The sequence below is a fragment of the Lepus europaeus genome, chromosome 19 (genome assembly GCF_033115175.1).
Source record: "Lepus europaeus isolate LE1 chromosome 19, mLepTim1.pri, whole genome shotgun sequence".
NCBI classification, from domain to species: domain Eukaryota; kingdom Metazoa; phylum Chordata; class Mammalia; order Lagomorpha; family Leporidae; genus Lepus; species Lepus europaeus.
The window spans coordinates 3,405,439-3,473,999 of record NC_084845.1 but is presented as its reverse complement, the minus strand read 5'-3'; the positions used below and the strand labels follow the sequence as shown (position 1 = coordinate 3,473,999).

Here is a 68,561-nt window from a genome sequence, read left to right as displayed (position 1 = left end):
GTCAGCCCCAGCCCTGAGCCTCCCTGATATGACCAAGCCCTTCACATTATACGTGGATGAGAATAAGGGAGTGGCGAAGGGAGTGCTAACACAAATGCTTGGACCCTGGAAAAAGCCGGTGGCATACTTTTCAAAAAAGCTAGACAATGTAGCGGCCGGCTGGCCTCCGTGCCTCCGCATGATAGCGGCCGTGGCAGTTCTGGTGAAAGACTCGGATAAATTGACTCTAGGCCAACCTCTCACCATAGTGGCACCTCATGCTGTGGAGACAGTTATCCGCCAGCCACCAGATCGGTGGCTCTCAAATGCTCGGATAACTCATTACCAGACTATGTTATTAAACTCAGAGCGGGTCCGGTTTGGGACTGCCACCTCTTTAAACCCGGCCACCCTGCTCCCGGAACTGGGGCCCCAGGCCCAGGTAATCCATAACTGTCATCAAATCCTGGCTGAGGCCCACGGCACCCGAAAAGACCTAACCGACCAGCCTCTGCCGGATGCCGAAATGACCTGGTTCACGGATGGGAGCAGCTTTCTACAGAACGGTGAGCGGAGGGCTGGGGCAGCGGTGGTGGATGGAAAAACTGTTATCTGGTCAAGTGCCTTAAAGCCTGGAACTTCTGCTCAAAAAGCCGAGCTCATAGCCTTAACTCAAGCTTTAAAACTGGCACAAGACAAAAAGGTCAACATTTATACAGACAGTCGGTATGCTTTCGCCACTGCCCATGTACATGGGGAGATATACCGGCTAAGGGGCCTCTTAACCTCAGCAGGCAAGGACATTAAAAATAAGCAGGAAATCCTAGATCTTCTACAGGCTCTGTTCCTGCCCAAAATGTTGAGTATAATTCATTGCCCCGGGCACCAACGAGGAGACGACCCCGTAGCAAGGGGAAACAGGATGGCAGACGAGGCCGCTAGGGCGGCAGCCCTGAGCCAACAGGTGCTCCCGTTAAAGACAATTGAGCCCACCCAAGTATCGAGGGAACCACCTTTCCTCTATTCGGACCAAGACTTAGATACGATCCAGCGGCTCGGTGCAGAGTATGATGAACAAATAAGGGTTTGGAGGCTCGGAGAGAAAATAGTCCTGCCACACCAATTGGCTAAAGAAATAATTACCACCCTCCATCAATGGACTCATTTGGGACACAAAAAGCTAAAAGCAGCCTTACAGGAAGATAGGCAGTCTTATTACATCCCCGGACTTGACTCTTTAGTCCAGCAGGTGACTGAATCCTGTGTTCCGTGTGCCAAGGTAAATGCCAGACACCTCAAGCTCCCGGAGGGAGCTAGGGTAAGAGGAGACCGACCAGGAATCAACTGGGAGGTCGATTTCACTGAGATAAGGCCGGGCAGTTATGGGAATAAGTATCTTCTAGTTTTTGTAGACACCTTCTCTGGATGGACTGAGGCATTCCCCACAAAACGGGAAACCGCCCAGGTGGTCGTCAAGAAGATCATAGAGGAGATCTTCCCCCGGTTTGGCTTGCCTAAGGTAATCGGGTCCGACAATGGCCCAGCGTTTGTCTCCCAGGTAAGTCAGTTGGTGGCCAAAGCATTAGGCATAAATTGGAAATTGCACTGTGCCTATAGACGCCAAAGTTCAGGACAGGTAGAAAGAATGAACAGAATAATTAAAGAGACCTTGACCAAATTAGCGTTGGAGACTGGTGTTAAAGACTGGGTCCAACTCCTCCCTATGGTGTTGTTCCGGGTCCGAAACACGCCCTCTCATTGCGGGCTGACACCATACGAAATCCTTTATGGAGGGCCCCCACCAGTAGCAGTCTTGCTTGACCTTGCCAGTGACTCCGTTGCCGATGCCCCTAAGTTACAGGCCCGGTTGAGAGCACTCCAGATCATCCAGAACCAGGTCTGGAAACCTCTTGCAGCAGCCTACCAACCTGAGACGACAACCATCCCACATCCTTTCCAAATCGGTGATGCTGTGTATGTCCGAAGGCACCAATCTAAGACTCTAGAGCCCCGGTGGAAAGGCCCCTTCACTGTGCTGTTGACAACTCCCACCGCTCTCAAGGTCGACGGAATCGCTGCTTGGGTCCACGCCTCACACGTGAAGCGAGCACCACCTCCCCAGGGCCCCGAGGATCCGGATAGACCAGCCAAATGGAAGCTCCAGCGCACTCAGAACCCACTCAAGCTAAGACTTTCAAAAACTGTTTAATATTTATGATGTTCCTGGCCTTTCCCCATTGTTTTTCCAATCCCCATGCTCCACAATTGTTAACGTGGAACCCAACCCAGTCCAGCAAGAACAGAGTTCCCTCCCTCCAGTGAGGCAGGCTCTCCCCAGGCCGGTCCAATAGATTTTAGGATTAAAATCTTTGCAAAAAGAAAAGGAGGGAATGAAGGACCCTTATGGGGGAGAGGGACAAGAAACTAGGCCTAGGCAGATATCAGGGGCTTCTTAAGAGGTTAGATGTTCCCCAGAGTCCAGCGGGCAGGACGTTCTCTGGGAAGGAAAAGTCAATCCCCTTCAGAGAACCTCTAGGCACGCCCAGAGCAGAGCTGCCACTCCCCTTCGGAGAGTCTCTGGGCACTCTCCTCAGCACTCTCCTCAGCACTCTCCTCAGCACTCTCCTCAGCACGTTCCCTCAGCACTCTCCTCAGCACTCTCCGGTATGCTAATTGTCCCTCCGAACCAGCCAATCCCGTGTTGCCACTGCATTCCATATGCTAATGGTCCCTCTGAACTGACCAATCCTATGCATGCGCATTAGGAATATGCTAATTCGTTGCCTATATAACCTGTGTGAAACTGCCGCTCAGGGCTCCTCACCGCCTGAGGTGGGGGCCCGTTTGCGCAAACGTTCAATAAAAACCTCGTGCTTTTTGCATCAACTGGTCTGGAGTCTGGATCCTTGGGCGTCCTCCCGAGCAAGTGGGCATCTCTGCAACTGAGAGGTCCAACAGAAATAGAAGATCAGAAACTCATGCGAAAGCCGGAGTAGGACCCCCCCAACCCGCCCCGGGAGAAGCCGAGGGAACTTTGGCCTCATCCTCACAACGCCAGGGTTTGACTCGAGATCGGTGGTCGGGGTTTGGACAGAGTTCGTGTTGGGGGGGCTCGGGGTGAGCCGGTCCCTGTGCCCCAGGACAGGAGAAGAAACCCAGCCCCAGGTGTGGACCCCCGGAGCCAGAGCGGCCCTGCCTCGGTCCCGACGCTGTCTCTGAGATCCAGCCTTGTCCGCTCCCCAAGGCGAGTGCTCGCAGGCACGGAGGGACTCAGGGCCTTGGGAGCATGAGCCGGGGCAGACGTTGGAGGCCTTGTTCGCCGTCACTTCCCGGGACACAGAACACGCGCCTTCCCGCCCCCACCCTCCCTCCTGCACCTGCAGGGAGACGGCCGCGGTCCTCGCCCTTCTGTAGCTCAGGAAGGAGAGGGAGCCCACGCTCCCTTTACCAGACGGGGCGGTGCCGTGCGGAGTCCCAGTCTCTCCACGGCCGCGAGGCGTTACCACGGGGGACACGGAACCCCCGTTCCCTCCCCCGTCGGCCCTGCATGTGGACGGCACGGTGGCCTCCCAGGGCCGCCCGCGCCTGCGCCCCTCGGCCTGACCCCCTGTTCCGGGGCTGCACGTGGCTGTGAACCCACGCGGGGTCTCTGCTCTCCCCACCTGCAGGGAAGGAATCCCCTCCAGGTGTTGGATGTGTGGGCTCTGCTGGTGGAGCTGTGTGGGTTCCCTGGGAGCGCTGACGGGGGTTCGTGTGTGGACCGCGGTCCTGCGACCTGACGGTGACCAGCGAGGGCAGTTTCTGGTTGAGACGCTGGGTCGTCTTTAGGTAAGATGACGTCATCAGCAAAGAGAGGTTGTCTTAGGTAAGATGACGTCATCAGCCAAGAGAGCCGACGTGGCCTCTTCCTTCCCAATTCGGACGCTTTCTGTGGCTTCTTCTCGCCCAGCTGATCTGGCGAGGACTTGCAGGGCCGCGCGGAGCAGCAGTCAGGCTCGTGTCTCGCACAAGGACCCGCATTGTCCTCCGCGAAGACAGCGGCAACCACGCGCGCATCCCCTCAGCAGCTTCTGAGCGCTGCATGTCGGTGTGCGCCTGCGCAGTCCTGTGTAAGTGTGTGCCTGCGCAGTCCTCTGTAATTGTGCGCCTGCGCAGTCACGTGTAATTGTGCGCCTGCGCAGTCCAGTCAGTGTGCGCCTGCGCAGTCACGTGTTGATGTGCGCCTGCGCAGTCCAGAGCCGGTGTGCGTCTGCGCGAGGCCTCCTCAGGGAGAGTCCGTCTCCCGTCCACACAGGGGAGCTAAGGTCAGGGCAGAGGCGGTGTGTGGGGGAGCGGAGTGAGGGCGCCTCCCCGGGTCAGGGCGGGGTCGGGGCCCCCAGCCCTGCAGGGAGCCTGTGCCCGCCCCATCCTGGGGCACTGAGGGCCTGGCTGGGTGGGTGCAGGTCCCCGTCCTGTGGGTGCGGACGGAACCGCCCTGCGATGCTGGGAGGACCCAGCCTGCGAGCGTCCACACCCGCTGTGTGTCTGTCCCGCGGGCGTTGTGCCGGGGCCGGCAGGGAGGAAGCCGGACCCCGCCTCGTCCTCCTGCTCTGCCTGGTGAGACTGGAAGATGGGGGGGGGAGCCCCAGGTCTGAGAGAACCCCGCCCCGCCCCCAGCCAGGCCCCGCTCCCTGGAGACCCCAGTCACAGGAGCCCCGGGGAGGAGAGGACCTGCGCAGGGTCGGGGCCAACCGCGCACGGGGAGCTCTGCTCCAGGGCCGTGCGGGCCCCAGGACCCGAGTGCAGGCAGGTGAGTGTGCCCCCACGGTGCCGGGTCCCCGCCATGGGACAGGGCCACCCCGGGCAGCTGGGGTGGGGACAGCAGCCGTGTCTGGCGAGGAGGGCGTCTGGGAGGGTCCCGGCCTCGAGGGGACGTGGTCCTGGGACCCAGCTCTGGTTTCCTCCCAGGGACCCTCCCCAGACCCAGCCTCTGGGCTGAGCCAGGCTCTGTGATCACCCTGGGCAGGCCTGGGACCCTGTGGTGTTGGGGACCCTGGAGGCCCAGGAGTACCGTCTGTATAGAGAGGGAATCCCAGAGCCCTGGGACAGAGCGATGCCCCTGGAGCCCGGACACAAGGCCACATTCTCCACCCTCTCATGGCTGAGGTGTAGGTGGGGGGCTACCGCTGTGTCTGCCTCAGCGCTGCTGGCTGGTCAGAGCCCAGTGACGCCCTGGGGCTGGGGTGACAGTGAGGAAGCCACAGCCTGAGAGGAGCTGGGTAGGTCACGGGGACGCTGAGAGGAGACATAGATGGGAATTGGGTGAGGGGCCTGGGGCTCCTGGGCCAGACACCCAGAGTGAGGGCGGTGGACCTGCAGGGCAGGAGGGAAAAGGATGTGGGCGGAGCCAGTGTGCAGACCCGCCCCCTACCCTCCTGCCCCAGCAGGGCCCTCAGTGGTCCCTACAGAGGGCCTGACGGGGTCACACAGGGACTCAGGGTCTGACCAGCGCACTGGCCGGCAGCCCCAGGCAGGGCTCCCACAGGGGCTGGAGCAGGTACAGCTCTGGACAGGACCCTGCCCAGGCTTCACTCCCTATCCCAGGGGCTCAGCTGGCCTCTCAGACCAGGACAGAGACTTCGGGCCCAGTGGGGCCTGGCTGTGGCCCAGGGTGGGCCCCAGACCTGCTCCTGTAGGGAGAAGTTCACCGGGCTGTGGGTCTGTGTGGCCCCGCTCCTGCAGAGATCCCCTGGCGGCCTCCATGGTGGGGGCACACGTGAAGCCCAGGAGGGGCCGTGCACCTGCTTGGCTGGGTCGCCAGGGCATCTGCCGGCAGGTGTGGGTCTGCGCTCCCCAGCCCGCGTGTTCCGGATACACCTGTCGTGTGGGGCCCTGCCCCTGACATTCATAGCAGTCGTTCCGCGAGCAGAGGTCCCCGGGACGCAGGGTTTGTGGCGTCAGCGTGGGAAATCCTCTCCCGTATCTGGGTGCGTGTAGTTTACGCGTGACTGCAGAGGAAGCCTGGCGCCGTCGTCTGTCCCGTGTGCTTGTTTGCCAGGCTTGTCACAGGTCCCGGGGCGTGTTGGCATTTACGCGTGTGACGTGTGTCCATGCACCCCCATCGCAGCACCATCACGGCCCGACACCTGACTGGCCTGGTCAGTGTCCCTGTGTGTCTGTGTCAGAGCTCAGCTCCCAGGAGGACGTGGGTCTGGCTGTCAGGATCACATCCGGTGCCGAGTTTGTAACATGGTCTCCCTCTGGTGGCTGGGGTGTGTGTGTGTGTGTGTGTGTGCGCACGCACTCTGCCTCTGATAAATAAATCTTTCAGATAGAGAGGAGAGACACAGAGAGAGGTCGCCATGTGCTGGTTCACCCCCCAAATGGCCACAACGACCAGGCCTGGGCCAGGCTGAAGCCAGGAGCCAGGAGCTTCTTCCAGGCCTCCACATGGGTGCAGGGCCCAAGCACTTGGGCCATCCTCACTGCTTTCCCAGGTGCAACAGTAGGGAGCTAGAATGGAAGTTGAGCAGTCGGGACATGAACTGGCACCCATATGGGATGCCGGGCTGCAGGCGGCAGCGTAATTGGCTGTGCCAGGCACCGCCCCCCCCCCAACAGTTTTGTACACCATGGGCAGCAGCTGGCTGAGGGGCATAGTAAGCGCGAGTCACCTGTGGGTGCTGCCTGTGTTTCTAACACAGCTGTGCGCCAGCCAGAGACAGAGGGAGGTGGAGCAGCAGGTGCACTGGCTGAGGTGCAGGGAGGGTGGCAGCCACGATGTGTCCCCTCTGAGCTCCTGACACTCGGGAGCCCCGACGCCACCCCCTTCCCCAGCCGTGGGCCCGGGTCCCAGCGCTGAGTCCTGGTCAGTGCTCGGCAGGGCAGGGGCTGAGCTGTGTCCCAGGCTGAGCAGGCAGCGCCCACGGCTCCGCCCTCGCTGGCCTGGGCTGTTTTCTCTCTCAGCCTGAGACCCCGGGGCTCAGCTCAACTCTGAGTCCCCAGGGCACAGGGGGCTGACAGAGTGACCCAGAGGCCAGTTCACCCGGAGCCCCGCTGGGCAGCATCTGAGACGGGGAGGGGGCTGAGCACTGAGGGGCAGAAATGACTGGGAGGTGGTGATGGAGGGAGGAGGAGGAGGCGCTGAGGAGGTCAGAGGGAGGAGGCTGGGAGCAGCACAACCACACGCCCAGACTGTGGGGCACTCCCTCTGAGTCAGTGGCTGTCACAGAAGCCCCGGCCCAGGGTCCCCTCCTCGGGGACCCCGTGATGTCTGCGTGGAAGCAGGACAGGCAGGGGCCCCTCACTCATCACCTGTTCACCCGTGAACCCCGCCAGACAGCTCCGCCCCAGTCCCCATGCACCTGCTCACTGCCTGTGAATACTTTATTTCATCACACCCCCAGCCCCGTCGTACCCATCTCCCACCCTTCCCGGTCTGAATCTCACTGCCGGTCTGCACCTCCCCCATCCGAGACACCAGTGTCTCTGCCCTTCGTTGCTGGTGATGCAGCCCCCACACGCGTGTCCCCGCCCCCATAGCAAACCCAACCACAACCACGCCCAGGGCCCACGTGAACACTGGGGTGCTGGCTGCCCCCTCATGGGCGGCTCCGTGCGTGGCGGGCAGCAGGGTCCCCGGACTGGGCTCACGGCTGCTTCCTCCCCGATGCCCGGAAGGGTGCCCGTGGAGGCCTCCAGGGGTGCGGGGTTCTGGGTTCATTAGTGCACCCCAGAATCAGGCCAGCTGGGGTGAGAGAAAGAGGCGAGGACACCGGCACAACTCACACGCCGTAGAGAAAACCCTCCACGGGGACCCTCAGCGATCCCAGGTGACCAGGGGAGGGGAGCACGCAGCCAAAGGCCACGGGAGACCAGGAAGTCCCGTGGTCAGGCCCTGCCACGGCAGCCACAGGCGGCGCAAACTCAGGGAATTTTTTGAGTTGATGATCAGGACGGGCCAGGAATGATCTGCCAACATCCAAACGGCCCTTGGGAAAAAAAACGTCCCCAGCCCCATCCTCATAGCCATACCTCATCTGCCAGCCAGAGGTGTAGGGCTCACGCTGGGGTGTGGCTTCATTGAATAGTCACAGTGGGTGGGGTTTGGGGCGGGGCTTGAGCACCACCCATTTCCAGGCCCTTTTTTGGAAAAACCAGACGTGTCAGGGAGTCGAGGATCCTGATGGGAGTGGGAGGACCCCCCCTACACACAGGAATTTCGTGGGATGACTCCATGGTCGTCCAGGGGGTGTGTCCTCAGGGGGCCCTCCTGGGTGTGGCCAGCTGGCCCAGTTCTGCATGTACAACATTGTGGAACTTGCGGTTTGCCCGTGGGAAGGCAGGGCCTGGTGGCTCTGGAGCTGTTTGTGCAGGCTCAGCCGGAGCGGCCAGGCGGCAGCCAATGGCTTGGAGCTGGCCAGCAGCACTAGGGTTGGGGCCCTGGGACCCTGCTGCTTCCCCAGCCGCCCACCCTCCTCCCACCTAAGCTGCCTGTGGCAGCGTCAGCCCTGGGCTGCCCGTTGCCTATGCGCTGCGCCCTACCTGCTCCCGTCTCAGCGCTCCTGAGAGCCCTGAGTGCTGGGCTGGGCACTGGGGCTCCGAGTAGCTCATCCCTAGATGCTGCTGGGCTCAGGTGGCCACCACCCCCAGGAAGCCCCTCCCCCACACTCACCTGTTCTTGCGGATCCAGGCCCCTCTTTCTCTGGCACAGCGACCTCCAAAACCCTAGCAGGGTTCTCCACCACCCCAGTCTTTTTTGTTAAATTGTATTGGGAGGCAGAGTTAGAGAGAGGCAGAGAGAAAGGTCTTCCACCCGCTGGTTCGTCCCCTAAAAGGCTGCAACGGCCGGAGCTGGGCCGATCCAGAGCCAGGAGCCTGGAGCTGCTGCAGCTGCAGGGCCCAAGCACGGGGGTCATCTCCCACTGCTTCCCCGGCCATGGAGGGAGCTGGAGCGGAAGTGCAGCTTGGAAGAGGAAGCTCTGCCCATATGGGTGCCAGCGCACTACACCACAGCGCCAGCCCCACCATCCGAGTCTTTGTCACAGCTCCCCGCATCAGTCTGGGGCCCGGAAATTCCAGGAAGGACCCTGTCACTTTGGGCCATGAAACGTCACAGCTGGCACACGGCTACACGTGCAGGCGCCCAGTGCCCGGTGGGGACGTGGTGCCCGGACACGGCAGGAAGGAAGTTGACCCCTGTGAAACATCTGGTGGGAAATGTGTCTGGGACTGTGTGCACAGCAACTGAAGGCAGAGACAAGACACCCAGGGGCAGGAGTCAGCCCACTAGGAGGGCCACTCAAGGGAGGCCCCGTGTCCTTGATGCTGGGTCCTGGACCTGGGGAGAGGAGGGCGGAGCGAGCTGCCAGAGCCTGAGGTCAGGGCACCACGTTTCCTGCAGGGAGCCTGTGCCCGCCCCATCCTGGGGCACTGAGGGCCTGGCTGGGTGGGTGCGGGTCCCCTTCCTGTGGGTGTGGACGGAACAGCCCTGCGATGCTGGGAGGACCCAGCCTGCGAGCGTCCACACCCGCTGTGTGTCCGTCCCGCGGGCGCTGTGCCGGGGCCGGCGGGGAGGACGCCATGACCCCCGCCCTCGTGGTCCTGCTCTGCCTGGTGAGACTGGAAGACGGGGAGGGGAGCCCCTGGTCTGGGAGGGACCCCGCCCCGCCCCCAGCCAGGCCCTGCTCCCTGGAGACCCCAGGCTCAGGAGCCCCGGGGAGGAGAGGACCTGCGCAGGGGCAGGGCAAACCTCTCACAGGGAGCTCTCCTCCAGGGCTGTGCGGGCCCCAGGACCCGAGTGCAGGCAGGTGAGCGTGCCCTCACGGTGCCGGGTCCCCCACCATGGGACAGGGCCACCCCGGGCAGCTGGGTGGTGGGGACAGCAGCCCTGTCTGGTGAGGAGGGCGTCTGGGAGGGTCCCGGCCTCGAGGGGATGTGATCCTGGGACCCAGCCTCTGGTTTCCTTCCAGGGACCCTCCCCAGACCCAGCCTCCGGGCTGAGCCAGGCTCTGTGATCGCCCTGGGCAGGCCTGGGACCCTGTGGTGTCAGGGGACCCTGGAGGTCCAGGAGTGCTGTCTGTATAGAGAGGGAATCCCAGAGCCCTGGGACAGAGCGATGCCCCTGGAGCCCGGAAACAAGGTCGGGTTCTCCATCCAACACATGGCTGTGGAGTACGCGGGGCGCTACCGCTGTGTCTGCGTCAGCGCTGCTGGCTGGTCAGAGCCCAGTGACGCCCTGGAGCTGTGGGTGTCAGGTGAGGGTCACGCAGGGTCCCAGCCCACAGGCTGTGCCCTCAGGGAGGGGTCTGCTCCCAGGGGTCCCCCTCTCATAGCACAGCCCAGCCTGGGGGTACCGTAGAGGGTGAGCCGCACCTCACACGGCTGTTCCTCCTCTCCCAGGAGCCTACAGCAAGCCCAGCCTCTCAGCCCTGCCCAGCCTCTCAGCCCTGCCCAGCGCCGTGGTGACCGCAGGGGGCAATGTGACCCTCCAGTGCCGCTCCCAGCTGGGATTCCACAGGTTCATTCTGACAGAGGAGGGGGCGCCCTCGGCCGCCAGGACCCAGAGCTCAGAGCTACGCCCCGGCACGGAGTTCCAGGCCCTGTTCCTTGTGGGCCCCGTGACTCCCGGCCGCAGGTGGGCGTTCCGATGCTATGGCTCCTACAGGGAGAATCCTTCTGTGTGGTCGGAGCCCAGTGATGCCCTGGAGCTCATGGTGACAGGTGAGGAAGTGACAGCCTGAGCAGGAGCTGGGTAGGTCACGGGGACGCTGAGAGGAGACATAGATGGGAATTGGGTGAGGGGCCTGGGGCTCCTGGACCTTACACCCAGAGTGAGGGCGGTGGGACCTGCAGGGCAGGAGGGAGAAGGGTGTGGGCGGAGCCAGCGTGCAGACCCGCCCCCTACCCTCCTGACCCAGCAGGGCCCTCAGTGGTCCCTGCAGAGGGCCTGACGGGGTCACACAGGGACTTGGGGTCTGCCCAGGGCACTGGCCGGCAGCCCAGTCCGGGCTCCCACAGGGGCTGGAGCAGGTGCAGTGCTGGTCAGCACCCGCCCAGGACGGGCCTCACACCCCGGGGTGTCTATTAGAGTAGGACAGAGACTATCGGGCCCAGTGGGGCCTGGCCATGGCCCAGGGTGGGCCCCGGAGCTGCTCCTGTAGGGAGAAGCTCGCCGGGCTGTGGGTGCCATGTGGACCGTCCCCTGCGGAGCTCGCCTGGCGGCTCCAGAACACGGAGTGATGTGTGGGTGACTCACTCGAGGACCATCGCGAGAAGAGAGCCTGGGAAGCATGGAGTTTGGAGCAGGCCGGGGTCTCCTCCTCCTCACCGTGCCCTCCGTGTTCTCAGGAGGACCGGAGCCCAGCAGCCCCTCCCACCCCCAGCCAGGCTCCCCCGCTGGTGAGTGAGCTACAGGCTGGACCCAGGGCTCAGGCTGCTGCGGGGAGGTGGGGCTTGGGTGACTGGGTCTGGCCGGCCTCGGTGACCCCTCCGTGCACCGCCTCCAGCCCCAGCTCCCCAGGACCACACCGTGGAGAACCTCATCCGCATGGGCGTGGCGGGCTTGGTCCTGCTGGGCCTCGGGCTGCTGCTGGCGGAGGCTTGGTACAGCCAGAGAAGGACCCGGGCTGCAGGCCGGCAGTGACCTGGAGAGAGGACAGCGCTGGGTCAGAGAGGCTGTGCCCCTGGGGCGGGGGATGGGGGAGTCCGGGCATGCGCGGTGAGAAGCCGCGGGAAGCGGGCGGAGCTCACCTGGGGTTGCTGGAATCCTGCTCAGGGGCAGGGACCCCGGTGGCCCCCGGGGACGGTGCTGCTTTCCCCGGCTCCCACGTGCATTCTGGGAAGGGGCTCCGGCCTCCCGCAGCCCTGCCCTGCGGGCTCCCTGCGGTTCTGTGCTGTTCCTCTCCAGGGACCACACGTTGCTCAGTGGCCCTGGGTGTCCACAGGAGGGCGGGCACAGCCGCCCACCGAGAGGGCGTCGCCGGGATTGGTTCCCCTGACCTTCAGCAAGTGGGCCAGGACGTGGGCGGGACACCTGTCACTCAAGATGGATTGAACATTCCAGTCACCAAGGGAGGTGATGACACGTGGGGTCAGATGAGGGAGGTCACAATTAATGGATCCAGGCTGGCGCTGTGGCTAGTGGGTAAAAGCTGCCGCCTGTGGTGCCAGCATCCCTGTGGGTTCCAGTTGGCATCCCAGCTGCTCCACTTCTGATCCGGCTCTCTGCTGTGGCCTGGGAAAGCAGCAGAAGATGGCCCAAGTGCTTGGGCCCCCGCATCCATGTGGGACACTCAGATGGAGCTCTGGGCTCCTGGCTGGGGGTCAGCCGAGCTCCAGCTGGGAGGGCCCACTGGGGAGTGAACCAGCAGATGGATACCTCTCTCTCTCCTTCTCTCTGTCACTCTGATTTTCAAATAAATAGTTTTAAAATCTTGTGGCTCATCAAACTCTAAGGTAAAATCCCAGATGACCGTGGGACTCCGCCCTCCGAGGGGAGCACTCAGAAGTGACAGACAGAAAGTGTGTGCAGGGTTTTCAGGCACGGAAAGTTCAAGGTCATCTGGATTTCCCAGTGCACAATTAACATAAACCCCACAGCACAGCGGCTCTGGCGGATGGCAGCACCGGTGTTCTGGGAGAGTGCGGATGCCTGCCCGGCTTCCTCTGGGGGCTGACTACCCTGCACGTCTGCGTTTTCCACACAGTTCAGTGAGGCGGGCTTGAAGGAGCACGGTGGATTCTGCTCCCATGTTTCCCATTAATGGGCTGAGGACTCCACCCACCACAGTGTAGCATAGGGAAAAAGCCAACACCTGCAGTGCCCGCATCCCATATGGCCACAAGTTCAAGTCTTGGCTGTTCCACTTCTGATCCAGCTCCCTGCTAAAGAGCATGCAAAAGCAGCAGAGGATGCCCAGAGCTTGGGCCCTGCACCCACGTGGGACACCCACAGGAAGCTCCTGGCTCCTGGCTTCAGCCTGGCCCAGCCATCTGGGGAGTGAGCCAGTGGATGGGAAGCCTGTCTCTGTCTCTCTCTGTATCTCTCCCTCTGAAATAAATCAGTCAGTCTTTAAAAAAATTTTTTTAAACTCTTAGATAAACTCCTGGGTAAATATGAGCTCAGACTAAATCCCAGGGAATTGGCTGGGATTACAAAAACGAGGAACAAAGGAGAAAGTGGCTGAAAGGATCATCCCCAAACTTCAGAGCTCTGTGCACCATGGACGGCTCTCAAGGAACAGAAAGACAAGGAACACATTGTGTAAAGATCTGGAAGCCACAACAGGAAAAGCAAGGGAGCAACTCACTCAGCAACAGGAAGGGAAGTGAAAATAATGCCACAGAGAGGCACCCCCACGCCCACCACGCTGCTCACTCCTCAAGACAAAGTAGGCAGAGTGTGGTCAGGGTGTGGGGAAATCGCAGCCCTGAGTTGCGGCTGGATGTGCAGGGTTCGGCCACTGCGGCAAGAGGCTCGTAGTTCCTCAAAGCACCAGACCAGCGCCGGCCCAGCACGGAGCAGCCCACCCCCTGCACGGAGTCAGGCGCTCCCGTCCACCCACATCCTGGCAAGGGTCAGGGTCAGGCGAGCGCCCGCCAGTGTGCTAAGTGCAGGCTCCGTGGAGGGTTCTCACCGCCGAGGGCCCAGGGGGAGGCTCTGACAACCATCCAGGGACTGCGTGTGCACAGGCATCCATCCTAGCACGGCCGGCCAGGGACAGGAGCCGGATGTGCACCGGGGATGGGGGCTCGGGGAGGTGGGTCCCTGGCTCCATGGGAACTCTGCTGAGCCCAGGAAGCCGTGAAGTGAGGATGCGTGCGGCAGGGGTGCAGCCACACACAAAGGCCCTGGGTAGCACCGTTCCCAGAAACACCCAGGGCTGGGAGCCCACAGAGCCCTGGGGCTGGGCGGGGCTTGCAGGGCTGCCCACTGCATGGTGTGGGGCTTCCTCCTGGGGCGAGGACAGAGGGGGTCCTTGCATTTCTGCGGCTTTGCTGTGACGCCACAGAATGCACGCTTTGCCAGCTCCTGTTTCTGGGAGGGGGACTTCCTCTCAACCAGACGCAGCCTAAGGAAAGGACAGGTGCCTGCCGGTGCCTTTGCACCCGACGCTGTGATGAGCCACCCATGCATTCTCTCGTGGGGCCCCCGCCCCAGAGCAGGCAGCTGAGAGCTCCACCCCCAAACACGGCTGAGGATGGGGTCTTCCATTCTGTCTGGGACCCGAGACCGCTTCTGATTCACCTCTGGGGTCAGCGGGCGCTGCTAGGGACTTGTGAGGAGCGGTGCCTACCAGAACGGTGCTGTCCCCACGTCTGAATCTGGAAGGGACACTGAGGGACACTGAGACCGGAGTGCTGCGGCCACGGCCACCCAGAGAGGGGAGGATCGGGCATCTCCCCACCACAGAGACGCTGGGGGACGACGTCACCCCCGTGTCTTCCAGGAGCACGGAGCCCAGGTGCTCAGATCAGGGGAGGAGAGGCCGTGGGGGGCTCAGGACACAGGTGCTGGGAACCCCAGCCTCACACGGAGTGAGGGTCCACAGGAGCCCAGTCCCCTGCTCCCAGTCCCCCTCCATCAGAGAAACCCAGCACAGAATGTTGGGCACGGGACCGGCTGGTCTGGGGCTAGGGCACCCCCATGCTCTCAGTTCCCGGGGAAGCTCGGGGCCTCTGCCCCAAGACACCCTCCCCTCCTCAAGCTCTCATCAGGCCCCGCGCAGCAGCCCCCAGCAGGACCCCACCCCGGCCCGTGTCCCTTGTTGTCAGCTCTCCTGCACCTGCCACAGCCACCGCTGGGCTGCAGCTCAGCCACTCCCTGCAGTGTCTGCCTTCTTCATCTGCTCCTGACAGCTCCGAGAGGCCTGGAAGATTCCGTCACCTCCCCACTGGCCCAGCCCCCACATCTGCACTCAGCAGCTCAGGAAAGGGAAGTGCCTGCCTCGGGCCACCTGGCCTGTGCAGGGAGAACCAGAACCCTAACCAGGCAGCTCCTGGCCCCGCCCACGAAGGGCACCCCCTGGGTGGGGCTGGAGTGGGGAAGAGAGGCCGGGCTGCCACAGCACAGGGGGCAGCAGAGACGGGGGCCTGGTCCTAGCTGTCCCCAGTGCCCGCTGTGTCCTGGGCCTGTCCTCAGGGACAGCAGGGGGAGGTCGGGGAGGGGCTGCTCCCCTTCCTGTGAGGCCCCAGATGAGGAACCCGTGACGTCTCCCCGCTCATCTCCAGCCGGGCTCTGGGCCTGTGGCCCTCACAGCTGCTCTGCTCCACAGGGACCATGGGCGGCGGGGCCCTGACCCCGGCCCTCACTGCCCTCCTCTGCCTGGGTGAGCCGGGGACACGGGGAGAATGGGACCCCTCACAGGTGCGGGAGGGGACAGCGCCCTGCCCCAGCTGGGACCCCAGGGCTCAGAGGACCAGGGCGGGCCCGGGCGTCTCTGCAGGGGTGGGGAGTGGGGAGCAGCTCTCACGGGGACCTCTCTTCCAGGGCTGTGCCGGGCGCCAGGGGATGGGGCACAGGCGGGTATGTCCTCCCCTGACCTGGCTCAGCCCCGGGGGCCCAGGCAGCTCAGGGTTAAGGAGCCCGGGGGGGCTGGGCTGATGGTGATGGCTGGGAGGGGCTGGGAGTGGAGCTGGGGAATGGGGCGGGGAGGGGCGGCACCCGGGATCTGCAGCTCTGATTCCCTTCCAGGGACCCTCCCCAAGCCCTCCATCTGGGCTGTCCCAGGCCCCCTGGTCGCCGTGGGGAGCCCTGTGACCCTCTGGTGCCAGGGGTCTCTGCAGGCTGAGGTCTATCGTGTGCATAAAGAGGACAGCCTACAGCCCTGGGAAATGCGGCCCCAGCAGGACTCCAGACACAAGGCCAGCTTCGCCATCATCCAGTCCATGAGCTCCTACGACAGGGCAGTACTGGTGTGTGTATCAGACCCCGCTCGGCCTCTCCCAGCCCAGTGACCCCCTGACCCTGGTGGTGACAGGTAAGGGGGTCCCCTGCCCACAGAGGCTCCAGCTCACAGAAGGAAGCCAAGTGGGGTGCACGGGGCGGTAGCCCCCCCAACACGGCTCTGCCCTCCCCTGCAGGGATGTTCCCGGCGCCCTCTCTGTCAGCCCAGCCAAGCCCCGTGGTGGCGTCAGGAGGGGACGTGTCCCTCTCCTGTGGCTCTGATGAGGCGGGCATTGCCCATCTGCTGAAGGAGGGCGGAGCCAGCCCCCAGCACAGCCTGGAAGCCAGGTTCTCCCATGGGGCTGGGGAGTGGCAGGCCACCTTCCTCCTGGGCCCTGTGGACAGCACCCATGGGGGCATCTACAGGTGCTACCACGCTCACACCAACGCCGCCCACGTGTGGTCCCTGCCCAGCGACCCCCTGGAGCTCCAGGTCACAGGTGAGGGCCCAGTGCCCAGGGAGCCTGGGTGGGGGCGGGGGAATCGGGAACTCTGACCCCGCGTGGGCGGTGAACAGCTCAGACCCAGCCAGCTGTGGGATGCTCCCTCCACACCGCTGTCCTCTCTCCCAGGAATGTACAGGAACCCCTCCCTGCAGGCCCAGCCGGGGCCCTCGGTGCCCTGGGGAGCGATGGTGGCCCTGCGCTGTGGCTCCCAGGAGGCGATGGACACCTTTCTCCTGCACAAGGTGGGCTCAGGCGCCCCTCCCCAGCGCCTGCGTGTCCCGGGCTCCACCAAAGCTGTTCAGGCCACCTTCATGCTGGGTCCTGTGACCTCGGCCCACGGGGGAACCTACAGGTGCTACTGCGCCCACAGCACCGACCCCTACCTGTGGTCACAGCCCAGCGACCCCCTGCAGCTTGCGGTGTCAGGTGAGGGCCCCAGGCCTGTCCCCGCGGTCATCCTGGTCAGTGCAGGGCTGTCCCCAGGAGAGGGCTGGGCTGGGGAGCGGACCCGGGGGAGGTCACCAGGGCGTGAGCAACAGCAGAGGACTAAGCCCCGGTGCCCAGGTCACCCTCTGTGGTAATGGGTTTGGGAGGGCAGTGGGGGGGATGGATCAGGGGTGCTGGAGTTGGGATGGGAACTGGGCTGGGTGCACAGGCCAATCACAGAGCCCACGAGGATGGAGGCACTCCCTAGACACAAAGGTGCGCCGCCCCAGGTCACGGCCCCTGGCGGGGACTCCTCCGGGTCCAGGTCCCTGGGGAGAGGGGCAGGGTGGCCGTGTGGGCTGTGTGGTGGGGGCGGCTCAGGTGGGGATGCAGAGACCCAGCGCGGGCCTGGGGCACAGCAGTGCTCAGGGCACGGTGCTGTTTCTCACTCACAAGGGCACCTGGACACAGGGGGCACCCTCCCTGCCCTGCGCCTCAGGTCAGAGAACTGGAGAGCCAGGCCCAGTCCTGCGCAAGTTCTGGGCTCTCAGGCCGGGGAGCGGGGGGGGGGGGGGACCTGCAGGTGCCATGGCTCCCAAGCCCCGCCCCTTAACACCCCTCAGGGAGGTCGGGACCCTTTACTCTCCTGAAGAACAGCTCAGTGGGAGGGGCAGCAGTGGAGCTTCTGCCACTGTGGGGACCTCCTTCCCCCGACCCTGGTTGGGCTCTGATTTCCTGACCAAGTTCCCATCAGCCCAGAGGGAAGGGAAATTTCCCTTCGCCATCCCTGCCCAGCCTGGCCTGTGTCAGTGTGCGCACGTCATAGCTGTGTCCCTGCGGAGTGTCCACGGTGACGTTGGCTGTCTGTGTCCATGTTCGCTAGGAGTGGAGTTCTGTGCTTGTAACTATGCATAGTCACCGTTGGTCTACACGGTGACCTGGTTGTTCCTGGTCTTCTCACTTAGGAATCCTGACTGTGGAACACAGGGGCAGCACCGCCACTTAGTAAACACGTGTGTGTGTGAGTGTGTGTGTGAGTGTGTATGTGTGTGAGTGTGTGTGTATATGTGTGTGTGAGTGTGTGAGAGTGTGTCTGAGTGTGTGTGAGTGTGTGTGAGTGTGTGTGTGACTGTGTGAGTGTGTGAGTGTGAGTGTGTGTGTGTGTGTGACTGTGTGTTAGTGTGTGAGTGTGTGTGTGAGTGTGTGAGTGTGTCTGAGTGTGTGTGTGACTGTGTGTGTGGTGTGTGTGTGAGTGTGTGTGTGAGTGTGTGTGAGTGTGTGACTGTGTGTGTGACTGTGTGTGAGTGTGTGTTTGAGTGTATGTGTGTGAGTGTGTGTGACTGTGTGTGAGTGTGTGAGTGTATGTGTGTGAGTGTGTGAGTGTGTGTGACTGTGTGTGAGTGTGTGACTGTGAGTGTGTGTGTTTCTGTTTGTGTGTGTGAGTGTGAGTGTGTGTGAGTGTGTGTGTGCAAGCATTGTGAGAGTGTGTGTGAGTGTGTTGTGAGTGTATGTGTCTGAGTGTGTGTTGGTGTGTGTGAGTGTGTGTGTGAGCGTGTGTATGTGTGTGCACATTGTGAGTTTGTGTGTCTGAGTGTGTGCGTCTGAGTGTGTGTGTGAGTGTGTCTGAGTGTGAGTGTGTGACTGTGTGTGTGAGTGTGTGTGAGTTTGTGTGACTGTGTGTGTGTGAGTGTGTGTGACTGTGTGTGTGAGTGTGTGTGAGTGTGTGTGAGTGTGTGTGTGAGTGTGTGTGTGAGTGTGTGTGTCTGAGTGTGTGAGTGTGTGTGTGAGTGTGTGTGAGTGTGTGTCTGAGTGTGTGAGTGTGTGTGAGTGTGTGTGTGAGTGTGTGTGTGTGAGTGTGTGTGTGAGTGTGTGTGCATGAGTTTATGAGTGTGTGTGAGTGTGTATGTCCCATTGTGGCTGTGGCCAAGTGCTTGAAGACTTAGTTGACCACAGATAAAGAGGGCGGAGCAGCAGGTGCACAGGCTAAGGTGAGGGGAGGGGAGGCTGCCCTCGACGTTGCCCCTCTGTGTCTGACACTCAGGAGCCCCTGATGGCCCCCGCCAGCCGTGGGCCCGGGTCCTCAGTGCTGAGTCCATGGGGAGGGCGGGGTCTCCTCCTGCTCACTGTCCCCTCCCTATTCTCAGGAGGACCGGAGCCCAGCAGCCCCTCCCACCCCCAGCCAGGCTCCCCCGCTGGTGAGTGAGCTACAGGCTGGACCCAGGGCTCAGGCTGCTGCGGGGAGGTGGGGCTTGGGTGACTGGGTCTGTCCGGCCTCGGTGACCCCTCCGTGCACGCCCCCAGCCCCAGCGCCCCAGGACCACTCCCTGGAGAACCTCATCCGCCTGGGCGTGGCGGGCTTGGTCCTGCTGGGCCTCGGGCTGCTGCTGGCGGATGCTTGGTACAGCCAGAGAAGGAGCCGGGCTGCAGGCCGGCAGTGACCTGGAGAGAGGACAGTGCTGGGTCAGAGAGGCCGCTCCCTGGGGGCGGGAGGGGGGGGGTCTGGGGCACAGTGGGACCAGGGTCTGGTGCAGGGAGCTGTCTGGTATCAGGGCCTCTTCCTCCATTCAGCTGTGGACTTCTGCCCTGTGGCTGTGCCCTGGCCGCCTGGCTCTCCGGTGGGACAGCGCCACCTGCAGGCCGCATGTGGATCCGCACTCGCCTCCCGCTTTGCTCCGCCCTCACGGAGCCTCTTGCTGGTTTCTGGAGAATACAGTTCCCAGAGCGCAGCCCTGAGAACCCGCGTTTCCAGCCAAGCACACGGAGCTTGCGCCCAGTACCAGAATAAACGAGCGAAATCGGATCAGGGTGGGCAAGGTCCATCCATTTGGGGAGTGAACCAGATGGAAGACTTCTCTCTCGCTCTGTCTCGGTCTCTATCTCGCTCTGTAAGGCTTTCAAATAAATAAAATATATTATTTAAAAAGTTAGTGGTGTACAGCATTGGTAATGTAGTAAAAGTCAACAATCCATACACTTTAAAGGGCTGGTTTTGTGTCATGTGAATTTCAGCTCAATAAAGAAGGAAGTCGTTGTTTCTCGGAATTACCTTACAATCCACCAATTCCTCTCCTGCGTGTATAACCACAGGGATTGAGGCAGGAGCTCAGGCAGCTGTTTGGTCCACGGCTCAGAGCAGCCTCATTCACATGAGCCCAAACACGCAAGCAACCAGAATACGCACAACAGGTGAATGTGTGAACAACAGGCGGTATTTGTAGACACGGCTGATACTCTCCTGTTAGGAGAGAACGAGGGTCTGGACAGTCGTGGAGAAAGCCTGAAGATATGACAATACAGAAATCCGCCGGTGTCACACAGACACCATGGTCTGCTTCTGCTCTGAGAGGTGCCCGGGGTGCAGATTCAGAGGGCAGGACGTGGACTCGGGCGGGGAGGGAGCGTGCAGGTTCCTGCTGAGTGGGTCTGGGGTTTCTGTCTCCGCGAATGAAGGTGTTTGTGTCAGGTGCTGGTGGTACACGACACAGTGAATGTGAGAGGGAGCTACAGCAGTGAGGTAAATTTCTGTTAGGTCTGTAATCTGTGCTGTGTGAATTTCAGCTCGAGAAAGAAGGAAGACACAAATACCAACAACATTTTGCCACCTGTTTTTTCCCTTTAAATGAACACATAATGATGTAGGAGGCGCAGCATGGGATTCGAAGGTGTGCTGATCACTCCAGGGTGTTCCCATCTCATCATGTCTTGCGTTTGGGGCCCCAGCTCCTCTCCTCGAGTTCTTTGTAGAAACATAGAACAGGTTATGTGAGCGACAGTTGCCTCCTTGTGCTGTGCAGACAGAGCCATTCCTCTATCTGACTACACTTTGGGACCCGTGGACCAAACCTCCCTCCGTGTCTCCCCCCAGACCCTTTCAGCACCAATGATCACCATCCTACTCTGCTGCTACGAGATCAACTTTTCCAACTTCTGCGTAGAAGAGAGAACTTACACTGGATTCCTGGGAAGGCATATTTCACTAAACGTTCTCCAGGGACACCCATGTCTCCACAAATGACAGCGTTTCATTATCACTTTTTCAATACAGAATTACAGGGCTGGAAGAAGCTCCTGGCTCCTGGCATCGGGTCAGCACAGCTCCAGCCATTGTGGCCAGTTGGGGAGTGAACCAGCGGATGGAAGACCTCTCTCTGTCTCTCCCTCTCTCGGCTTCTCCTTTTCTGTGTAACTCTGACTTTCAACTAAATCAATCAATCTTTAAAAAATAAAATTGATTGAAAATAAATCTTAGTGGAGAATGGGAGTGGGAGAGGGAGGAGGAGGCGTGGGAGTGTGGGAAGAATCTCTCTATTCCTAGAGTTGTGCTTACGAAATTTGTATGCATTAAATGAAACGTCTCTTTGGGAAAAAATAATTATTGAACCTGGGCCGGCGTTGTGACTCAGCGAGTGGAGTGAAGGTGCTTACTGAGACGCCGGCATCCCACACGGGAGCACGGGTTCGAGTCTCAGCTGCTCCACTGCCATCCAGTTCCCGGCTGATGCACTTGAGAAAGCAGCGGGAGATGGCTCACATGCTTGGGCACCTGCACCCATGTGGGAGACCCGGATAGAGCTGCCGGCTCCTGGCTTCGGCTTGGTCCATCCATAGCCACTAGAGCCATTTGGGGAGTGGACCAGTAGACAGAAGGCCACCCCCCATAACTCTGCCTTTCAAACATATAAACAAATAAATCGTTAACAAATAAATAAAAGGAACCGAGCTCAAGGGAACAGGAAGTTGAGGGGTGATGGCTGCAGGCTGGGAAAGAATGGGGCGTGATTTTTTTAACAGATTCAGTTGTTCAGATGCTAAGACTTTTTAAGATTTATTTATTTGAAAGGTGGAGTTACAGGAAGAGAGGGAGAGACAAAAAAGAGAGGTCTTCCATCTGCTGGCTCACTCCCCAGATGGACACAACGGCGGGAGCTGTGCTGATCTGAAGCCAGGAGCCAGGAGCTTCCTCCAGGTCTCCCATGCAGGTGCAGGGCCCAAGGACTTGGGCCATCTTGTACTGCTTTCCCAGGCCATAGCAGAGAGCTGGATCAGAAGTGGAGCAGCCGAGACTTGAACCGGTGCCCGTATGGGATGCCGGCACTGCAGGTGGTAGCTTTAGCCGCTGCACCACAGTGCCGGCCCCAGATGGGGAGATCTAGAGCTGGGCTGCACAACGTCGCGCCCACGGTCCACTGAAGGCTGCAGCTGTGAGCAGCCCCGGGGCCACCGCATGGCCTGACGCATGCTCACAGCTCCCGCTCCCCCTGCCCTGCCCTGCCCCCCGCCTCCCCCACGCCCCCTGGAACAGGTGACCGAGCCCAGTTAGGAGCCGGGCGTCAGGAAGCTCCAGCTGCCGGCGATTGCCAAGGCCTCAGTCAGGTTTCCTAAATGCTCCTCGTCCTCGGTGTCTCACCTAGGAAATGGGTGTGCGCCTGCCCCACCCTGTCGGAGGGTGGGGGGTCGATGAGTCCTCACAGCACACGTGTGTGGGTGCCGGGCACAGTGGCCAGCACCGGGTCACTGTCGCTCTTGTTATCATCATTGTCTCCCTCCGTCCGCCCCCTCCCGCCTCGACCTCTCGTGGAGATGAGGAGGCGAGAACCTTCCTGTCTCCCCGAGTCTCACTGACACCGCCCAGGGCAGGGGACCACCCCTGGGTCTCCAACTCCCCCCCAAAGCCAGGGGTCACCTTCCTGGCCTTGGGTCCAGCCCTGGCTACCCAGGGCTCCTGAACAGCGGGGCCGAGTGATGCTAATTGGGAAGCCCTCCTGGGAAAGCGCAATGTAAAATGGCCCGGTGACTGTGATTGCAAGACACGTTTCTTCTGGCTCAAAACTGTTGAAATAAATGAAAGGCTGCTACACAATTTGCATTTTCCATTTTTATATATTTTTTTTAAGTTTTGCCAAATGTGGACCTTGCACACGTACGGTGCTGGTGGGGACGCGGGTTGGAGCAGCCGTCGTGTAAAACGGTGTGGGGAGTCCTCAGGAAATGGGTCGACCACACGACGCAGCCATCGCACTCCTGGGAATACGAGCAATCACTTTATACTGACCGCATGTTCAACCAACACTCTGGATACACTGGGCGAAGTACGCTACAAGAATCCATTCTGCCTGGTTCTTTTTCTTTGCGCAACGTGGCTGGTGGAAAACCTGCAGTCCCGGGTGTGGCCTCTGTGTTGAAGGCCTGGGCCAGGACTCCTCCCGCTGAGCTGCTGGCTGGCGGGATCAGTAGGCAGAGACCAAGCAAACAGCAACACCTGCACAGCAAGCCAGCTGCCAATCCGTGCCTTTAGCTACAAAGTTACCCCTGCCAGCGAGGACCTCAGGAACCCGGCAGCCTTTTCCTGTGTGCTGTAGTTACTGTATTGTTTAAGGACGTTCCATGGGGACATTAAAAAGATAAGTTTATTTTGGTGCAAAAAAAAAAGTTGAAATCCATGCATAATATGCATTTTCCATAAACTTTCTGAGGATCTCTCTGTGCACCCAAGTATCCTCTCATTGTATTTTCCACAAGCTTCCAACTGCGTCCCCAGTGGGGGCTGGGGTGCGCGTGTCTCGGGGAAGCGGACGGCCGGCGACCACAGCCAAAGGCCATCAGCAATCAGCTCGACTGCAATTGTGATCATCTGGGACCCTGAAGAACCCCCGGGGCTGGGCAGTCCCGATCTGATCCCCGGCCTGAACCCCCGGGGCTGGGCAGTCCCGATCTGACCCCCGGCCTGAACCCCTGGGTGCTGACCCTTTGCCATGAAGCTGCAGACAGGCGAGCATAAGGCGCAGCTGAGACCCACGAGAGAACAGGACGCTCGGGTCGACGAAACGGTCTCCAGCCAGCACCTGGGCACAGGTGCATGGGCGGGGCTCAAGTCCTGAGGACCAATCACAGAGCTCGGGCGTAAAGAGACCCCATTTAACCACGCTGCCTGCACCTGCCGCCCTCGGAGCCCGGGAGGCCCTGGCTGAGCGTCTGGGAGGTGAGTCCTTTCTTGCTCACTTCTCACTTCCCCTGGGAGGGTCTGCCTCCTTCTCCTGGAATGTTGCAGGATTGCTGGGGTCTGGAGCCGAGCTCCTGTCCGTGCAAGGCCTGGGCAGGAGCCTCCACGGACGGCTTCTGTGGCTGTGACCACGTCTCCCTCCTGCTGGGCCCTCCCGTCTTTGCCAGAAGCTCGGTGGTTCTGTGAGGCGGGAGAAGGCCGTAGAGGCATCTGTCTAGAGGCAGGGCCGGTGGCTGTGGCTCCCAGGAGGAGACTAGCGTTTGTAGGTTTCCGTTTCTGGCCCCTGGTGGGATTTGGGACACATCTGCAGGTAGAATCCCAAGAAAAATACGAGGGCGCTTCAGAACACTTGTGGAGAAAGCTGGTATGGGAGAAACGAGGCAGAGACTCCGAAGCTCTCTCGCACCATAATAAGACAATGCATTGGCCGGCGCCGAGGCTCAACAGGCTAATCCTCTGCCTGTGGCGCTGGCACCCCGGGTTCTAGTCCCGGTCGGGGCGCCGGATTCTGTCCCGGTTGCCCCTCTTCCAGTCCAGCTCTCTGCTATGGCCCGGGAAGGCAGTGGAGGATGGCCCAAGTGCTTGGGCCCTGCACCCCATGGGAGACCAGGAGAAGCGTCTGGCTCCTGGCTTCGGATCAGCATGGTGCACCAGTCATGGCGGCCATTGGAGGGTGAACCAACGGCAAAGGAAGACCTTTCTCTCTGTCTCTCTCTCACTGTCCACTCTGCCTGTCAAAAAAAAAAAATGCGTTTTTTCCCTGGACTTTATCAAGCACCCTGTAGACCTCGTGCTGCAGCCGGGTGGGGCCCTGGGAGCCTAGGGTTTTCCGAAGACTTAACAGAAGGCGTTGCCTTCGATATCTCCAGTGGATTTGGCCTTTTAGATCAATCCGACTCGGCTCCGGGAGCTAAACCTTCTGCAGGTGCCTTCGCTAACGCCATCCCCCACCATTCCCGTCTAGCTCGCGGCAGGCTCGCGTTACCCTCCCGGCGCGGTTAACGCCACTCACCTGTGTCCTGAGCCCAGGCTCTGTGAATCGGCGGCCGCTGCGTGGATCCACCCCCCGCCCCCCAGGAGCTGGAGGCGCGATCAGTCACAGGTGGTGTTGACGCCATCACCCAGCGTGATTCCCCAGGGCGCCGGCAGGGGGCGCTGTCCGTCGAACACCTGAGTGGGTGGGGAGCAGAGGTTCTAGGACCGCCCCTCAGGCCTCCGGGTGCTTGCGTTTTCTCATCCATCCCCAGCTGTCACCAGGAGCGAGGGAGCTTCAGAAAGGTTGTGGAAGACGGAATTAACACGGAAGCTTGCGTTCGTGCAGAAGTTCATGTTTTTTAATGCATGCACGGTTCTTTTCCTGACTTGGTGAGATGCCGTGTTGGCATAAACCTCAACGATGTTTGGCATCAAAAGAAACGTTTAATTCCGTTTCCATGAAACTTTAGAAGTCCCCTTGCCCCGTCTCGGGGGCGACGCACACAGTCCCCCACGTCCACACCACACCACCCACAAGCCTGAGCGCAGGCACGTCCCGCTGCGTTGTAGCTGCGGGAGAGCGTTCGGGCGCCGCAGGCTGCCAGTGACTCCCGGAGCAGCCACTCGCGGGGGGAGCCCTGGCCTAAGCCACGTTAGCCATCATGAAGTCGGTCTGGCGTTAGGCGCTAGTTTGCCCGCCGAGCGCGGGGTCTGCTTGTCTTGGCTTTTTGCAAATACCTGCCGGCTTACACTGCTTTTTTTGGGGGGGTGGAGGGGGGGCGAGGGCAGGGCGGGGTCTTAGTTCCTTGTTAGTCTCTTTGTGGACAGTAACTCCCCTGTACCAGCCACACTAAGACAAAATCGCTGTTCTCGGCGGGGGCACCCTCGGTTTGCAGTGGAGGTGTTGATGCTCGGAGCTGCCCCCCCCCCAAAGTCGCTGGAACGTGAGCGTAGGTTGCATTAACCCGCCCAGGCCAGAGCGAGGGGCAGCAGCACGCCTCCTACGTAAGCGTCTCGTGCTGCCCGCAGCGGGAGGGGAGAGGGGTCCTCGGTCACCTGTGGAGCAGCGGCCGGGCCACCGGGGGCTGGGGTCCAACCTGGGACCAGGAAAACTGTGTGTTTGCGTCTCTGGCATTCTGAGGCATAGGTAACAGCTGCGCACGTCAGAGGTGCACGACGTGGTGGTGAGCATCGCGGGAGGATTGCCACCATCCAGTCAGCACCGTCGCCTCCCGGAGGTACCATTTTGCGTGATGAAAACATTCGCGATCTCAGAAGATGGGGACTACGTGGTGCAGTGTTACCCACCAGCCCCTGCCGTCTGGGGGCCTCCCGCCCAGAACTTGTCTGGAACCCGTGCCCTCTGGCTGCTCCCCTCGCTGTTGTCCCGAGACCTTGTCTGCCCGGCACAAAGATGGCTTTGTGGTTCTCCCCTGACTGGTTTCCGTAATGGAGCTGGATCTTCACCTACCAAATGATAAAATACATGCGGTTGGGGGGGCAGCCAAGGCCACTGCGGTCTCCCGCGGCGTGGGTACACACCAGCCACCAGTGGCCGAGCGCCTGTGGCACTTCTGCGTGGGGTTCTCACTGCCGCGGCTGTAGCCATGTTCCTGGGCAGTGTCTCCCACTTCCCACCGTACCTATACAGCGAGCGCTGCCTAGTGATCTCCAGCCTTAAACCCCACGGCTTCTCAGTATCTCCTTCTTGGAAAGGCACACGGGTCCTCCATCTGTTGGTTCACTCCCACATGCCTGTGACAGCCAGGGCTGGGTCAGGCCAAAGCCAGAAGCTCGGAATGCTCCTAGGGTGCGGTGGGTGGGTGGCAGGGACCCTCGTGCTTGGGCTGTCGCATGTTGGCTCCCTGGTGCAGAGTAGCCGGAAGTGGAGCAGCCGGGACTTGAACCAGGCACTGTGGGATGTGGGCGCCCCTGGTGGGGAATGGGGCCATTGCGCCAAACTCGGCCCCTCATCAGGTTGTGATAAATTGGACTTGATCTGTGTCCTCCTTTAAATGCTTCATTCTGTGTTTTCTAATCGACTGGCTTGTAGATCTTCTATTGTTTCCCCCACGACTGCTGGGATCTGCAGGATCTGGAGTGAGGCTGGGAGTTAGGACCTCGGCCCCGGCCCTCACAGCTGTGGGGAGACGGCACTCGCTCAGCCCCCTGTGTTGCTCTTTCCTGCATTGTAAAGAATATTTTTAAAATATTTTTCTTTTTAAAAGATGTATTTCTTGAAGCAGAGTTAGAGAGAGGTCTTCATCCACTGGTTCACTCCTCACTGGCTGCAACGGCCAGAGCTAAGAGCCAGGAGCTTCCTCCGGGTCTCCCACCTGGGTGCAGGGACCCAAGTACCCGGCCATCTTCCACTGCTCTCCCAGGCCATAGCGGGGAACTGGATCGGAAGTGGAGCAGCTGGGACTCGAACCAGTGCCCACGTGGGATGGCAGCACCATGGGCAGAGGCTTAACCTATGCCACAGTGCCAGCCCGGTAAACCATCTTGATGCACTTGATCACGTAACTCTTTGGGCAAAGGTGTGCCTCCTCACAGGTACCTCGTTGTAGGAATGGCATTGGCCAGGCCACAGGGGCCGCCACCTCTCAGAAGAGAGGAGGGCACCTCACCCCCCCCCCACGCCCGGCAAAGCCACTGGTTAAGCATCAGAGTAACCGGCCTCCGTGCCCAGCTGTGCCTCCTGGCTCGGCTCCCTGCTCTGCACCCTGGGAGACGGCAGGTGCTGGCTCCAGCCCCTGTGGGAGACCCGGGCTGAGCGCCTGCTCCGGGTATTTGAGTAAACCACGAGACTGGGGGTCAGGGGAGACGCAGCACGTGCATCTGTGCCTCCCTGCCTCCCGGCCCCGGGCCCTGCCTCCCGGCCCCCACAAAGTCTCGGCTGCTATCTGTAGTCCTTGTGCTTCTTATTGAAGTTAAAGTCTTCAGGGTGAGGCGCCCCCTGGAGGCTCTGGGGGAGAAGCGGTCACTGGCGGCCCTGGGCATCCTGGCTGCGGGCTGCACCTCTCCCAGCCCTCTTGTCCCGCCCACCTCCTGTGTTGGGGGGGGTGGCTCTGTTGACTTCCTGAGGAGACCCCGTGCTGGTTTCCATGCCGGCTGCTGCAGCACAGCCCCCTTCAGCAGGACATCCGGGCTCCCTGTGAGGAGGGGGTGCGCTCTCGCCCCACAGATGCGCTGTCTGGAGGGCGCTTCCTGGGGACCGTGGAGCTGAACACCCTTCTGTGCCTGTTGGCTGCTGGTGTCTTGGCCAAACTACTTGAGTCCTCTGCTCGTTTCTGTCCAAGTTTTCCTTGTGAGAGTTGGGGGTTCTTGGGTGTGTCGATGCTAACCCTTTACCAGATACAGGGCGCAGGCACCATCTCAAATCCTCAGGCTGGGTGGAAGCCGTGTGGGTGGGTGGAGTCCCTCTTTGTGTGTTGGTCTCGGTGAGCTCCCCCCCGCCCCGCCCACATGGGCCTCCGGAGTCCTGGAGTCGGCCCCGTGCCCGTCTCCTGCCGGTCCTGGGTGACGGGAATGGGCCGTTCCCCGGCACTTGGCAAAGATGCTGTCGGTGATGCATTGACCTTGTGCTCGGTTTTGTCTCCGGGGAGGAAAACTCGGGACCTGTCTCTCCCTGCACCTGGGGGGACTCCCCCGCAGCCCCCCCCCCGCTCCTGGGGGGGACTCCCCCGCAGCCCCCCCCCCGCTCCTGGGGGGGACTCCCCCGCAGCCCCCCACCCCGCTCCTGGGGGGGGCTCCCCCGCAGCCCCCCACCCCACTCCTGGGGGGGGGCTCCCCCGCAGCCCCCACCCCCTGAGCAGACAGGAAGTGTCACTTGCACAACCCGAGTCTGGGAACAGGTGAATTACTTGTCAAGCCAAGGAGTAAGAGTGGTGAACTTGACCTCCAATGGGGAGTTGGCCCTTTTTATTAAAACAAAATCATTCAAGGGGGGAAGAGAGCTCCTAACCACTGAATCACATGTTTTAAGATTCTACTTGAGAGGTAGAATTACAGAAAGGGGGAGAGAGAGGTCTTCCATCTGCTGGTTCACTCCCCAACTGGCTGCAATGGCCGAAGTTGCACCAAACCGGAGTCAGGAGCTTCTTCAGGTCTCCCACGCAGGTGCAGGGGCCCAAGGACTTGGGCCATCTTCTGCTTTCCCAGGCCACAGCAGAGAGCTGGATGGGAAGTAGAACAGCTGGTGCCAGTGCCACAGGTGGAAGCTCAGCCTATGATGCCACAGCGCCCACCCCAAGTCACTCTGTGCGCTCACAACAGCCTTGGCTGGGCTGGGGTCAGAGCTGGGAGCCTGGAGCTCCACCCAGGGCTCCTGTGTGGGTGGCAGGGACCCAACACTTGAGCCGTCACTGATGCCTCTCGGGGTCTGTTAGCAAGAAACTGGGGTCAGGAGCTGGGGTGTGAACCAAGGGGCGCCAATGTGGGGCGCGGGCGCCGTAGCCGCTGGGCTGAACGCTCGCCCGGGAGCAGCCTGGCCGCCGCCGGGTTTGAGGTGCGAGTACTGACTTAGCGTCTATGTCCTTTCGTTCCTTCACGCTGCACACACGCGAAAGCTGGGCTCTGGTCTGCGGGACGCGATGGAGGCGGTGGCTCCCTCCCGCAGCTTCAACCTGCCGGTGCTGCTGGAGCAGCTGGACCAGGACGAGCTGACCACCTTCAAGAACATCCTGAGGAACCTGAGCCAGCAGAACGAGCTGCAGCAGGTGGCCCCGGCCGAGATCAAGGAGGCCGACGGGCGGCAGCTGGCGGAGATGCTGGCCGACCGCTGCCCCCGGTACTGGGTGGAGACGGTGACCGTGCAGGTCTTCGAGAAGATGAACCGCATGGATCTGTCCGAGCAAGCCAAGGACGAGCTTGGAGGTGAGCAGGACCTGGCCCGCGCTGGGTTTCTGGTCCTCCTTTTAAAGTTATTTGAGAGGTAGTTAGGTCTTCCAGACACTGGTTCGCTCCCCAGTTGGCCGCAACAGCCAGAGTGGGGCTGATCCGGAGCCAGGTGCTTCCCCCACCTCTCCCACGTGGGTGCAGGGGCCCAAGGACTTGGGCCATCCTCCACTGCTTTCCCAGGCCACAGCAGAGAGCTGGATCAGAAGTGGAGCAGCCGGGACTCGAACTGGCGCCTGTATGCGATGGCTGCGATGCAGGTTTAGCCTACTGCACCATAGCGCCAGCCCCTCGTGGCTGTAAACCACGGTAACACAGCCTTAGAGACACTGGGCGTCCTCAGCACTGGTGCTGGACGCTCCCGAAGCCTTCAGGCACTGCCCTGGCCGTTGGGTTCTGCCCGTCTACACTGGGCATGTGTAGCTGTGCAGGCGGGCCCCCCCACCTGTCCCTTCTCCTGGTCAAGATGATGTGTCCCAAATGCACTCGGATCTGAGGTTAGACTGTTCTGGTTCGTGTCCCGCTCCCGCGTGGATGCCCTTTGGGCCTGGTGTGTTTCGCTGGCATCCACGCTCTGCGGCTCTGACCAGGTGCAGAGGGTCCCAGGCGAGAGCCTCCCTGTGCCCAGGCGCACAGCGCAGCATCTCCACTAGGTGGCGCGCTTTCCCAGCTCGTGAGCGCCCTGAGCGTGTCCAGACGGGGCGGGGTGTCTCTGTGCAAAATCTCCCCGAGGGGACAGCCGTTGTCGCACGTCCGGCTGCCCTGGGAGCCTTAGAGTGAAGTCCACTGGCTGAGAAACGGTCTGGAGCGGTTGGCCTGTTACGTGTGGCTCCTGGGTGCGTGGAACGTGCCTGTGAGCGAATGCGGGAATCCTGGATCCAGAACCAGTGCCTCGTGGACAGTGAGGGCCGGCTGTGGGCGCTGGGCGCTGGGTGCGCGCCCCGGGCTCGGGCTCGGGCTGTGGGCGCTGGGTGCGCGCCCCGGGCTCGGGCTGTGGGCGCTGGGCGCTGGGTGCGCGCCCCGGGCTCGGGCTCGGGCTGTGGGCGCTGGGTGCGCGCCCCGGGCTCGGGCTGTGGGCGCTGGGCGCTGGGTGCGCGCCCCGGGCTCGGGCTGTGGGCGCTGGGCGCTGGGTGCGCGCCCCGGGCTCGGGCTGTGGGCGCTGGGCGCTGGGTGCGCGCCCCGGGCTCGGGCTGTGGGCGCTGGGCGCTGGGTGCGCGCCCCGGGCTCGGGCTGTGGGCGCTGGGCGCTGGGTGCGCGCCCCGGGCTCGGGCTGTGGGCGCTGGGCGCTGGGTGCGCGCCCCGGGCTCGGGCTGTGGGCGCTGGGCGCTGGGTGCGCGCCCCGGGCTCGGGCTGTGGGCGCTGGGTGCGCGCCCCGGGCTCGGGCTGTGGGCGCTGGGTGCGCGCCCCGGGCTCGGGCTGTGGGCGCTGGGCGCTGGGTGCGCGCCCCGGGCTCGGGCTGTGGGCGCTGGGCGCTGGGTGCGCGCCCTGGGCTCGGGCTGTGGGCGCTGGGCGCTGGGTGCGCGCCCCGGGCTCGGGCTGTGGGCGCTGGGCGCTGGGCTCCGTGCTGTAGCATGTGCTGCCTGCCTGATAATTTTTCTATGGTTACGTGGTAGAGGTTACAGTCTGGAGAAGTAAAAATGGGGAAAATTGGCTGCTGCTCCTCAGCCACTGTAACAGGCCCCGTGCTCACATGCCGGGTGCGCCCTCGGCCACCGTAACAGGCCCCGTGCTCACATGCCGGGTGCGCCCTCGGCCACCGTAACAGGCCCCGTGCTCACATGCCGGGTGCGCCCTCGGCCACCGTAACAGGCCCCGTGCTCACATGCCGGGTGCGCCCTCGGCCACCGTAACGGGCCCCGTGCTCACATGCCGGGTGCGCCCTCGGCCACCGTAACAGGCCCCGTGCTCACATGCCGGGTGCGCCCTCGGCCACCGTAACGGGCCCCGTGCTCACATGCCGGGTGCGCCCTCGGCCACTGTAACGGGCCCCGTGCTCACATGCCGGGTGCGCCCTCGGCCACCGTAACAGGCCCCGTGCTCACATGCCGGGTGCGCCCTCGGCCACCGTAACAGGCCCCGTGCTCACATGCCGGGTGCGCCCTCGGCCACCGTAACAGGCCCCGTGCTCACATGCCGGGTGCGCCCTCGGCCACCGTAACAGGCCCCGTGCTCACATGCCGGGTGCGCCCTCGGCCACCGTAACAGGCCCCGTGCTCACATGCCGGGTGCGCCCTCGGCCACCGTAACAGGCCCCGTGCTCACATGCCGGGTGCGCCCTCGGCCACCGTAACAGGCCCCGTGCTCACATGCCGGGTGCGCCCTCGGCCACCGTAACAGGCCCCGTGCTCACATGCCGGGTGCGCCCTCGGCCACCGTAACAGGCCCCGTGCTCACATGCCGGATGCTTGGCTGCCTTGAGGACCTGGTCAGCAGGTGCTCTGTGCCGCTCTGCCTTGTTCCCCGGCTTCATCTCCAACAGCTCTGCGCTTTGATTGGAGGCAGAGGAAGGGGCCGAGAGGAGCGTCCAGCCACTGGTTTCGGCCCCAGTTCCCCCAACAGTCAAGTGTGGCCTGGGGCCAAAGCCAGGAGCTGGGATTCCATCCCGTGGGGAGGAGGGGCTCGGCGACTTGTCCTTCCCTGGCAGGAATCAGAGTCGATGATGGGAGCTTGGGACGGAGCCGGGGCACCCGGAGGGGCACGCGGGCGCTCAGCAGCCCGGCTAACCGGCTGCCCCGGCGTTTGGGTTTCCACTGGCAAATAGTTGCACACACTCCTGGGGTGCAGTGGGTGCTTTGATTGACGGCGTAGGTTGCTTTAACACATCCAACCCCATCATTGTGCTAGCAATCCTGAAGATCCACTTGAACAACCTGGAGACGCCGGAGCCGGCATCCTCGCCGAGGGGTCGCCAGGCCTCGCGCCGCTGGAGGCGCTGCTGGTCTAGGTGACGGTTTCACCCGGTTCTGTTCCTGGGCTTGGTGCAAAGGCGAGGGCTCGGCCTGCAGCCGGCTTCTGGGGACGACGGGTTTGGGGGCTCCCGGGCTCAAAACGACACTGATTTCTTCTCTCCTTTCAGAACTATCTCAGAAATCGCTCCAGGAGAAACCCATGGCGTTACGTAAGTGACCTCGCTCAGGGCTTTGAGATTTGGGAGCCCAGGTTCCTTTTAAAAGGACAGCGTGCGGAGCGCTGGAGACGCGGGGTGGTGCCGGCCCTGCATCCTGGGCTGGGCCAGGCTTGGGGGCGGAGTAACCGTGCGAGAAATCGTGTCCATGATGGGGGAGCGGTGAGCCTCCCCTCGGGGTGCAGCCGAGCTGCAGGCTTTGGGGTTAACAAACGGGCATGGCGAGTTGCTCGGCCCCCACCTGCTGGGTGTGGCCCACAGCTAAGGATGGTGCCCCACGGTGTCTGTGCAAGGTACTCGAACCATTCTGTGGAACGTGAAGCTAAAAGATGAGCTTATTTTTGCACAAAAATAGAAATCCATGCGTAAGATGAATCTCAGTTGATTTAAAAAAATACGAAAAAAAGATGCATGGATTTCAATTTTTTTCAACAGTAGTAAACTTCGCCTTTTTAACTTTGAGCCACGGCTCCCATCGGCTGGTTCACAAGCCTGCAGCAGCCGGGGCTGAGCTTAGTTCCAAAGCTGGAAACCAAAAGCCCGATCCAAGCCCCCCCTCCCCCACCCCGTGGGATCAGGAACCCAGTTGAGTGAGCTGGCTGCTTCCCCTGCCCACCGGCTTCCAGAGAAGGTCGTGCTGTACGTGACGAAGGCAGTGTTACGACGATGCCTGTTAGAAAACATGAGGTCTAAACGATAAACTTGAATGTCCCGTGGGACTCCAGCTCCAGCGCCTGTCTGAGGTTCTGCCTGAGCTGCTCTGTGGACTGAGGCTGCCGTGGCCCCGACCCCGTGGCCCCTCACGGGGAGGTGGGGGCATGGCTGGCCAACTCCAGCCAGGAGATTTGCGGTCGCTGGTTATTTTCCTCATTCTCTTGGCACCAGCAACAAACTGGATGCTGATGACCAAAGCCACAGCTACCCAGGGGAAGTCCCTTGGCAGCCGCTCGGGCCTGCGCCCAGATGCTCTGACTACTGCCCCCGAGGTCCTGTGGTGACGGCCACCACGGCCCATGTCTCAGCCGCGGGGCCACTGGCTCTAGCCTTTAGCTGTGTGTCGGGAAAAGCAAAGCCACTTGTCCACTCTGGGTGAACCAGCACCGGGCAGGTCCTTTTTTTTTTTTTTTTTTTTTTTTTTTTTTTTGAATCTCGGATTTATTTTATTTGAAAGCGTTGCAGAGAGGTAGAACCAGAGAGCTCTCCATCTGCCAGTTCACTCCCCAGATGGCCACAGCAGCTGGAGCTGGGCTGATCAGGAACCAGGAGCTTCTTCTGGGTCTCCCACGCGGGTGCAGGGGCCCCAGCACTTGGGCCATCTTCCACTGCTTTCCCAGGCCATAGCAGAGAGCTGGATCAGAAGTGGAGCCGCCGGGACTCGAACTGGCACCTATATGGAATGCTGGCGCCACAGGCGTTAGCTTTACCCGCTACGCCACAGTACCAGCCCCAGTTCCTGTCTTGATCTGTGGCACCCGGCAGAAGTCGGCTGTACTTGGTGCACACTGGGAGTTGGCACAACCAGACGTCAGCCGGCGGTAGCTGGAGTGCACACAGCCCCTGCCCCCCAGGGCACGTCTGTGTGTTAACGGGAAGTCCGCGCCCTTGGATAGGGGCCCCCACTCCTGACGGCTGCCCTCGGCTCCCGGTTCTGCTTCCACGGGCTGCACGCGGGACGGCTCACAGTGTCTGTCTCTGCCGGGCTCCTTCCACTCGGCGTGGGCTCAACATCCCTAAGCTGTGGCTCTCGCTCCGCCGTGGGTGTGGGATCCTCCCGGCCCCTGCGCCTTGGGCTGCGCGCTGAGCCCGTGGGTCCCGGTGGGTCTGGGCGCGGGTCCCAAGCCTCTCGGCACTTGGCAGTTTAATCCTCCCACTCAAAAGTACACCGGGAAGCGGTGTCCATGCCACGCCAGCCATGGCCTTGCACCTGCTGCACAACCCCAGCTCTCTCCCGAGTGATGGACGCGTGCCGCCTGGGGCTGCCGGCGCTCACCGCGCACCCAGGACCCGGCTCCACATCGGGCGGGGAGGCAGTGTTCCAACCTGCACAGGGACTCCCCCAGGAAGGGGGCCCGAGCCTGGAGTCCTGGCCCCTCACTAGCGTCCTCACCCACTCAGAACTGTTAAGAGCCCTGGTTGAGCTGGAGGCCCCGCCGCCTTCCACAGGAGTTTCCATGCGGGCAGTAACGTCTCCCCTTCTCTCCAGGGATCGTGTGGACTCACCCCGCGAAGTGCGCGCGCATGGAGGACCCGCTGGAGCGCCTCAAGGACCCAGGTGAGGCAGGTGAACCGCGGGCAGCCCCCTCCCCACTGCTCTCCATCCAGTCTGGTTCTCCGGAGTTCCCAACACCCCAGCGTCTGAGCTCGCATGAAGGGAGGGGAAAGCGAGCCTGGGGGACCGTCCAGGTTCAGATGGTGAGGGGCTGAGGGTGGGGCGTGGCTTCCCTCAGGGCCTGGGCTTCCTGACAGTGGGCTCTGCTGACGCCCACGCGTGGGTGGCCCGAGCCGACTCCCTGGTCAAAGCCCAATCTCCTCTCGGTCTGCCTGCAGCGTTTGTCAGCTGCTTGAAGTGCGGCGTGTGGATCGTACCTGCCAATCGGTCAGGTGCACCACCGCGCGGTGTCTGGTGCGGGCAGAGCCGTGCAGAGAGCCCCGCTGACCCAGGAGACCCCTGGGACCACTTGCCCGCCCCAGGCAACTGTTCTCTGGGTCTGCTTTCGCTGGATCGTGTGAGGTTTCTCTGGTTGTTGTGTATGAGGTTCCTGGATGGTGCACGGGTCCCCGACCCAGTCCCCTGGTTGCCGAGGGATCGTGGGTTCTGTGGACACCCCCCTCCCCCCCAGTGAACTCCAACAAACTTCCTGTCTCTACCTCCTGACTGGCGCAAATGATGCAATGATGCTGAGAACTGGAGAGGGAAACACAACTCGTCTCCTCCTCACTCGGGTCGTTGGTGAGGGCCCCTAAAGTTAAGACAGTGTGGCACGCGTGTTGTGTGTACACGCGAGACACCCAGGGACGCAGCAGTGCTCACACATGTTTGAGTTCCAGCTGACCGCGGCGAGACAAGGACCTGGAGCCGCCTGGGTGGCAGGCGCAGGGCGCTGGCCGCGGAGATGAACCTGGTGCCTTCTCCCGGCAGGAGGGGGTCCCAGGTTAGCCCTGGTTAGCTCTGGTTAGCCCTGGTCAGCCGTGTGCTTCCTGCTGGACAGGGGAGGAGGCTGGCTTGGCACAGCCAGGCTCTGCTTTCGGGAAAACGGGGCAGAGGGCTCTGCTGGCGTTCGCCTTCGTAATCGCCGTCCGCCCAAGAGCATCCTTGGGCTGAGGAGGGTGTTCCGAGCTGCGTGTCCTGGCTCGTGTGGCAGCCTCTGTGCGGACGTCTTGGTTTCTCCTGGGTAAAACATCGGAGCTGGTGGAGATTCCACACGGGTGCGTGCCGTCACCTGCTCGCTGTGAGACTCGGGTGGGTTTCGGCTGTCGTGGGGAAGATGTGTCTGCCGCTGTCCTGGGCTTGTTCGAGTCCGGCAGAGCTGGCGTTGGCCCGTTGCAGCTCCCCAGAACACAGGCTTCTGCCCCACCCTCTCCCAGTCGGCACTGCTCGGCACAGCCTGGACCGAGAAGTTCAGAGGGGGGTGTGTGTTCCGTGGAGCCTGGGGCGGCGGCGTACTTCTAACTTTCCTTTTTACTTAAACCAGAGAGGTTGTCCATCCTCTGGTTCGCGCCTCAAAAGCCCAGCACAGCCAGGGCCGGGCCAAGGCCGGGAGCTTCATCCAGGTCTCCTGTGTGGTGGCAGGGATTCAGGATGCCTCCCAGGTGTGTGTGAGAAAACAAAAGCAGGGGTGCCAGGACTGGAGCCCGGCCGTCCCAAGTGCGTTCTGGCCTTGGTCACGTTCACGATAAACTACACCTGCCTCTTCAGTTGGTTTAATGATTGACTCGAAAGGCACAGTGGCAGGAGATTCTCCATCCCCTGGCTTACTCCCCAAATGGCTGCAATGGCCAGGGCCGGGCCAAGGCCAGGAGCTTCATCCTGGTCTCCTGTGTGTGGCAGGGGCTCACGTACTTGGGCCATCTTCTGCTTCCCCAGGCGCACTGGCAGCGAGCTGTGCACCTGGGATTCCGGGTAGGGAGCTACGTGCTGCACCACAGCGCCAGCCCGCTACTCCTGCTTTCGGATGAAGCTCGCGCTGGTGCCGGGGCAGGGGTTACAGAGCTCCGGGGGAAAGCGTCGGACGTGAGAAGGAGGAAACGTTGGGTCCGCGTCGGATCCTGGGCCCAAGCTCGGAGCTGGGCTGCTGTCTCCCTTCTCGCCTGCCACCATCCCCGCAGGCCTAATGGCTCCGTCCTCTCTCCCCCTCCCCGCCTCGCCGGCCCCGCTGAAGACAAGGAGGACGCGTACCGAAGCGTGCTGAAGCAGAAGTTCGCCAAGGCCTGGGAGGACGACCTGCGGCTCGGGGACGCAGAGAGCATCCAGGCGTTCGCCCGCAGATACGAGGCGCTCATCCCCTTCTGTAGCCCCAAGGCGCACGAGGGGCCGTTCCCGCACACCGTGGTGCTGCAGGGCCCCGCGGGCGTGGGCAAGAGCGTGCTGGCGCGCAAGGTGCTGCGGGACTGGCTGCAGCGCGGCCTGGGGCTGCCCTTCCAGTTCGCCTTCTACCTCAGCTGCCCCGAGCTCCGCGGCGAGCCGGCCTGCACCTTCGCCGAGCTGCTCTGCAGGGACTGCCCGGAGCTGCGGGACGCCGTGGTGCGGGGCGCCACGCAGGCGCGCCACGTGCTACTGGTGCTGGACGGCTTCGACGAGCTGCGCGCGCCCACAGGGGCCCTGGTCAGCGACATCTGCGGCGACTGGACGCAGCCCAAGCCCGTGCCCGTGCTGCTGAGCAGCCTGCTGAAGCGCAAGCTGCTGCCCCGGGCCACCGTGCTGGTGACGACGCGGCCGCAGGCGCTGCGGGAGCTGCGCATCCTGGTGGAGCAGCCGCTGCTCATCCAGCTGCACGGCTTCTCTGAGCAGGACCGGAGGCTCTACTTCCTGCGGCGCTTCCCGGACGAGGCGCAGGCGCTGCGGGCCCTGGACGCCGTGAGGGGCAACGCCGCCTTGTTCGAGCTGGACGCCGCGCCCGCCGTGTGCTGGCTGACCTGCGCCTGCCTGGGCGCCCAGCTGGAGCGCGGCGAGGACCCCGCGGCCGCCTGCGCCACCACCACCGAGCTCTTCCTGCGCTTCCTGTGCGGCCGCTGCGCGCCCGGCCCGCACCTGCGCGCCGCGCTCGGGGCGCTGAGCCGCCTGGCGGCGCGCGGCGTCTGGGCGCAGGTGTCCGGGTTCTGCGGGCCGGAGCTGCGGGCGCTGGGGCTGGCCGAGCAGGAGCTGCGCCCCTTCGTGGCCAGCGGCGTGCTGCGGGAGGACGGCGACCGCGCCGGCAGCTACTCCTTCGCGCACCTCAGCGTGCAGCAGTGCCTGGGCGCCCTATTCTACCTGCTGGAGGCCGCGGAGGGCGGCGCCGCCGACGATGACGACGTGGGGCCCGTGCGGCAGCTGTTCTCCACCAAGGCGCGGGCCGACAACCCCGGCCTGGCCTGGACCGGGCGCTTCCTCTTCGGCCTCCTGAACCAGGAGCGGGCCCGGGAGCTGGAGGCCGCGTTCGGCTGCCGCGTGTCCGCGCGGGTCCTGCAGGAGCTGCTGGGCGCCGAGGGGGGCCGCCCGGTGCTGGCCGAGCTAGACACCGCCGAGGCGCTGTGCTGCCTGCACGAGTCCCAGGACGACGCGCTGGTGCGCGAGGCCATGGTGCCCTTCCAAGAGCTGACCGTGCACCTGCGGGACACCACGGAGCTGGTGCAGGCCGCCTTCTGCCTCCAGCGCTCCCAGAACCTGCAGAGCCTCTGGCTGCAGGTGGACAAGGCCGTCTTCGCCCCGGACGCGGCCGACAAGGAGGCTGCGGGCGCCAGGTGAGACCCGGCCCCCTCCTCCCTCTGTCGCCTGCCTCTCGTCCCCTGTGTGTCTCCCCGCCGTTCCAATGTCGTTAACCTGAGTTATTCCCCAGGGAGCACGTGGACCATCAGAAGTTAGCACATACAAGGAGACTTCAAGATACTCGTGGGAAATTGAAGGGCTTTTTTTTTTTTTTCTTTTGACAGGCAGAGAGGACAGTGAGAGACGGAGAGAAAGGTCTTCCTTTTGCCGTTGGTTCACCCTCCAATGGCCGCCGCGGTTGGCGCGCTGCGGCCGGCGCACCGCGCTGATCCAATGGCAGGAGCCAGGGGCTTATCCTGGTCTCCCATGGGGTGCAGGGCCCAAGCACTTGGGCCATCCTCCACTGCACTCCCTGGCCATAGCAGAGAGCTGGCCTGGAAGAGGGGCAACCGGGACAGGATCGGTGCCCCGACCGGGACTAGAACCCGGTGTGCCGGCGCCGCAAGGCGGAGGATTAGCCTAGTGAGCCACGGCGCTGGCCTTTTTTTTTTTTTTTTTAAGACTTTGATTTGAGAGGCAGTTAGAGAGAGGGAGAGACAGAGGTCTTCCATCCGCTGGTTCGCTCCCCAGATGGCCACAACGGCTGTAAAATGATCCAAAGCCAGGAGCCCTCCCGGGTCTCCCACATGGGCGCAGGGGCCGAGCACCTGGGATGCCCTACACTGCTTTCCCTGGCGCGTTAGCAGGGAGCTGGATCGGAAGTGGAGCGCCCGGGACTGGAACCAGCACCCACGTAGGATGCCGGCACTGCAGGAGGAGGCTTAATCTACCACACCACACCACAGCCCCAGGAAGTGGAGCTGTAAGATGTTGGTTTCGGTGTAACATGTAGGAGTCCATGCGTTCTCCTGTGGTATCTGTTCTCCATGAAGTCCCAGGGGGCTTCTCCTGCCCTCCTGAAAACCCAAGTCCACAGGCCTGGTCTCTGTCTCCGCAGGTGCCCCACAGTGCGTGTGCCCAAGGGCACCCAGGTCTCCTCTGCAGGTGGCTGTTGCAAGGTGTTTGGACGAGAAGTACCAACAACCTCTTCTCTCGCATGCCCACCATCTCGAGTGGAAATGAGCCCTTTTTTTTTAAGACTGATTTATTTGAAAGACAGTTACAGAGAAAGGTGGAGCCAGAAGAGAGGTCTTCCACCTGCTGGTTCTCTTCCCCAAATGACTGCAACGGCCAGGGCTGAGCTGATCTGAAGCCAGGAGTTCCTTCTGGGTCTCCCACGTGGGTGCAGGGGCCCAAGCACTTGGGCCATCTTCCACTGCTTTCCCAGGCCATAGTGGAGAGCTGGATAGGAAGTGGAGCAGCCAGGGCTCGAACCAGCGCCCAGATGGGATGCCAGCACTGCAAGCAGCGGCTTTACCTGCTACACCACAGCACCAGCCCCTCAGTGATCCTTGTGCTGCTTCTCTTTAATACTGGTGTAGGGAAAGTTGAAGAATCTGGCTACCCGCTGACCACAGCCTGGCTGCTTGGATCCTAGAGCTCCTGGAGACACGGGGAAGGGCGTGGATGGCTTTGGGTCTGATTGATCTGATTAGTAACACAAGCTCCTGCTTTGCCTTGTGAGATCGTTAACTTGAGATGCAGAAGGAGGGGGCGTACCCACATCCACTGGTATGCTCCCCAGATACCCACCACGGCCAGACCTAGGGCTGTTCCAGGCTGCAGCCAGAACCTGGGCTGCCTCCTGGGTCTGGCATGTGGGTAGCAGCGGCCTCTGCTGCCTCCCACAGGGCGTAGCGGGTAAAGCCACCACCTGCAATGCCAGCATCCCATCTGGGCACCAGTTCTAGTCCCAGCTGCTCCACTTCTATCCAGCTCTCTGCTGTGGCCTGGGTAAGCAGTAGAAGATGGCCCAAGTGCTTGGGCCCTGCACCTGCATGGGAGACCTGGAGGAGGCTCCTGGCTCTGAATCCGCTCAGCTCCGGCCATTGCAGCCATTTGGGGGGTGAACCAGCAGGTGGAAGACGTGTGTGTGAGTGTGTGTGTGAATGTCCGCCTCTCTAATTCTTTAAATAAATCTTAAAGACTGAGGAAACGGACCATATCAACCCCCAAATCTCCACCCAGTGGAGACCCCAGAGGAAACACTCTTGGAAAGTCCGTCTGACTTGGAGATAAGTTCTTGCAGGTACGATTCGAGGCCAAGAGGCTTCTGGTTAGCTTGAAGCGCCTGGCAGTATAGACACACTCAGGTACTCAAACACCAGCTCTCGGCGTGTGTACTGCCCTTAACCTCTCCTCCATGACACGGCGTGGATCTGAACCCACTCCACCCCACGTCGGGCTGTCCCGCGGGAGCTCTTCCTCTAGAGCTGAATCTTGGAGACGGCTGACGGGTGCTGTGCTGAGTGGACGCATCGACTGAGGGTTGGACTAGCTGGTGACAGGCATGGCCCAGAGAGGTCCTGTGGCCTCTGCCAGGACAGGCGCACGCGGGGCGCCGGTGCCGCTGGCTCAGTAACCGCTTCTGCCCCCTGCAGGTCCCGGGACGACAAGCACCTGCTGCTCTGCTGGACCAACCTCTGCTCAGTACTGGGCTCCAACTCCAAGCTCGCCTTCCTGGACATCAGCCAGAGCGTGCTGAGCGCCCCGGCCGTGCAGGTGCTGTGCGACCACCTCGCGGCTTCCTCCTGTTGCCTCCAGAAACTGGCGTAAGTGGCGCTGGCTTCAGGTTGAGGTTCTTGAGTCGCTGGTACTGGAATGACAGTCACGTTCCTGACCCAGGTTCTAGCCGGGTGCCCAAGACGCAAGGAGCCGAGGTGGCCCTGAGCCGCCTTTGGGTAGTGGGAGAACCACACCGGGTCATGTTAACAGGACGTGACACACGGTCTGGACGTGCACACCGCTGGCATCTGGGTCCTGGGGGCCATTTGTATCCTCCTGTGATGACAGGGCTCCACGTGGGAGGCTTTGTGACCTGACGGGGCGGGGGGGGGGGGGGGCGGCGGCGGCGCGCACGGGGCTGGTTGGCGAACTGCAGGGTATCGAGCAGCACTGTCCCCCCCTGACTTGGGATACCCCAAAAACATCCCAGACATGGCCAGATGTCCCCCAGAGGGTGCAAAGTCTTCCCTGGCCGGGGACCCCCAACAAGCGGAGGTGGAGAGCGCTGGGCTGAGATGCGTCTGAGACGTTGGTGGTCAGTCACTCGGGGGCTGCAGAACGCACCTTATAAAAACCTGCACGTGAACTTCAGTCTCGCGCCGCCAGTGAGGTCATCTTTTAATGCCATTTTCTCTGCAAACTTCTGTAAGAGTTTTATTTTGAAAAGTAGAATTAGAGGGAGAGACGGAGAGAAAGGGTCTTCCATCTGCTGGTTCACTCCCCAAATGGCCCCAGTGGTCGGAGCTGAACCAGTCTGGAGCCAGGAGCTTCTTCCGGGTCTCCTATGTGGGTGCAGGGGCCCAAGTTCTCGGGCCACAGCAGAAAGCTGGATTGGAAGTGGGGAGCTGGGGCTCAAACTGGAGCCCACGTGGGATGCTATTGGCTTAGACAGAAGCTTGGCCCATTACGCCACAGCGCCCGCCCCTCTGAACTTCTTGAAGTGCCCGGTGTGCCTGTCTGACCCAAGTATACGTAGCCAACTGACTGCAAGAAAAGGCCAGAGCTTAGAGGTTTGGGGGAGAGGCAGTCGCCCCACCCACTAGGGTTCTGAGCAAATGGTGCCCTTCTCCATGGGAGACAGCATTTCAGTCTGCCTGGACCAGACACTCTGTGGTAACGCACCAGCCCCGTCCCACAGGCTCAAGTCAGCAGGTGTATGGACGGGGGGGCAGAGACCGAACAGCTCACCCCCTAGGCTGACTGTAGCGTCTGCAAATGTCAGTGTGGCGGAGACCCTCGCAAGCCCCAAGTAAGCACGGCCTTAGATCGCCCTCGACGCAGGGAAACGCGAGCCCTTGCTCGCCAAGAATTGCGTTGGCCGTGCAATCCGGGTACTGAAGGTTGGAACTCGGCATTGCACGGGACATGGGGTTCGCCACAGGTGCCCCCGGGAGCGCTCCCTGGAACAGGTGCAGAGCTGTAAGTTGTCTGAAGTGACTGTCCCAGCTCCTAAGGGGAGGAGCTGGGGAAGGCACACGGAGCTTGGACACCCAGGGCGCTGCCGCTCAGCCGCAGCGACCGGACGACTGGGATCCTGTGCGCCCGAGGCTCGCTACAGGTGCCGCCGCAGCGTCCTTGCCACGCACGGGAAGGGGAGGGTAACAGAAGTCAGCCTTGATGGGGCCAGAGGGTGGCGCACTTTGAAGACGTGTCGCTGGTATCTGGACACCTTGGAGAACCTACCCTGTAGGAAGCAGTCCCCAGAGCTTAAATGGCGCGGCGGCCCCCCACCCTGGGTGGGGACACTCAGGGGCCCTTCTCCCCTAGCCTCAGAAACACTCAGCCGGAGGACGCCTACCGGGACCTCTGCCTCTCCGTGCACGGCCACAGGACTGTCACACACCTCACCCTGCAAGGCTCTGACCAGGTGGACACGCTCCCCCCGCTGTGCGAGGTCCTGAGACACCCGTACTGTCAGCTGCAATATCTCCAGTAAGTCTGCCTCGCTGATAAACCCTCATGCAGGCGGAGCTGCCGCGAGCCCGGACGGCATGTTGCACGTCCACGGCAGGGGTGGGGGAGGAGAGGGTGTCCCCGAGGTCCCTGAGTGGCACAACTCGTAGCACACGCCCGGGGCGGGAGATGGGACCTGTGTGGAACACTGAGCCCCATGACACCCAGAACCTGGGCGCTCCCTGGTGGCTCAGGGCCAAGTCGCCCCTCCCTGGGGTGGGCGTCTGACGTGCGCTGTGCCTGGGGGGCTGACAGTGACCCTGGCACGTCACGTGGCTCCCTGATCCTTGCCAACCCTGTCTGGGTCAGAGCAGGGACCTGGTTGACGGTGGCTGTCGGCATGGAGTGGCGGCTTTGCCTCAGTGGATGTGAGGTTAGCCAAGAGCCCAGGTCTTCCAGCAGCAAAATCGCGTCTCTCATGGGGACCAGAGCGGGATGAGGCCAATCCCAGGCACCAATGCCTTGGGCGGTCACTGCCGTCATTGGCCGTGATGGGTGACCCTTTTTCCCTTCTGGTGAGGGTCAACCAGGGAGAAACTCCTAGTGGAAGCTCCAGGCCGCTGACCTGTGGCTCCGTGCATAAACTGATAGCGGGACAGGAACAGGCCCCGCGAGGTGGTTGGTTTATCGGAAGCTCGTGCCCAGCCTCACGAGCCATCTCGCAAGTTGTGTGCGGCTGCTCTGCTCGGCGGGGGGCCGGAGGCGAAGTGACAGCAGGTGGATCTATGCTGCTTTGAGCTTAGAGGCCGGCACCTCGCCCGGTGAACCATGGGTGTGTGGGCGTGGCTTTTGCTTCCGACTTGGAGATGAAATTGATGGTACTCTGTGAGAGGGCTTCTTAGACCAGACTGGGGCTGCAGGGACATGTGACGTCCCATGCCGGGGGTCTGCAGGCCCAGGGCGTGGGTGGCGTGTCATGCAATGGGCAGCCCGGCTGACCGGGTGTCTAAGGGCGATTCTGCACCTGGAGTCCCCAGGCCATCGGCAGCAGCTGGGGACTCGCCCGCTACAAATCCAAGTCCCCACCTCCCTCTGGGGCCGTGGCCCGGGAGTGTTCTTAACACACCTCCCAGGTGAGCACAGAGCACCAGGAGACAACCTGGGGGGACCCCACGCCCACGGCCCCTGCTTGGGTAGCCCCGCGGTGTGTGGGTCCTCCCCGCCGACGTGTGCCCGTCCCCGTCGCAGGCTGGCGTCCTGCTCCGCCACCACACAGCAGTGGGCCGCCCTGACCCTGGCCCTGGGCGAGAACCAGTCCCTCATGTTCCTGAACCTCACGGCCGTCGAACTCCTGGACACCGGCGCCAAGCTGCTGTGTGTGGCCCTGAGGCACCCGCGGTGCCCGCTGCAGCGGCTGTCGTGAGTCTCCCTCGCTCTCCCCTTCTCGTGGAGAAAACATCACGGTCCCGTCCGGGCCGCGGAGGGGAGAGGCGGCCACGGGGGACCTCCCGCCCAAGCCGGCGCTGGCCCCCACTGTGACAGCTGGGAGGGGCAGAGGGAGGCGGTTTGGGCACCGCGAAGGCGGGGCGCTGGGTTCCCCGTCTGACTGGGCGTGTGGTTCCTGCCCAGGCTAGAGAGCTGCTACCTCACCGAGGCCTCGTGCAAGGAGCTCAGCTCGGCTCTGATCGTCAACCAGCGGTTGACGCACCTGAGCCTGGCCGAGAACGACCTTGGGGACGGCGGGGTGAAGATGCTGTGCGAGGGCTTGAGCTACCCCGAGTGCTGCCTGCGGGTGCTGGTGTAGGTCCCACGCTCTGCGTGTCTGGATGTACATGCGTGCCTGCGTCTGTGTGTGCCTGTGTCTGTATGTATACATTCCTGTGTCCGTGTATACCTGTGTGCCTGCCTGTGTGTCCGTGTATACACGCCTGTGTGTCCGTGTATACACGCCTGTGTGTCCGTGTGTGTCCGTGTGCGCACCCAGCCCTCCGCGCTTCAGGTAGCGCAGTTAGAACGCCGGCCATTCCTCTGAATGCCTTGGGTTGCAGCCAAGGGCCGCGGCTGCACGGTCCCGGGGAGAGGTGGCCGTGGGACGAGCTGAGGAGTGCCCGGCAAGGAGTCGGATGTAGCTGGTCTCCAGGTCTCGTTTCTTTTTTCCTCATTTGCGTTCTAAGAACTGTGTTGTGTGACTGTTAGAAGCAGGTTTCGGACAAAGTCCGCGCGACCCTGTGTCGGCATGTAAGTCGCAGGACGAGCTGTGGAGAGGGACGGGGCTGTAAGATGCCCTGGCGTGCACAGCGCGGTGGTGACCACCTGAGGTCGCCTCGGAGCCGGACGGGGTCAGCTTTCCCGTGAACTCGCTTTATAAGGCTGTGTCTGCAGGCGGCGGGGGTCTGGAAACTGCCCACCCTCCCGCGCAGAATAAAGCCCCTAGCTTACGGCTGCAGCGAGGTGGAAGGGAAGGGCCCCTCCCCCACTGAGCTCCCAGAACTAAGGTAACAAAGTCCAGAGGCACTCGGACGCCTCCCACCTGCCAGCCGTGGCTGCTGGCTCGGCTCCCTGCCAGCGTGGAGAGCAGCAGCGTCCCCAGGGCCCTCCGGCTCCTTGGGCACAACTCTGTGGTTCTCCGCTCCCTCTTCCCAGACCCAGACTGCACTGGGCCCACCCAGGGTGCCCCCACCTCCTTATCCAAGTCCCCTCCGTCAGGGTCAGGGGTCATGTCTGCAGGTACCTGGGTGCTCCGGGACCACTGTTCCGCCTGCCACCCCACCCCGTGACGTCACTCCTGCGTCAGCATAGTCCCTGAGCTCGTGAGCCCGCGGCGGGAGGCTGCGGGTCGGGGCTCACGGGCGCTCCCGCCCTCCGGGTGGGTGACTTCCAGGCTCTGGTGCTGCAACGTCACCAGCGAGGGCTGCGCCGCGCTCTCCCAGCTCCTGCAGCAGACGTCGAGCCTGACGCACCTGGACCTCGGGCTGAACCACATCGGGCTGGTGGGGCTGCGCTTCCTGTGCGAGGCCCTGAAGGACCCCTGCTGTAGCCTGCAGTGCCTGTGGTGAGTCCCCGCTCGGCGCGCTCCTCCGTGTCGGTCACAGCACACGACTCCGCGGACGACCCGGGGGCTCCGACAGGCTGCTGAAGGGCTGGGGCCTGGTCTCACGCCCCACGGGGCACCCGCAAACAGTGTTAAGGATGTGTTGGCTCGGGCCGGCACCGCGGCTCAACAGGCTAATTCTCTGCCTGCGGCGCCGGCACCCCAGGTTCTAGTCCCGGTCGGGGCGCTGGATTCTGTCCGGGTTGCCCCTCTTCCAGTCCAGCTCTCTGCTGTGTCCCAGGAGTGCAGTGGAGGATGGCCCAAGTGCTTGGGCCCTGCACCCGCATGGGAGACCAGGAGAAGCACCTGGCTCCTGGCTTCGGATCAGTGTGGTGCGCTGGCTGCGGCGGCCATTGGGGGTGAACCAACGGAAGGAAGACATTTCTGTCTCTCACTGTCCACTCTGCCTGTCAAAACAAAGATGTTGGCTCAAACCACGAAGCAGCCACTCCTGTCCAGCTCCCAACCATCGGGGGTGGGGCTTGGCTGTGGCACCAGGAAACGCTGGCTCTGGCAGCACGCGCAGGACATGTCCCAGCTCCCGCGTGGACCAGACGCACGGTCGCGGGGACCTCGCCCGTGAGGAACCTGCTCACTAGACTGCATTTAAGTGAGGTCACAGTCTTCCTGGGTCTTGTCACATACATGGCATCCAGGCCCACGCATGTCACACATGGCAGGGCTGTGTGTCTAGGTCACAGGCCGTTCCGTGTGGACACGTGTGCCCTCCACACCTTGGTAAACGTGAATGAGGCTGCAGTTGGCCGTGAGCATTCTAGGAGCTCCAGCCTCGCTGTAGCTCACGTGGACAGGGGCAGCCCTCAGGATGGCAGCAGGGAGCCACCGGTCGGCACCGCTCATGGTCTGCAGGTGCCGGCAGGAGAGCAGTGGGGGTGGGGGAAGGGCTGTGGCTCACGGGCCCTCCCAGCACCGGGAAGGGGGGCTACCCTGCACCTGGTGAGCTCCAGCTCCAGCAGCCTGGGCAGTGTGTTGGCAGAGTGCTCAGACCTATTCCCTTGTCTCCTACAAGAATGTTTCTGTACACACACAGGCACACACCTCAGACATCTGCACTCTTCCACTCCTTTATAAAGATCTTGTTTGAGAGGTAGAAGGCCAGAAAGATCTTTCACCTGCTGGTTCACTCCCCAAATGGCCACAACAGCCAGGGCTGGGCCAGGCTGGAGCCAGGAGCTTCTTCCGGGTCTCCCACGTGGGTGCAGGGGCCCCAGCACCTGGGCCGTCTTCTACTGCCTTCCCAGGCCGTAGCAGAGAGCTGGATCGGAAGAGCAGCAGCCGGGACTTGGCACCCATGCGGGATGCTAGCGTTGCAGGGGGAGGCTTAACCCACGGCGCCGGCCCCATCCTTAACTTTCCCGCCCACCTGACAACTCGGGTGGAAGAGAGCTCCCTCCCCTCCCCGGGATTGACAGGTGAGGCGCTTGTGCGGAGTGGGATGGATCTTTCCCCAACTTCGTAACGAGAAATCTCAAACGGTCTTACCGAGTAGGAACGAGATCGTGTGTGCGCCATCTCCTCCCTTCGGAAACCTGCGGTCTGGGTCCACGCTGGAGTCATCGGCCCCGTGCCGATCCCTGGGACCCGTTCCCGCCTCCCCCAAGCTCGGGGTGCCAGAGCGGCCATGCTCTGGCCGCCTCACTCCCCGACGGGTTTCCAGCTGAGCAGTGAGGGTGGCTTCTGAGATGGAACCCGTGGCACCAACGTCCTAGGTGACCAGGCCCCTCTTCCTCCGCGGCTCAGTGTGTGGGGCGGAGCTTCCTTAAGGCTGCTCTTCCTCCTGCAGGACTGTAGCTCTCCACGGCTCCATCTCTTCTCCCCCAGGCCTCCACAGTCGCTGTCCAGGGCCCCAGCTATGCTCCGACCCCCCTGAAAATGCTCCCTTGGGCATGGTGTACTGCACGCCTGGGTGCGCTGGCGGGTGCTCCTGGCCCGCGGGCCGGTCTCGGCAGGCACTGGCCGAGTGTTTGTGTGTCATCGCAGTGGCGGGTGCTCCTGGCCCGCGGGCCGGTCTCGGCAGGCTCTGGCCGAGTGTTTGTGTGTCGTCGCAGTGGCGGGTGCTCCTGGCCCGCGGGCTGGTCTCGGCAGGCTCTGGCCGAGTGTTTGTGTGTCGTCGCAGGTTGTGGGGGTGCTCCATCCCCCCGTTCAGCTGTGCCGACCTGTCCTCCGTGCTTGCCATCAACCAGACCCTGGTCAGCCTGGACCTGGGCCAGAACAGCCTGGGGTTCAGTGGCGTGAAGATGCTGTGCGAGGCCCTGAAGCTGGCACAGTGCCCCCTGCGCACACTCAGGTACGACAGGCCGGGCCAGGACCCCACGGGCCTCGGGACCATCCATCTGAGGCTCACTTGGGGGTGCTGGCTGCCCAGCCGCACCTCCCAAAGCTCCTAGTGCTCCAGGGGGGAGGACAAATCAAAGACTGAGTCCCCCCACCCCAGCTCTGGAACACGGGTGGTGTCCCGGGGAGGAGACGCGGCCGCCAGCCCTCGCCGCGGGGAAGCGACCCCCGGAGCCCGTGGAGCCTCTGCAGAGCAGCTGGGCACATCCGTGCCGGGTTCTCGGACGTGCGTTCTGGGGGGAGGGGTCTGGGCGGATCACACGGCCGCCCCTTGGGGGGGGGGGTACTTGTAACCATGGCACCAAGGAGCCCGGAGACCCTTCCCGGGAGTGTGCAGACCTGGAACTTCAGGTGCAGCAGGGATCCTCGTGGCTGAAGTGACCGTGACCGGGCAGGAGCAGGAATCCCCACGCTAAGTTAGCCTGGGCCTCCCCAGGGCCGCGTGGGTCCCAGAACAGGGCTCAAGAGTCTGCCCCCACCCCCCATCAGCTAGTGGTCAGCGGTCCCCACAAGGCCCGCAGTGGGGGGCTGGCTGTCTGGGTCAACCCGACCTCCCCTCCTGGGTCTGAGTCTCGGGGTGAAGGGTCGGCCGGTTACAGTGCCTCCGACCTGTGCTGTGCCCCCTGTCGCTGTCCCCACACTCGTACCCGAAAACGGCTCCCACTGACAGGCCCTGGGACCGGAGCTGGGGCAGAGGCGGGTCTCGTACGCCCTGCTGGGTCTGGGGGCTGCAACCTGTTACTCTGGGACGCCTGGGCCCACCGTGGGACAGCCTGTCCGTGCACGGTGGAGCTGGCAGATACCAGAACATTCCGCCCCCCTCCGCTGGGCCTCAAGCACCCAGAGCCATGTGGGGTTCCTGTGCTGTGCACCGTCCCATCGGCACAGTGACCCAGAAAGGGGACGGGGCACCTGAGGTGAACCCTTGTTCCCAGGCTGAAAATCGATGAGTCGGACGCCCACGTCCAGAAGGTGCTGAGAGAAACCAGAGAAAGCAACCCGCAGCTGCACATCGAGAGCGACAGCCGGGACCCCAGGCGGCCGCGGCCCTCGGCTCAGGACTTCATTTTCTGAGCCCCCGAGGGTGGCAGGGGGCGCTCCTGCAGCCCCTCCCTGACCGGCTGGTCACGGCTCCCCTGGCCTCTGGTGCACACGCAACCGGCCCCGAGCACAGAAATAAAGATGAGAGCATTCCCCGTGGTGCCGTGGCTGTTACTGGGCCCTGCCAACCTGGGAGAGGCACTTCACCCGGAGAGCGCACTTGCCGGCAGACACAGTAGTTGGCACTTCCTTTGTCGGGCTGATTTTACCTGAGAGCAGTGGGGTGGGGGTGGATCTCCCAACTGCTGGTTCACTCCCTCAGGTGAGCACAACGGCCAGGCTGGAGCCGGAAGCTGCGTCAGGGTGTCCCGTGGGTGCAGGGGCTCGGGCGCTGGGGCTGTCTTCTGCCTTCCCAGTGTCACTGGGGAGCTGGACTGGAAACAGCGGCTAGGACTGGGACCGGCATCCACAGGGGCTGCTGACGCTGGCCCCGCCCCCAAGCTTCAAGTATCCAGCCCTTTGCCGAAAAGGCAGGGACACGGATCTTCCCATGGTTCGCTCCCCAGACGCCCACGACAGCTGCAGGTGGGTCAGGCTGAAGTCGGGAGCCTGGGACCCCATCTGGGTCTCCCTCAGGGCGGGCAGAGACCCAAGGACCTGGGCCATCCTACACTGCCTTCCCAGGCACAGGACCAGGAAGCTGGATCGGAAACAGTGGGGCAGGTGCTGTGGTGCAGTGGGTTAAAGCCACCACCTGCAGTGCCTGGATCCCATATGGGCACCAGTTCGAGTCCCGGCTGCTGCTCTTCCCATCCAGCGCTCTCTGCTGTGGCCTGGGAAAGCATTAGAAGATGGTCCAAGTCCTTGGGCCCCTGCACCCACGTGGGAGACCTGGAGGAAGCTCCTGGCTTCAGATCAGTGCAGCTCTGGCCATCATGGCCACATGGAGCGTGAACCAGAGGATGGAAGACCTCTCTCTGTTTCAAATAAACCTCAAGCAGCCACCTGCAGTGCTGGTTGAAGTCTTTAACTCGCTGCACCACACTGGCCCCTGTTTGCATAAAATGAACTTTTATTGGGGTGAAATTCACATAATGAAACCAACCTATTCATTAAATAGAAACAACCACTCCGTGGCATAGCAGGTAAAGCCGCTGCCTGCAGTGCCGGCATCCCATACAGGTGCCGCTTTAGGTCCCGGCTGCTCCACTTCTGATCCAGCCCTCTGCTGTGGCCTGGGAAAGCAGTGGAGGATGGTCCAAGTGCTTGGACCCCTGCACCCACATGGGAGACCTGGAAGAAGCTCCTGGCTTCAGATCTATGCAGCTCCGGCTGCGCGCTCTCTGGCTCTACCTAACTTTTTCAAATAAAATACTTAAACGTGAGCCGTTAACTGGCATCTACCGCATGTACCACACTGTGCAGCCCTCACCCACTCCTCCCCCCCACCCCCGTGTCCTGGCCTTACCCGCTGGGGTTGAGGGCCCTTCCTGACAGGAGGGGTGTTTTGGGGGTGCCAACCGCCCGCACAGGCGCAGTGCTGGCCCCAGAGCTGCCTCCCTCCCCGCTGGATGGAGGCCCAGACCCCAGCGTGGACAAGAGGCCCACGGCGCTGCACTCTCGCCCCGCACCCCCCACGCCCGCCCCACCCCAGTCACCTCCAGGCCGGCTGGTGGACCCGCGTCCTAGCTGGCGCTCGGGAGGGGCGGGAGCGGCCTCAGCAGCGCGCGGCCCCGGGGCCGCCGGGCTCGTCTCCGGCTGTGCCAGGCCTCAACCAGCAGGGCCGCCAGGAGCAGCAGCAGCAGCGCGCCCAGGCCCAGCCGCACCAGGTTGCCGTGGGCGTAGGACGGGCGGGCGCCATCTAGAGCCACGGAGAGAGGTGGGGGCAGCAGGTGAGAGCTGCGCCCGCTGGGCCCCCTGTCGCCCGGAGGCCCACCTCCCGGCTGGAGCGGCCTCCGCACCCCAGCGATCAGCTGTGCCTCGGGGGAGGTGGGCTCTTCTCCGGGACCCCGGGCCGTCTCCAGCTTCCCGCCCAGCTCTGCCCCTCCCGGCAGCGGCTTCACCCAGGACCTGCAGGGGAGGGGTCTCCACTCACCTGCTGGGGAGCCCGCCCCCTCCGGCCGGACCGAGCTGTTCCTGGAAGGTTCTAGAGAGGAAGCACAGAGGGCCAGGTGTGAGGTGGGGAGACCCCACCCCCGCCCAGCGGGCACGGGCGGGAGCTGGGACCCCGCCACTCCGTGTGGGCCGCACAGGCTCTGCCGGCCTCCCCGCTGAACCAGCGCCCTGAGCCGCCAACCCCAACGCTGCCCATTGGCACCCAGGCCCGGCTTCAGGCGGCGGGGGCAGTGAAGACACAGGGCCCGGGGATGCCCGCACTGCTCAGGGCACCACACACGTGATGAACTCGAGATGAGGGCGTGACGAGGGCGTGACGAGGGCGTGATGAATATGTAATAGTTGAGCAAAAGATGCATCATGGGCACTACGTCATGAACATCAGTAATACATCATGAATACGTAATGAGCACATAATAAACAGGTGAGTATGCGTTGAATATGTGATAACCTGAATACATAATGAGCGCGTGGCGAATGTGCAATGATCACGCGTGCACAGAATGTGTGATGAGTAGAATGGATGTGTGACCAATGTCGATGACAGCACATATGTGGTGATGTGTGGGTGCAGACGGTATGTGTGGGCTTGATGAATACGCAATGAGTGGTGAATATGCAATGAGCATGATGAATACGCAATGAGCATGTGGTGAATATGCGATGAGAACGTGATTAATATGCAGTGAGTATGATGAATATGTAATGAGCGTGTGGTGAATGTGAGATGTGTGCTAATGAATATGTAATGAGTGAATGATGGATATGTGATAGACATCTGGTGAATATGTAATGAGCATGTGATGAATATGCAAATAGAGTGCCGGATACGCAGTGCATATATTATGAATATGCAATGAGTTGTGGTGACATATGCGTGATGAATATTCAATGGGAGTGAATGTGTAATGAGCACTGCTGAATTTGTGATGAGTGTTGGTGAGAATGTGATGCGGGTGATGAGTGTGCAATGAGCACTGCTGGATGTGACCAAGTCTGTGACGAACCCGATGGGTGATGGGGATATGTAGAGAAGGTGATGAATATGCAGTGACAGCAATGAATGTGTAATGAGTGTACAGTGAATGTGTGACTAGCGGGGATGTCTCCTGTGTGGTGACTACATGGTGGGTGTGATGACTGCATGGTGGACGTGTGCTTAACCCGTGATGGGTGATGACCGTGTGACGAGTGTGACGAGTGTGTGATGGACCTTAACACATGACGAGTGCGTGATGGGTGATGACCGTGTGACGAGTGTGACGAGTGTGTGATGGATCTTAACACATGACGAGTGCGTGATGGGTGATGACCGTGTGACGAGTGTGACGAGTGTGTGATGGATCTTAACACATGACGAGTGCGTGATGGGTGATGACCGTGTGACGAGTGTGACGAGTGTGTGATGGATCTTAACACATGACGAGTGCGTGATGGGTGATGACCGTGTGACGAGTGTGACGAGTGTGTGATGGATCTTAACACATGACGAGTGCGTGATGGGTGATGACCGTGTGACGAGTGTGACGAGTGTGTGATGGATCTTAACGCATGACGAGTGAGTGATGGGAGATGACCGTGTGACGAGTGTGACGAGTGTGTGATGGATCTTAACGCATGACGAGTGCGTGATGGGTGATGACCGTGTGACGAGTGTGACCAGTGTGTGATGGATCTTAACACATGACGAGTGCGTGATGGGTGATGACCGTGTGACCAGTGTGTGATGGATCTTAACGCATGACGAGTGCGTGATGGGTGATGACCGTGTGACGAGTGTGACCAGTGTGTGATGAATCTTAACACATGACGAGTGCGTGATGGGTGATGACCGTGTGACGAGTGTGACGAGTGTGTGATGGACCTTAACACATGACGAGTGCGTGATGGGTGATGACCGTGTGACCAGTGTGACGAGTGTGTGATGGACCTTAACACATGACGAGTGCGTGATGGGTGATGACCGTGTGACCAGTGTGACGAGTGTGTGATGGACCTTAACACATGACGAGTGCGTGATGGGTGATGACCGTGTGACGAGTGTGACGAGTGTGTGATGGATCTTAACACATGACGAGTGCGTGATGGGTGATGACCGTGTGACGAGTGTGACGAGTGTGTGATGAATCTTAACACATGACGAGTGCGTGATGGGTGATGACCGTGTGACGAGTGTGACGAGTGTGTGATGGATCTTAACACATGATGAGTGCGTGATGGGTGAACCGTGTGACGAGTGTGACGAGTGTGTGATGAATCTTAACACATGACGAGTGCGTGAGGGGCGCATAGTGATGTGCAGTGAACATACAAGGAACAGTAGCGTGATGAGGAACACAGAACAACTAAGAGACACCAGGCGTTACTGCTGGGGGTGGGGAGAGGCCCTGGGAGACTCTGGAGGTGGCCATGGCCACACGGACGACCCTGCCACCCCCTTCCTGGGCAGAGATAAAGGACGCGCAGAGAGCAGAAAGAAGGGGAGGGGCCGTGAGCACAGCACCCCACATGCCCAGGGGACTCACGGGACTTACCTGTGGTAGAAGGCGGGGGCCCTGCAGGTGACTGGCGGGTGGCCACAGGGATTCCTGCAAAACCAGACACCGGGAGCCGGCTGTGGGCCGCGAGCCGTGGGCCCCTGGCGGCCCTGAGCCTCTCCTTCCCCCCACCCCAGCAGGTACCCCGAGCCTCAGGTCCCTGCAGAAGGGGGATCCCGCAGCACCCAAGGGCTGGTGGGCGTGGGGTCCCCTTCCCCTGCGGGAGGCTCCACGCTCCACTGTGCATCCAGACCGGGCTGGCACACAAAGACACCATCCTCTTGTCAAAGAAACCCCTGTCAGGACGCCCGGCTTCTCACCACAGGGGCCAGCACTGTTGCCCGGCCGGGTAAGCCGTTGCCTGGGACGCTGGCACCCCACGTGAGCACCAGTGTGAGCCCTGGCAGCTCCATTTCTAATCCAGCTCCCAGCTACGGCACCTGGGAAAGCAGTGAAGTCCTTGGGCCGCTGCACCCGCGTGGGAGACCAGGAAGAAGCTCCTGGCTCCGGATCAGTTCAGCTCTGGCCATTGCGGCCATCTGGGGAGTGAACCATAGAAGGAAGACACCTCTGTCTCCCTCCCTCCCTCCCTCTCTCCGTAACTCTTTCAAATAAACAAATCCTTCTGAAGTAGCGTCACTTTGGTGTCAGCGGGCAGGCAACTTGTGAATGAGGAGCTGAGGTGGCCAGGAGCACCTTCACAGGTGCGCACCCACCCCCGCAGCTGGAACTGCCAACATGGCCGCAGCTTCAGCACACCAGCTCCCATGGTGCACCTGGCCTCACTCCCCATGATGCACCTGGCCTCACTCCCATCATGCACCTGGCCTCACTCCCATCATGCACCTTAGCCACACTCCCCATCATACACCTGACCCTCACTCCCCATCATGCAATTGGCCTTACTCCCCATCATGCACCTGACCTCACTTCCCATGATGCACCTGGCCTTACCCCCATCATGCACTGGACACTCCCCATCATGCACATGGCCTCACACCCCATGATGCACCTGGATGTAATCCCCATCACACACCTCGCCTCACTCCCCATCATGCACTGGACACTCCCCATCATGCACATGGCCTCACTCCCATGATTCACCTGGTTGTAATCCCCATCACACACCTCGCCTCACTCCCCATCATGCACCTGACCCTCACTTCCCATGATGCACCTGGCCTTACCCCCATCATGCACCTGCCTCACTCCCCATCATGCATCTGACTCTCACTCCCCATCACACTCCTGGCCTCACCCCCATCATGCACCTGGCCTCACCCCCATCATGCACCTGGACTTACTCCCCATCATGCACCTGGCCTCACCCCCATGATGCACCTGAGCTTCACTTCCCATCATGCATCTGACCCTCACTTCCCATCACGCACCTGACCCTCACTCCTCATCACGCTCCTGGCCTCACTCTCCATCATGCATCTACACTCACTCCCCATCATGCACCTGGCCTCACTTCCCATCATGCATCTACACTCACTTCCAATCATGCACCTGAGCTTCACTCCCCATCATGCATCCTACCCTCACTTCCCATCACACACCTGGCCTCACTCCCCATTATGTCATTGTCATGACACTTAGGAGAGTCCCAAAACGGGGACACAGAAGGAAGCAATACTCAAGTCCCACCCAAACCCTGCCTCCTCTGAGTACCCCCTCGGGCCCGCCCCAGCCCCGCCCCGTGCCCTCCTAGACCAGGGCCCAGCTGGGTGGGGGCAGCAGCCCTCCTTGCTGGTGGGCGAGGCTGCCCGCACTGTGTCCGAGTGTGCACTGTCCAGTGAGTAAGCCCCGCCCACCTGCTGCCCTTAGGCCCACCTGCTCTGACTTCCCGGGGACGCAGCCGCACAGCAGCGGCACCAGTTAGTCCTGAAGTCATGAGAGCTGAAGAATTTTAAGTAAAAATCATCATGTTTTAAATAATGACAGTTCTAAGTAGTTTTAGGTAGAAATCAAGATCCTCTTAGCTGCTCACTTGTTGCCTGCTCTTCGGAAGCCGGATCTGACACACGGCCTTATTCCTGGCAGGAGAAATGATTTTGTGGGTGACCTCATGAAGCTGAAAGCGGTGGTGGTTACCAGGGGTGGGGCCGGCTGGGAGGTGGTTACCAGGGGTGGGGCAGCCTAGGTGGTAGGTACCAGGTTACAGCTGCGCAGGGCTAAGACGTTCTGGGTTCATTTGCAAGGTGGGGTGACCATAGATAATGAGATGAGGGCGAGATGAGGGTGTGATGAATACGAGATAAGGGCGTCATGAGGGCGTGATGAATACGAGATGAGGGCGTAATGAATATGTAATAGCAGAGCCACAGATACATCATGGATATCAGTGATACATAATGAATACCTAACAAGCATATGATAAACATGAGAGTATACACTGAGTATGTGATAACCTGAAGAACACATAATGAGTGCGTGGTGAATACACAATTTGCACGTGATGGTGCGTGCCCCGAATGTGTAATGAGTAGAATGGCTGCTTGATGGATGCCTATGACTGCATCACATGTGGGTGTGATGAATATGCAATGACCATGATGAATATGCATGAACAGGTGGTGACTGAGTAATTAGTGCTGATGAATATGTATGGCTAACGAATGTGTGGTGAGTTTTGGTGTATTGTGATGAGCATGAATATGCAATGAGTGTGTGAATATACAATGAGCATGTGACTATGTAATGAGCACTGATAAGTGTGCAATGGCATGGTGGATACGTGATGTGTGTGTGAAGAATGCCTAATGAGCACAGGGTGAGCACGTGACGCACACGATTACTGCAGTAACATATGTGTCATGAGCAGAATGGGTGCGTGATCAGTGTCATGAAATCATCATGGGGACTGACGTGTGATGGTGCGCAAGGACGATGGATGTGATGAGTACATAATGATATGCACCTAATGCATCATGGGTAACAGCCGTGCGAGTCTGTGATGAACCCGATGGGTGATGGGGATATGTAGAGAATGTGATGAATATGCAGTGACAGTAATGAATATGTAATGAGTGTACAGTGAATGTGTGACTAGCGGTGATGGGTCCTGTGTGGTGACTACATGGTGGGTGTGTGATGACTGCATGGTGGACGTGTGCTTAACGCGGGATGGGTGATGACCGTGTGACGAGTGTGACGAGTGTGTGATGGATCTTAACACATGACGAGTGCGTGATGGGTGATGACCGTGTGACGAGTGTGACGAGTGTGTGATGGATCTTAACACATGACGAGTGCGTGATGGGTGATGACTGTGATGAGTGTGACGAGTGTGTGATGGATCTTAACACATGACGAGTGCGTGATGGGTGATGACCGTGTGACGAGTGTGACGAGTGTGTGATGGATCTTAACACATGACGAGTGCGTGATGGGTGATGACTGTGATGAGTGTGACGAGTGTGTGATGGATCTTAACACATGACGAGTGCGTGATGGGTGATGACCGTGTGACGAGTGTGACGAGTGTGTGATGGACCTTAACACATGACGAGTGCGTGATGGGTGATGACCATGTGACGAGTGTGACGAGTGTGTGATGGATCTTAACACATGACGAGTGTGTGATGGGTGATGACCGTGTGACCAGTGTGACGAGTGTGTGATGGATCTTAACACATGACGAGTGTGTGATGGGTGATGACCGTGTGACGAGTGTGACGAGTGTGTGATGGATCTTAACACATGACGAGTGCGTGATGGGTGATGACCGTGTGACGAGTGTGACGAGTGTGTGATGGATCTTAACACATGACGAGTGCGTGATGGGTGAACCGTGTGACAAGTGTGACGAGTGTGTGATGAATCTTAACGCATGGCGAGTACGTGATGGGTGATGACCGTGTGACGAGTGTGTGATGGATCTTAACACATGACCAGTGCGTGATGGGTGATGACCGTGGACGAGTGTGACGAGTGTGTGATGGATCTTAACAGATGACGAGTGCGTGAGGGGCGCATAGTGATGTGAGGTGAACACACAAGGAACAGTAGCAGCACGTGATGAGCATGTACTTCATACGTGACTGTAATGGACACATAACAGACATGTGCTGGACACATGAAGAACATGTAACAGTCTGAAATGCACACAGGAACCCAGAACAGCTGGGAGACACCAGGCGTTACTGCTGGGGGTGGGGAGAGGCCCTGGGAGACTCTGGCAGTGGCCACGGCCACATGGACGACCCCGATGACAAGTGACCGAGCTTCGCGCTGTGCCTGGGGCCCAGTGCTCGGCCACCACCTTCTTTGCCAGTCTGTTTCCACAGGAAGTAGAGACATCCGGTGGGAACCACATTATCTCATAAACGCTGCCTCGGCCTCTCCTGGGAAAAGCGCCAGCCTCCCTCTCACTGCTCACCGGGTGACCCAGCGCCGTGGGGCCTCACGCCTTGGGGAGCCCGAAGCCCAAGAGCCACCGACCACTGCAAATTCATACCTGCCACCCCCTTCCTGGGCAGAAATAAAGGACGCGCAGAGAGCAGAAAGAAGGGGAGGGGCCGTGAGCACAGCACCCCACATGCCCAGGGGACTCACGGGACTTACCTGTGGTAGAAGGCGGGGGCTCTGCAGGTGACTGGCGGGTGGCCACAGGGATTCCTGCAAAACCAGACACCGGGATCCGGCTGTGGGCCGCGAGCCGTGGGCCCCTGGCGGCCCTGAGCCTCTCCTTCCCCCCACCCCAGCAGGTACCCCGAGCCTCGGGTCCCTGCAGAAGGGGGATCCCGCAGCACACAAGGGCTGGTGGGCGTGGGGTCCCCTTCCCCTGCGGGAGGCTCCACGCTCCACTGTGCATCCAGACCGGGCTGGCACACAAAGACACCATCCTCTTGTCAAAGAAACCCCTGTCAGGACGCCCGGCTTCTCACCACAGGGGCCAGCACTGTTGCCCGGCCGGGTAAGCTGTCGCCTGGGATGCTGGCACCCCACGTGAGCGCCAGTGTGAGCCCTGGCAGCTCCATTTCTAATCCAGCTCCCGGCTATGGCACCTGGGAAAGCAGTGAAGTCGTTGGGCCACTGCACCCGCGTGGGAGACCAGGAAGAAGCTCCTGGCTCCGGATCAGTTCAGCTCTGGCCATTGCGGCCATCTGGGGAGTGAACCATAGAAGGAAGACACCTCTGTCTCCCTCCCTCCCTCCCTCTCTCCGTAACTCTTTCAAATAAACAAATCCTTCTGAAGTAGCGTCACTTTGGTGTCAGCGGGCAGGCAACTTGTGAATGAGGAGCTGAGGCGGCCAGGAGCACCTTCACAGGTGCGCACCCACCCCCGCAGCTGGAACTGCCAACATGGCCGCAGCTTCAGCACACCAGCTCCCATGGTGCACCTGGCCTCACTCCCCATGATGCACCTGGCCTCACTCCCATCATGCACCTGACCTCACTTCCCATGATGCACCTGGTCTCCCTCCCATCATGCTCCTGACCTCACTCCCATCATGCACCTGGGCTCCCTCCCCATCATGCTCCTGACCTCACTCCCATCATGCACCTGGCCTCACTCCCATCATGCACCTTAGCCACACTCCCATTATACACCTGACCCTCACTCCCCATCATGCACCTGACCTCACGTCCCATGATGCACCTGGCCTCACTCCCATCATGCACCTTAGCCACACTCCCCATCATACACCTGACCCTCACTCCCCATCATGCAATTGGCCTTACTCCCCATCATGAAACTGACCCTCACACCCCATCATGCACCTGGCCTCACTTCCCATGATGCACCTGGCCTTACCCCCATCATGCACCTGTGTCGCACTCCCCATCATGCCCCTGACCCTCACTCCCCATCACGCTCCTGGCCTCACCCCCATCATGCACTGTACACTCTCCATCATGCACATGGCCTCACTCCCATGATGTACCTGGACTTAATCCCATCACACACCTCGCCTCACTCCCTATCATGCACCTGACCTCACTTCCCATCATGCATCTACACTCACTTCCCATCATGCACCTGAGCTTCACTCTCCATCCTGCATCCTACCCTCACTTCCCATCACACACCTGGCCTCACTCCCCATTATGTCATTGTCATGACACTTAGGAGAGTCCCAAAATGGGGGCACAGAAGGAAGCAGTACTCAAGTCCCACCCAAACCCTGCCTCCTCTGAGTACCCCCTCGGGCCCGCCCCAGCCCCGCCCCGTGCCCTCCTAGACCAGGGCCCAGCTGGGTGGGGGCAGCAGCCCTCCTTGCTGGTGGGCGAGGCTGCCCGCGCTGTGTCCGAGTGTGCACTGTCCAGTGAGTAAGCCCCGCCCGCCTGCTGCCCTTAGGCCCGCCTGCTCTGACTTCCCGGGGACGCAGCCGCACAGCAGCGGCACCAGTTAGTCCTGAAGTCATGAGAGCTGAAGAATTTTAAGTAAAAATCATCATATTTTAAATAATGACAGTTCTAAGTAGTTTTAGGTAGAAATCAAGATCCTCTTAGCTGCTCGCTTGTTGCCTGCTCTTTGGAAGCCGGATCTGACACACGGCCTTAGTCCTGGCAGGAGAAATGATTTTGTGGGTGACCTCATGAAGCTGAAAGCAGTGGTGGTTACCAGGGGCGGGGCCTGCTGGGAGGTGGTTACCAGGGGCGGGACCAGCTGGGAGGTGGTTATCAGGGGCGGGGCCGGCTGGGTGAAGGTTACCGGGGACGGGGCCGGCTGGGAGGCAGTTACCAGGGGCAGGGCCAGCCAGGTGACGGTTACCAGGGGCAGGGCTAGCCAGGTGACGGTTACTGGGGCGGGGCAGGCCGGGTGGTAGGTACCAGGTTATGGCGGCACTGGGCTAAGATGTTCTGGGTTCATTTGCAAGCTGGGGTGACCATAGATAACATACTGAGTACTTCTCCAGTAAGAATCTAAAAGAGAGACCGGTGCTGTGGCGTAGAGGGTAAAGCCGCCACCTGCAGCTCCAGCATCCCATATGCGCGCCAGTTTGAGTCCCGGCTGCTCCACTTCCCATCCAGCTCCCTGCTATGGCCTGGGAAAGCAGTGGAGGATGGCCCAAGTCCTTGGGCCCCTGCACCCATGTGGGAGACCTAGAAGAAGCTCCTGGCTGCTGGCTCCAGCTTGGCCCAGCTCCAGCTGCTACGGGCATTTGGAGAGCAAACCAGTGGATAAAGACCACTCTCTCTGTGTGTAACTCTCTTTCAAATAAATAAATAAAAATCTTTTTTAAAAAGCCAGGTGACAGGATTTTGAATGTCTTCACAGGAAAGAAACGCCGAACGTCTGAGGAGACAGACACATTCCCCAGATGGGGCATTCACGGCGTATCCCCCTTCAAGGCGCGCAGGGCACCCCATAAACACGCAACTTAAAGTCTGCCTTTCGACCGGGCATCTCACGTTTTCCAAAGTCCCGTTCTCCGGGCGGCCCCTCACAGATGCTGTAGCAGAGGGGTGGGCGGCCCCAAGCACAACCAGGACCAAACACCAAAGCCTCAGACGTCCTGTGGGGAAGGGGACGCTGGGGGTGCGACTGAGCGTGGGGTCTTGGGGCGGGATGAGACCGCGGACTATGCAGGGGGGCCCGGCGTCACCCCGGACGACAGAGCCCCGAGGAGGCCACACCGCCGACTTTGAAGGGGCCCAAGCCAAGGAGCACGAGGCCATTCTCTGAGAGCGCGCAGGAGGACCCGGCCCTAACGCCTGCATCCCACCCGGGGAGACCCACAGAGGGGCAGGCATGAGTGCCGTGCCGAGGCACCCACGGACGCCGTGGGGCCCGGGGCTCACCCTGCCCGCCCACCGCCTCCCCTCGGATCAGCACCAGCCTCCGTGAGGGCCGGGGGAGGAGGTGCCCCTGCGCCTCACTCACCTGTGACCGTGAGCTCCAGGGGGTTGCTGGGGGCCGACCACAGGTGCGGCGAGGCACTGGAGAAGCTGTAGCACCTGTAGGTCCCGCTGTGGGTGGCCGTCACCGTGACGATGGGGAAGTTGGCCTGGTACCACTTCCCAGGCCGCTTCTGGAGCCCGGCCTGTCCCTCCTTGTACAGAGCAAAGCGGTCGAAGCCATACTGGGTCTGACACTGCAGGGTCACGTCCCCTCCCAAGGACACCGCAGGGCTGGGGATGGCCGTCAGCAGGGGCTTGGCAAAAACTCCTGGGAGAGAAGAGGACGTGGGTGCTCAAGACAGAGGCCCTGGGGGTGCATCCTGCAGAGCCAGGGGGTCGGCCAGACACAGGCCCGCCCCGCCACAGGGCCCGTGCTCCCCGCCCAGCCCACAGCAAGCAAGGGTCACACAGCAGCCAAGCAGGGCGCGACGGGGCTCAAACCCCGGGGCTGGGGCTCAACAGCCATGCAGCTCTGTGGCTCGCCTCCGGTGTTTGCTTCTTCAAATGGGGACGACTGAGTGACACAGAGCCCACTGAGCACTTAGCAGAGGGCCCCGCGCAGGAAAGACATCAAAATACGACAGTGGAAGCCAAACCGCACACACCGGCAAGCTGACGGCACGGACGAGGGGCGGAGCGACACCTTAAACTTCTGTCACACACGGCGGGCTGCCAAGCAAAAGATCTCCCACTTGCACCGCATGGTAACTTTGTATCGGCAACACAGAAGGGTTGGACAGCCGACACTTTGTACTTTAAACACACAGGGGTTACACTGTCAGCTTAACAAGCCACTCCCCCGGCGCCGCGGCTCACTAGGCTAATCTTCCACCTGAGGCGCTGGCACCCCGGGTTCTAGTCCTGGTCGGGGCACCGTATTCTGTCCCGGTTGCCTCTCTTCCAGTCCAGCTCTCTGCTGTGGCCCGGGAGTGCAGTGGAGGATGGCCCAAGTCCTTGGGCCTGCACCCCATGGGAGACCAGGAGAAAGCACCTGGCTCCTGGCTTCGGGTCAGTGCGATGCACCAGCCGCGGCGGCCATTGGAGGGTGAACCAATGGCAAAGGAAGACCTTTCTCTCTGTCTCTCTCTCCCTCCCTCCCTCCCTCTCCCTCCCTCCCTCCCTCCCTCTCTCTCTCTCTCTCCACTCTAAAAAAAAAATAAAATAAAATAAAAAGCCACTCCCAGTTCCCAGTTCTCACGCACGGGGAATTCACCACCGCTACCATTCCTGCTTTATCAGAGGCTCCGAGATGTCTACAAAGTGACAGAACGTGTCTGATTTTAGGTGAGAATGCTGAATGCCGAAATATGCTTGAATACTGAAATACCCCTGAAATTATGTGTTCTCACCACAAAAAAAAAGAAAAATTAAAAGGGTAGTTATGTGAGGTGATGGATAGGTTGTGGCGCTACTTCAATGTATACAAATATCAAGACATCAATTTGTATGCCTTAAATAGCAACTCTGGGGCTGGCACTGGGCTGCAGTGGGTTAAATAGTCCCAGCCTGCAGTGCCAGCATCCCAAATGGGCGCCGGTTCAAGTCCCGGCTGCTCCACTTCCAGTCCAGCTCCCCGCTAATGCACCTGGGAAAGCAGCAGGAGACGGCCCCAGTCCTTGGGCCCCTGCACCTGTGTCGGAGACCCAGAAGAAGCTCCTGGCTCCTGGCTTCAGCCTGGCCCAAATGCTGTGGCCATTCAGGGAGTGAACCAGCGGATGGAGGACCTCTCTGTAACTCTGACTTCCAAATAGATAAAATGAATCTTTTAAAAAATATACAAATTATTTGTCACGTATTCCTCAATAAAGCTGAAACAAACAAAAATTAAACAAATCCATGCATAATGTTAACAAGGTCATAAGATAAACGGCAAAGCTGAAATATGCAGGCTCCGACTCACGCCGGGGTCGGCACTGCTAACCAGGAGCGCACAGGAGGCCGGCCTGAGGTTGCTCACTCGTACAATTTCTGCATTTTTCCTTCATTTATGTCATTGATTGGCAGAGTAGCAGAAGGAGACGGAGACAGACTTGTCTCTTGGCCGCTGCTTTGTTGCAGCCGGGTTGGGCCAGGCTTCAGCCAGGAGCCCGGAACGTCACTGGGGTCCCCCACGGTGGTGTCAGGGACTGGAGCCGTCACCGCGGCCACCAGATGCGGTCCCAGGAAGCAGGGCTCAGAGGCGCAGGAGCCAGGCCCCTCGAGGTGGACGCGGGTAGTGGACCGGTGGCTCAAGCCCTGACCCCAAACTAGCTCCGGTAAATTGTCCCTAACAGCCTCTCTTCTAGCAAACAAAAAGCCCAGCAGGAGCCTAAAGACAGGCAGGCGGTCACCACTTCCTTACAGCCCACAGGCAACGCGCAGAGGGGAGGGGGCGGGTGCTCAGTGAGAAGCCACAGAGACGCACAGCAGGGGTGGGGGTGCAGGAAGCCAGGGAGCAGAGACGAAGCCCGGGCAACCATGGCACAGCCATCCACCATGGCATCCCCTGTAGGCCAGGGCGCCAGCGACAGGCTGTGACGTCAGCTGTCCACTGTGATGTCAGCTGTCCACTGTGACGTCAGCTGTCCACTGTGACGTTGGCTGTCCACTGTGACATTGGCTGTCCACTGTGACGTCCCCTGTAAACCAGGGCTCCAGCGACAGGCTGTGACATCACCTGTCCTCTGTGACATTGCCTGTCCTCTGTGACGTTGGCTGTCCACTGTGACACTGCCTGTCCACTGTGACGTTGGCTGTCCACTGTGACGTCCCCTGTAAACCAGGGCTCCAGCGACAGGCTGTGACATCACCTGTCCACTGTGACGTCACCTGTCCACTGTGACATTGCCTGTCCACTGTGATGGCCCCTGTACACTAAGTTAGCCACACTCTGGCTTCACCATACACTGTGGCATCTGCCAGAACCAGGTTTCCATGGTCACTGGGCATCACCTGTGCCTGGGCACCACCGCCCGCACAGCACACACAGGCCCTGGCCACGCACTGGGCCACTGCAGCGTTCCTGGTGTGAACCAGGTGTGAAATCTGGGTGTCTCTCTCCCCACACCCCAAATGAGCAAACAGCACACCGGCAGAGCGCGGCGCCCGTCTCCCCGAGTCTCCCCAGCCTGTTTCCGGGCACCGCCTGACCTTCTCTCTGCTCAGAATTGCCCGGCCTTGTTCCCTCTGTTTTTGGCTTGATCTCACTGGGTCCCCACCTCCCACATCCGGCCCTCCAGGCCACGCCTCCCTTGTCTCCCCGCCCCCCATGGGAGGGGGTTCTCGGTCACCGCTCCCCGGTTACCGGTGGCCACCAGCTCCAGGTGCTCGCTCGGGGGCGACCAGCGGCTCCCGTTCTGGTAGGAGCAGCGGTAGCGGCCTGCGGAGGCCCTGCTCATGGCCGGGATGATGAGGGCGTCCTGGTTACTGTACTCCTTTGTGCCCAGCTGCTCCAGGCGGTACAGGTCCACGCCCGGCGGCCCCCGGCACCGCAGCGTCACCGGCGTGTCCAGGGGCACCAGGGCGCTGGGCTGGGCCTGCAGGGCCGGCCTGGGGAGGGGGCCTGGAAGGGAGTCCGGGCAGAGGTCAGCACCTTCCCCAGCCCACGGTGGCGGGCGGGGCCCAGGCGGGGGCTGGGGGCTGAGAGGGACTCACCGTGCTGCCCCTGGGTCACCGGCACCAGACACAGCCCTGGGGGAAGAGCAAAGAGCCACGGGCTAGCGGCGCCCTCTGGTGGACGCCCACCGCGACCGCACCCCTGGGCTCCCGCCACCAACATTTGGGTTTTTTTTTCTTTGAGCGTAATTGAAGCGACAGACGCCAATCACAAAGGGCCAGGCGATGTCTGGGACGGGGTCCGAGCAGGAGGGGCGGGCGCGGGGCTTCGTTTCCAGGAAATGCAAGCGGCCTGCCCCTGCCACAGACACTGGGTCCAGCGCACCTGCGCGGATTCGTGAATTTCACCGCAATAGCCGCTCTTTGAAAGTCACCCGGGGACCCCTCCCCACGCTGGGCAGCTTCCTCCCTGCCCCTCCCCCCCACCACACACTTTTGAATTATTTGGCTGCTCCTTGCGATGTTTCTATTAAAAAATACTTCATGGAGGCTGGCGCCGCAGCTCACTAGGCTAATCCTCCGCCTTGCGGCGCCGGCACACCGGGTTCTAGTCCCGGTCGGGGCGCCGGATTCTGTCCCGGTTGCCCCTCTTCCAGGCCAGCTCTCTGCTGTGGCCAGGGAGGGCAGTGGAGGATGGTCCAAGTGCTTGGGCCCTGCACCCCATGAGAGACCAGGAGAAGCACCTGGCTCCTGCCATCGGAACAGCGTGGTGCGCCAGCCACGGTGGCCATTGGAGGGTGAACCAACGGCAAAGGAAGACCTTTCTCTCTGTCTCTCTCTCTCTCACTGTCCACTCTGCCTGTCAAAAATAAATAAATAAAAAGAAAAAAAATTTTTAAAAAATACTTAATGTATTTGAAAGGCAGAGAGAGAGATCCCCCATCCCCTGGCTCCCTCCCCAAATGCGGGCAACAGGCAGGGCTGGGCCAGGCCACAAGGCTGGGGCCCCGGACTCCTCCCAGGTCTCCCAGGTGGGCTGCAGGGACCCATGGGCTTGGGCCGACGCCTGACGCCTCCCAGGGTACACCAGCAGGAAGCTGGAATCAGGACTCGAACCCAGGCACTGGCTGAGGGATACGCCGACTCGGTGGCATCTTGGCTGCTGGGCCACACCCCCACCTCTGATATCTTGTATCTCCATGGTTCTAGAAGGGGTACTTTTTAAAGTTCGTGGGAAAAATTCCATTTTCCAAGAACTTCTTGAAGTCCCCCAATGCATCCTGCTCTCTGCGGGTTCCTGAGTTCAGCGTGGGGGAGGGGCTGTGTCTGACACCACCCACCGCCCGCCCCCTCCAGTCTCCCGTCTCCCAGCAAGGCCCGTGGCCGCTCGAGGGTGCACAGTCACGGCACAGAATGGCCCTGCATACTCTAGTGCACATTGTATAGTGTAGTATAGTATACACACATTGTGTAGTGTAGGTTTGTAACACGCACAATAAAACTCCACACCAAGGGGACATGCTGGGCACCCAAATTCATCAAATACAAAATGGGGTTGTGCCGGCTTCCCATCTGGGTGCCAGTTCGAGACCCAGCTGCTCCACTTCCATCCAGCTCTCTGCTATGGCCTGGGAAAGCAGTAGAAGATGGCCCAAGTCCTTGGGCCCCCGCACCCGCGTGGGAGACCTGGAGAAGCTCCCAGCTCCTGGCTTCAGCCTGGCCCAGCCCCGGCCATTGTGGCCATTTGGGGAGTGAACTAGCGGATGGAAGACTCTCTGTCTCTCTCTCTCTCTGCCTTTCAGTACATAACATCAATCTTTGTTTTATTTAAAGATGAAAATAAAAAGAGCCCACACACACACACACACACACACCCTATCTGTGGCCGAGCCCCTGCCGTGTGGCTTGTTCCCTCCGGGCCTCAGTTTCTTGGCTGTAAAGTGACGGCAACTGCAGGCACTATCTTGGGGGCCGCCGGGGGCTAAAGGACTTTGTCCGTGACAAAGAACCAAGAACACAGAAGACGGCCCAGCCCCTGGCCCTGGTCCAGGGCGTTTGTGCCCAGAGCCGGCCCTGTGGCCCCTCGCGGCCGAGCAGGGCCGCCGGGCACCTGGGCCCTGCACAGCGGGTGAAGAGGACACAGCAGGCCCCGGCCGACCCCGGGCCCCGTGGGGACCCCCGTTTGCTCGGCTGCTGTGAAGGACCCCGGCTCACCCGCCCTGCAGCCCGGTCCCCACATCACCAAGCCCAGACTCTTAGAAACAAAGATGTACTCACGGCAGAGAGGCAGGAAGCTGGGGCCCCCCCGGGAGACCCGAGCGCCCCTCCTGACCTGCCACGAAGTAACTGGCAAAACGCACCCCTCCCTGCTCCACTCCCCAGCCCACCAAGGAAGGGGCTCTGGCCGGTCCCCTCCGCCCGAGCTTCCGCATGGGCACTAGTGTTTGATCAGTGCCTGGGCCCCGCACCAGCCCTCGGGCACCTAGGACTCACCGAGGCAGAACAGGACACAGCCGGGTGCAGCCATGGCTCCTGAGCCGGGCCCAGGGTGCGCGGAGGCCAAGTGCCCCTCCCCCGCCAGCCCCAGCTGCATCCTGGCCGGGATGACTGGCATGTGTGTTCCAGGCCGGTCCACTTATCTCCCCGCTCCAGCCCGGGCTGCGCCATCCGTCCGCCTGCTGGGGCCCCGGGCTGGCTTCCCACACCCCCAGATCCAAGCCGCGGTGAAGATGGCCCCTACAAGGGTGACTGTTGTAAAGGGAAAACGAGTGTTGGCGAGGACCAGAGAGGGGGCCTGGAGT

The 68,561-nt window shown here is 61.3% G+C and overlaps 3 protein-coding genes across 3 annotated transcripts; 2 read left to right on the top strand and 1 right to left on the bottom strand.

The window, feature by feature from the left end:
• Positions 1–9,540: 9,540 nt before the first annotated feature.
• On the top strand, positions 9,541–19,214 carry LOC133748683 (leukocyte immunoglobulin-like receptor subfamily A member 6). The gene is given in 12 exon segments (XM_062177616.1): positions 9,541–9,573; positions 9,734–9,767; positions 9,930–10,214; positions 10,360–10,680; positions 11,466–11,591; positions 15,234–15,287; positions 15,449–15,484; positions 15,653–15,854; positions 15,856–15,938; positions 16,042–16,355; positions 16,422–16,776; positions 19,078–19,214. Coding segments are annotated over 12 exon segments (1,980 nt in total).
• A 10,132-nt stretch (positions 19,215–29,346) lies between these two features.
• On the top strand, positions 29,347–49,753 carry NLRP2 (NLR family pyrin domain containing 2). Its single transcript, XM_062177615.1, has 12 exons — positions 29,347–29,629; positions 32,727–32,768; positions 34,978–35,046; positions 35,322–35,370; positions 37,101–38,711; positions 41,217–41,387; positions 43,108–43,272; positions 44,482–44,652; positions 44,863–45,033; positions 46,115–46,285; positions 48,462–48,632; positions 49,615–49,753. The coding sequence occupies exons 1-12, from the start codon at positions 29,347–29,349 to the stop codon at positions 49,751–49,753; spliced, it is 3,213 nt and encodes a 1,070-aa protein (XP_062033599.1).
• A 1,652-nt stretch (positions 49,754–51,405) lies between these two features.
• On the bottom strand, positions 51,406–66,961 carry GP6 (glycoprotein VI platelet). Its single transcript, XM_062177613.1, has 7 exons — positions 66,940–66,961; positions 65,860–65,895; positions 65,510–65,767; positions 62,210–62,494; positions 58,942–58,995; positions 54,370–54,423; positions 51,406–51,866 (listed from the first exon to the last, which is right to left on the bottom strand). Exons 1-7 carry the CDS (start codon positions 66,959–66,961, stop codon positions 51,406–51,408), a joined length of 1,170 nt encoding a protein of 389 aa, XP_062033597.1.
• Between the last annotated feature and the right edge of the window lie 1,600 nt (positions 66,962–68,561).

What these genes read in the sequence shown, in the direction of transcription:
- NLRP2 (XM_062177615.1), top strand. Translation starts at nt 29,347, where the DNA reads ATGGAGGCGGTGGCTCCCTCCCGCAGCTTCAACCTGCCGGTGCTGCTG. An exon ending in GGAGCGCCTCAAGGACCCAG is followed by an intron (nt 35,047 to 35,321) that starts GTGAGGCAGGTG and finishes GTCTGCCTGCAG; the next exon opens with CGTTTGTCAGCTGCTTGAAG. An exon ending in TGTCAGCTGCAATATCTCCA is followed by an intron (nt 43,273 to 44,481) that starts GTAAGTCTGCCT and finishes TCCCCGTCGCAG; the next exon opens with GCTGGCGTCCTGCTCCGCCA.
- GP6 (XM_062177613.1), bottom strand. Translation starts at nt 66,961, where the DNA reads ATGGAGATACAAGATATCAGAG. An exon ending in GGTGACCCAGGGGCAGCACG is followed by an intron (nt 65,768 to 65,859) that starts GTGAGTCCCTCT and finishes ACTCCCTTCCAG; the next exon opens with GCCCCCTCCCCAGGCCGGCC. An exon ending in GCCCCCGCCTTCTACCACAG is followed by an intron (nt 54,424 to 58,941) that starts GTAAGTCCCGTG and finishes CTGGTTTTGCAG; the next exon opens with GAATCCCTGTGGCCACCCGC.